Source organism: Euphorbia lathyris, chromosome 10 (genome assembly GCF_963576675.1).
Source record: "Euphorbia lathyris chromosome 10, ddEupLath1.1, whole genome shotgun sequence".
In the NCBI taxonomy this organism is placed as follows: Eukaryota; Viridiplantae; Streptophyta; class Magnoliopsida; order Malpighiales; family Euphorbiaceae; genus Euphorbia; species Euphorbia lathyris.
Window position 1 is genome coordinate 12,595,836 of NC_088919.1, and position 72,089 is coordinate 12,667,924.

Consider the following 72,089-nt stretch of genomic DNA (forward strand, 5'->3'; position numbering starts at 1 on the left):
GGAGATGTTTGGTAGTGTGTGATTCATTCGCATGAATCTGACAACTATGGCATGATTCCACCAATTTTTGTGTATCAAGCTCGGCAGTGGGCCAATAAAATCCTGTTAACCTGGATTTCTTTAAGATAGTGGCGGATGCCTCATGGGCCCCACATGATCCCTCGTGCAGCTCCTTGAGGACTTGTTGTCCCTCTTCTGGCAAAATACATTTTAACCAAGGATGGCTAAATGACTTTCTATAGAGGCAATCGTTGATCATGGAGAAATAGGCCGCTTTCCTGACGATCCGCCGTGCCTCCTCCTTATCGATGGGTAGAGCTCCATTTGACAAATACTGGCGAAGGGCTATCCGTAGGGATGTAAACGGGGCGGGGATTGGAGTTCCCATCCCCGTATCCCGACTAAACGGGGAATCCCCATACCCGCCCCGCGAAACAAACGGGGACAAAATTCATCCCCGTCCCCGCCCGCGGGGAATCCTCGACCCCGCGGGTATCCCCGTTTACCCATTTAAATTTTAAAAGAATATATAAAAAAAGAAATAAATAAAAAGACGGGATTAAACGGAATTGAAAAGACGGGTATGTCTTTCCTTCTTTCTTTTCTTCTCATCTCTACTTTTTTTTTTATCGTCTGGTTCATTACATGTAATAATCAATCATCACTTTTCTCTTTTTGAAAAAATTGAATCTGATTTGTGAGAGCAGTTTATGTTTATCTAATTTTAGGGTTTTATGTAATAATCAATCATCACAATACGGGACGGGTTCGGGGATCCCTGTGGGGCGGGGATACCCTTTCCCATCCCCGCCCCGTCCCCGCTAACGGGGCACATATTAGTCCCCATCCACGCCCCATAATAAAACTGGGCGGGGATTACCCGTCCCCGACGGGGCGGGGCCCCATCGGGGACGGGTAATCCCCGCCCCATTTACATCCCTAGCTGTCCGCCAATCATCCTCTACTGTTGTGAGTAGGGATACTTCTTCGAAGGCGAAGGCCGGAGCAGCTTTAACCTCGAAGGGACATTGCGGATCTGTCCAGCTCTCTTCACTGGAAGCCATTTTTGCTAGGTGATCAGCTTCAGTGTTTGATCCTCGGGGCACATGGATCAATTCCCATTTAGTTTCTTTAGCTTCGAGGTGATCCATCAATTTTTTGACCTCGGCTACGTATTTGGCCAAAACATCATCTTTTACCTCGTAATTTTTGATCACTTGATTGACCATCAACTTGGAGTCACTATAGATCACGATCCGCTCGGGAGTGATTTCTTTAAGCAGGCGTAACCCTAATATTAGAGCCTCATATTCAGCGGCATTGTTGGTGGCATGGAAATCCAACTTTGCTGCGTACCGTAATTTTATGTACTGGGGACCCTTGATCACGATACCTATACCAGCTCCCTCCACAGAGGAAGCTCCATCCGTGTACATCGTCCACTCCTCTATTTGAGATTTAGGGAGATTCACCCCTTCTTCTGTGAATTCATTCACAAAGTCTGCCAAGACCTGACTCTTCAAGGCGGTCCTGCTCTCATATCGCACATCAAACTCTCTAAGGCGAATTGCCCACTCCATCAATCTCCCTGAAGTGTCCGGCTTTTGCAATACCTATATCATGGGTATATTCGTGTGAACTATGATAGTGTTGGCCTAGAAGTATGGCCTAAGGCGGATTGCCGTGGTGACAATGGCCAGAGCCATTTTATCAAGTTTAGAATACATGGTTTCAGCATCTTTCAATACTTTGCTCACATAATAGATTGGATACTGCTGGCCATCCTCTTCTCTTATCATGACTGTGCACACAGCTTTTCCTGTAACCGAGACATACATGTAGAGATTCTCACCTTTTAAGGGTCGGCTCATCATGGGCGGTTCCGTGAGAAACCGTTTGATCCCCTCGAAAGCCTTTTCACAATCCTCATTCCACTCGAATGCCTTTTGCTTCTTGATGACCTCATAAAAGGGCTGACACGTGCGAGCTGAACAGGAGATAAACCTGCCCAAGGCCACGATCCGCCCGTTGAGGCGTTGCACTTCCCTGATGTTCCGCGGCGCCTGCATTTCCAGAACAGCATTAACCTTGTCGGGATTTTGGGCTTACTCCTTTTTCACTAATCATGAATCCCAGAAACTTTCCATATGTCGCACCAAAAGTACATTTTTCCGGATTTAGCTTAATATTGTGGCGTCGGAGTACGGCCAGTACCTCCCTTACATCATCTGCATGCTTCTCCACAGTGGTGCTTTTGATGATCATGTCATCTACATAGACAGAGTAGTTATCACCTTCGCTTTCTGCGAATATTTTGTTCATCATCCGCTGATAGGTGGCACCTGCGTTCTTAAGCCCAAAGGGCATGACTTTGAAGCAATAAGTGGCTTGGTGAGTCACGAACGAGGTCTTGATTCTATCTGAAGGCTCCATGAGGATTTGATGATAACTCGACTTTACGTCAGTAAAGGAATACATAGCATGTCCAGCGGTCCCATCTACGAGTATGTCAATACACGTCAAAGGATAGTTGTCCTTGGGACAAGCTTTGTTGAGATTCGTAAAGTCAATGCACATGCGGTAGGATCCGCCTGCCTTCTTCACCAAAACGACGTTCGCCAACCATTGTGTATAAAGGACCTCTTCAATGGCGTCCGCCCGTTGGAGCTTAGTGATCTCTTCCTCTATCACCTTCTGCCTTTCAAGGTCATGGTTTCTCCGTTTCTGAGCTACGGGAATTGCATCTTTGTCGATGTTAAGTTTGTGAGTGATCACGTATGGACTGATCCCTGGGAGGATCTCATCTTTCCATGCAAAGACGTCCTTCGCTTCATGGAGAACCTTGGTGATTGCTTCTTTAACTTCACCTTTGAGCCCTTTAGCCATTCGCACCTGCTTTTCATCCGCCATGAGGTACATTTCTGTCTCGCCCAAGGCCATTGTGACGAGTTCCTCTTCATCTTCATCCTTAGATTGGGGGCGAATCATTAGTGATGCCGAATATGTCTCCTGAGCCACCTTTTGGCTCCATCTAATCATTACACCCCCCTTGGCCGTAGGGATGTAAAGAGTTAAGTGGCGTATGGAGATAAGGGCAGCTGCTTCGGAGATAAAGGGCCGTCCGAGGATAATATTGTAGGCCAACTGACCATCCAATATAGAAAATTCCAGATTGCCCTTCCAGACTTGATCATCATCTGCTAACTCACAATCCAACGTTACCTGGCCTTTTGTCTGAATGGTATGTCCTATCACTCCCAGGATATCCACTACAGTTGGTTCTACTTGGACTGGATCGACCATGAGTTTGGCGAAGGCTCCTCTTGTGATGACATTGCACGAGCTCCCAGTATCGATCATCACCTTTTTCATCTCCCAGCCTTCCACCATCATAGTAATGACTAAGGCATCTGTGTGAGGAGAGATCTCTGGTCCTACGTCTGCAAATGGGCGATTCAGCGATGTCCTGTTAAGAGCAGTGGTTTTTGCCTTTTTCAGTACCGGTTGATACCCAGGTCCGCCTGCTATGACATTGATGGTCCCCTTTCCTTTCTTCTTTGGGTCATCCCTGGATCTATCACCATCTCCCTTTTTGCCATCATTTTGGATGAACCGGTCCAACTTGCCCCTCTCAATGAGACACTCTATTTCCCGAGCTAACTCCCAGCATGCATCTGTGTCGTGACCATTTTTCCTGTGATATTTACAATAATTTTTAGGATTTTTACCAGAATTGGTGTACTCCCCCCCTTTTGGTTCGGGGTATGAAATGCTCCGTTTGTGCTGACTGTTCTCGATCCACATAAGCACTTCGCTTTTGGAAGCATTGAGAGGTGTGAAGGAGACGACAAATGCCGATTTGTTCTTAGAACCCCTTCGCCTACTTCTAGAGGAGGAATCTTGATGCTTGTCCTTTTCCCTATCTCGATGGCGAGACTCGCCTTTGTCCCTCCTAGGCGGAGATGATGATTCACGACGAATGTCATCCACCTCCATAAAGTCCTTGCAGCACTCTATTAATTCTGCCATGCTGGTGGGCTTCTTTCGAATTAGGTCCTCCTGTAAACTCTTACAAGTGGTGTTTTTTACCAGAGATTCCACTGCCATGGAGATATCCACATCAACAACTTGTATACACAATTTGTTGAAAGAGTTTATATACTCTCGAAGGGATTCATTCGACTTCTGCTTTAATTCAAAGAGCTTCCTAGATTTGACCACTGGAGGGATACAGCCGGCGAATTTAGCACAAAACTCTCTGCTTAGTTGGTCCCAACTGTCTATCGATCCAGGAGGTAGTGATTGGAACCACCCATAAGCGGGACCTCCTAACGTGGTGACAAACATTTTGCATAGCACTGGTTCAGTTGCACGGTTGAGGCGAAGCAGTATTCGGTATTTTCTGACATGGGCCTCCGGGTTGTCAACACCTGTGTATATAGCGAGATTTGGTATTTTAAAATGCCTATCCGTTTCCTCTGCTTCAATCTAAGCCGTGAAGGGCGAATCTCGATTGGCGAACGGATTATGCCTGGCATTCTCCTCATTCATGCGGAGCACCGCAGCTCGAACTCTGTCGTCAAAATTCTCCGGATCCGCCCTTGGGCGACCCCTCCGTGGAGATCTACTTGGAGAAGATGATGAACTAGATCCCGAAGACGGATCCGAGGGTGATCGTCCGCCACGTCCGCCTCCGTTTCCACGCCCGCCTCCTCCTCCACCTCCACCTCCTCCGCCCGGGGGAGCTTAACCGTTACCTCCTCCAGAGCCTCCTGAAGGAATATGCCCATCATTCCCTTGGTGTGGTGGTTGTGGTGGCGGCCCGCTTGGATGTGGTGTGTCTACTGGCCTTTTGCTCTGTCTACGTCCAGTAGGTGGGGGTTATCTGCCTTTGCGGGAGGATCTCGGTCTTCGGGGCGAAGGTGATTCGGACCGCCTACTTTTCTCTTTTCTACGCTTTTTGTGTTTTCGCCCTTCCGATCCACCCAAGGAGAGATTTGACCGTGGTCGCCTTGGGATATCTGATCCGCCCAGATTGATCCCATGGTTTGTAGATCCGCCAGCAAGAGTTTGATTGTTCCTTTGACTTCCTCCTGCGCCAGCAGGGAATAACTCTCGATTGATCGGTCGTTCTCCCAACGCCGCCGTGGTAGTTACCACAGATTCCGTATTGTGGGCTTGGAGAAATGAAGAATTGTGGGCGTTTGGTCCTAGAGTCATCTAGGGCCAAGAAGATATCGTAGATGAAGGCGCTAGGCTCCAAAACGGAGGAATGGTCATGAACGACCGTGGGCGATCACCTGTTTCAGGGCCAAACTTTTCCCCTATAGCTTCTGCACACATGTTGATGAATGCGTCCGGGGGCATACTACTTTCAGCGTGTGTTGTGGGAGCATTTGCATCAGTGCGGCCAGCACTAGTTATTGGTTGACTCGATGGTGTTATTAGTGGGGTTTCAACCCCTGAGGAGGGGTTATGTTCTCCATTTGTCATATTCCTTCCAACGTGAATGGAAACCCTTTATTTGTTTAAGGATTTCACCTTCACCGCACCAATTGATGACAAGCGGAGAAATTCTGATCGACTTCCGTCCCTATGGGGGCGTCGTTGGGTTCGACGGGGGGAAGCTCCGATGCCAAAGTCAGTAAGGAAGAACAAGAGAGCAAACTGAATTGACAAAGGGTAAGTGAGTGTGTACCTTGATAGCCTGAGACGTAGGCTATATATAGCTAGAAAGTTGTAACTTACAGTAACTAGAAAGTCTCCATTAATGTTCCATTAATGGCGGTTACAAGTTACCTAGAAGCCGGCGGTTAGCTAATTGATAGCTCATTAATGGTCTTTATGGCCGGATCGGCCCAGCCGTTCTAATGGCGAATGAGTGTCCAAGGAGATTCGCCTCATAGGTTCTCTGGCGGGTCTCTTTTGATGAGACCTTAGTGATCCAGTGATCCGCCAGTCGGATCTCGTCAATACGCGACGTTCTTTAGGTGAATATCTCTCTTGGTCATCGGGATAATATCTCAATGTTATCACAATATTTACTGTATTACTAATATAGTTACAAATAACCAATAAAAATATACGAAACTACTTCAGTTTATCGACAAACTCATTTGGAATGTCTAATGTGACAATTAATAACAGTCAAACCAGTTTTTTCAAATTTTCGAAAATATAGAGCTAAAATTTATTTTCCTTATAAATGTTAAAATTAAATTTACACAGTTTCACACCGTAGAACTAAATCTAGGAATAAAGGTTCAAATTAACCTCAAAGTTGGCATGGAGGGTCAATTTAACCCAAATCAATAGTTGGATATCAACTCAGTCCTTAAAGTTGGTCAGAAAGATTAAATTAACCTAGGATCAAATCAGCCCTGAAAATATAGTATATATTTTTTTTATATCTAAACTTTATCATGTTTACATTTTGATACTTGAAATCTATTTTGATACTTAAAAACTATTATATTCTGCGCAGCTGCAAGACGCTTTGGTGTCGGTACATTACTTTATGCGCTAGTGCAGAATAACAATACACTATTTTGAGGGGTTCAGTGAAATTTTTTCGGTCTCTATTTATGAGAGTTTCTCTTAGAATTAATTGTTTATGGCCCATTCTCCAATTTCGAGAGATTTCTTTTGTCAATGCGATTTTTACCTCTATTTATTTTTCTCACATTTTATCACTCAATATAATTATTTTATTGAATTTTTTTTAAATATAATATAGTATAATTAAAATTCTAAATTCAATTAATGCTTACCCAAAATTAAATATTTTGTACTGACACATAAAGTAATGCGTCGAAACCAAAATATTCTACGATTATGCAAAATATAATAGTTTTTAAGTATAAAAATACATTTTAGGTATCAAAATTCGAACATGATAAAGTTCAGGGTTAATTTAACATTACCAACCGACTTTAAAGGCTAAATTGATACCAAAAATTGATTTGAGCTAAATTGACCATCCATGCCAACTTTAAGACCAATTTCAACGTTTATTCATTTAAATTTGACCCTTATCCCAAATAATATACTTTCAAAAATGGAGGAAGGAGCAACTACTAACCATAAGTAGACATATCCATGGGCAGGATTGGGCCGGACCTATCGGGTTTTTATGTAAAAATACTCAATCCAAGCCCAGTTCAACCCACTATTAATTTAGGCGGGTTCGGTCGGGTTGGGCACAGGCTTAAAAATCAAACTACAAGCCCAACCCATATAAACTCACGCACATATATATAATTATTAATTATAAAAAATAAATATTATACTTAAAAATAAATATTTAATATAAATCTATAAATTTATTAATTAATATTAATAGACGTGGCGGGTTGAGCCAACATGTATTATTTTTATTAATCCTAAACACGCCCGAAAAATAGACGTACTTTAGCGGACCTAGACCCAACTGGATCTAAGATTAATTTTCATTATCCAAATCTGGCCCAAAAATAGGCCAACACTTGTACAGGTCTAATCATAAGTGGTCTAGGAAGAAGAAACGTGAAACAATAGGGGCGAATATATAAATAGGAAAAACTAGGTTTGGTGGAATAAAAACCCTGATTTGGAAACACTCCTTTTGCTAGTTCTTCTTCGCCTAAACTCGCAAGGAGGAAGAAGAGTCAGCCGCCGTACACACCGCCGCCTATCGTTAACATCGACCTCTACATTCTGCTCGATTGAAGGTTTTTCCTCACCCGCAGTACACACCGCCGCCTATCGTTAACATCGACCTCTACATTCTGTTCGATTGAAGGTTTTTCCTCACCCGCAGTACACACCGCCGCCTATCGTTAACATCGACTTCTACATTCTTCTCGATTGAAGGTTTTTCCTCATGGGCGTGGAATTGGAATCCCAAGACATGGAGGATGTGAATTTCACTGATTATGACTTGGTTCACCATGTAAGGGATGCTCTCGTCTCCGCTGGTTCGGTAAGTATATTCTGTATCTTCTGTTGCTTATCTTGATTTAACACTTTCGTATGTTAGGTTTTGTTTTCGCTGGGGGAGTTTTGCCACTCAGCTATAGGACCTAGTGCTAGAGCCGAATCCAATTTACATTAGGAAGAGCTCAGTGTTCTGAGCAGTGCAATCGTCTTCCTTGTGATTCTTTTTAGTTTTCACACACTTCCTATGTATATGTGTCCGTGTTCAGTAGTACTTTAAACTATTGAACTCGTGTGGAGAACTTCTGTTGGGGTTTGCTCCCAAGGATATATTTGCATTGGCTGATTGCAATGTTCAGTTGTAAATGCCTAGAATTTAATCCAAGTAATATTGTCCTTTCTAGCCATTTCAAATATGCGACAAGTAAGAATTCTACACATTTACTTTATAATTTGCAACAAAGAGTAGTTTGAGGCTGATATTTACAAGTTCAATAAGGGAGATGCACAAGCACATCCATTATTTGGGAGAGATGGTATCATAGATAAGATCATGATTAACACGTCATCCTCTGTTTCATATTATTCTTGTTCGTTTTCTTCCACGCTTATGCTACTTCTATTCTATTGCTTCCGTTTCCTGTCGAGTTCCCACTCTCCTTTTCAATAACTCCTTATCATTATTAACACCAACGCTTCAATTAAACTTGCTTCCAAAAACTATATACCCAATTTACACTATATAGACTTCATTATTCAATGTTCGGAGTGTTCTCATCCTAACCTCATAAAAACGTTCGAAACAAGGATGATCATCAGATTAAAATAAACAGAAATAAACATTTTCTAAGACACGTGAACCAATGAAATGTTCGCCGAATGGTTTTCTGATTGGGGCCCTTCAATCACGCCTAAGATTAAGGAATCACAATACGTCAACCAGTTAAAAACTGTCCTCAGAGGGCAGAGACAAGGGGGCCTGGCCCCCCGGCCACCGGAACCACCCTTATGATGGATGCTTTCAGCCCTCGTCCGTTGGAACTACCCTATTATAGATGGTTTCAACCCACCTATTTTCGACAAATTAAGGTTCAGAGTTGTTAATTAACTAATTGAGGTTGTATTTAATTACAAAATCCTACTTGATTACAAAATCCTACAAAATCGCAAATAATGGGGTTTCCTTTTTTTTTTTCCAGGCCTGGTTTGGAAATTTGTAATTTTTCAACTCATTCCAAGCCTTTTATTGTATGTATTTCAGGTCTTAGATCTGCTTGGATGAAGGTTTGAGAAGGTTAATTAAAGGTAGAGGAGGGGAGATGAGTTAGGGTGAGGCAGAGTTATTAGAGTAACTTTGCTTGCTTAAGTTAAGGTTGTTTGGTTAACCTCCAAATCCCGCCAATTTGGTGGGACTGAAATTGGGGTTATTTTAAGGTTTTCTAACCTTGATTTAACCTTAGAAAAGCTCACCCCTATTAAACTTCTTTCCAAGCAACGGTTAACTAAATAACCTCCCTTTAATTAACCTCATCTAACCCCAAAACCCAAAACAAGCAGACTTATGTCTCAACTCTTATAATTTTTTTTTTCTGTGTTTCAGCTTGAATATTTTCTCAAGCTGTATACATGTTTCTGCAAGCTTTTCTAACTGTTAACTTGGATTTAGTTGTCCCATAAACATGAAAACCTTTCTCAACCTTTTCTAATTTTACTTGGACTTCTTTGTTATAAATGTATTATCTGTTTCTATTAATCTTTTTTTTTTTTTTTTTGTGCTACAACTAATTAAGACATGGTTTTTCTTGGAATCCGACACACCGGGGGTTGTGGTCTGGGTTGACCTATCAAATAAACCAACCTGGCTACTTCAGGTTGAATTCGTCCATTTTCTCGGTTAGTCATGGTGGTGATGGTCAGGATTTTTTTGTACCATGCCATCACCAACATCTGGGAGGTGAACGTTCACTCAATGAATAACCTTGTCTTGGGAAAGTACATTAGCTTTTAAAATCCTAGGCTATGGATCAGATAGTAAAAGGTCTCTCGGGCTGACTGATTGGGATGTTTTAATGTCTCACATTCATATGGGGGGTTGATGAACTGTCAATTTTATGGAATATTGGTAGTCAAAATTGTGCTTAGTTCTAATAGGGTTTTGTTTACATATCACATGATGTCTTGATGAAGTTTAAGATGTATGCACTTCATTTCTCACTTCCTGGCGTTGGGCATTTACTTTGCTTCTGTAATATTTTTGTTGTTATTTTTTATTACCAATCATATTTGAGTGGAGAAAATGTTATTGGGTTGACCCATCCATTTGTTCACTCTTTGACCAGGAAGACTCAACCCCTAAACCAAACCAAACGAAAATGATCTTTCTTTGGTTTGGCAATTCTTGAAGAACAGTTCAGTCCCAGTTCTGAATATAGAGAACCATGACGGTTGGTTTCTTTTTGGATTCTACTCCAACTTTAACCAAACCAACCTATGAACACTCTTAAGAGTCAGAAGGTAGTTTTTTCAGCAAATGGTCTTGAATAGAATTATTGGCCAAGGCTTGCATGGTTTCTGAATTGAATTAGGTATTCTAATTCCTGCATTGTTGTAGCATAGCTTATATGTTGTGTAATCCTGAATTCTTCTGGATAGGGAGAAGGTGGCAGTTATCATGAGCTTGTTGGTGTCATTCATCATCAGCCACGTCGTGGCCCTGATGAGATTGCACTTCTTGTGGTATGTATATTATCTGAGGCTATATCTGCTTTCACAGTAGTTACTATTTGATTTTGGAAATTTTACAATTATTTTTTTGCTCACATGGCAGACTAGTCTAAAGGCACTTGCTGGAGCAGTTTCTTATATAGACAACATTCATCATAACACTCTTCTTGATTCTGTAAGTGCATACTGATTGTTTTTTCTCTGTATTTGCTACAAATATGTCATGGATGGAGCCTTATCTACATATTTGAACTGTATGTCAGATTTTTGGGATGAGCATGTGGAGTTATAGCCCTGACGTGATGGATGCTCTCCTTGAACTGATTATTGCCCTGGTAGGTAGTTTTTTTTAAATGCATGAAGCTGTATTTTCCGAAGCATCAGTAAATTGTTGCTTACTTCTATTGCTTGTCATTCAACAGGCTGTTTCGGATGGAAAATACATTGATTCATGCTTGGACATGCTTGTAAGTAATTTCATGCCGCCAATGTTTCTGGTAGAAACACTAAAGCAGGCACGTGGTCTGGAAAAAAAGGAACAAGTTCTTTCTCGTGTACATACTGCTTTTCACGATATTACTAATTTGGTACCCATGGCGGCCTCAAGATTATCATCAATAGTTGTCGACAGGATGCCAACAACTTTTAAGAAGGATCTTGAGAATGACCGTCTAAAATTTCGAGTGAGTTCAATTTAAATACTGAATGATATGTGTAGACTTATCTCTAAGATTAGATACATAGCATTTCTTGTGGCTATAAAAGTTTATGACTGCATCTACTGATTACAGTCAAAAGTGTCTCGGTTCGTTCTAGGATTGACATTATTTTTTTTGACAAAACACTATAGCAAAGCTTTTTTTTGTTGGTGTCCAATATCTGTGTAGTTTTCTTAATCTTATAGCTTTTTGATCCTACCCTTCTGCAAATTGTCATGTCATGCATGTACTTATCTATTGGTTGTACAATTATGTTTTTCTTATTAATGCCTTTGTAGTTTCTGTCACTGATTAGAAGCTGTTTCTTTATGAGTCCATCTGATGACTTATCTATTGGCTTTTCTATAGACCGAGATATATGTAGAGAATATGTTAAGGTTGGAGAGTGGTGCAATTGGAGAATTTGTAGGAAGCATGATGCTTATGGCAGTGGTTGATATGCTGATAGAATTGGATGTAAGTACAAATACTTCAGCAAATGCTTGTTCTTTTATTGTTATTACTATTAAATAATGTGTGAGAATTTTCTACGTATAGGTGGCTATTGGTTGGGATGACATTTTACGAGATGACTCCTATAAAGGCATCTTTGCAATTGAGCTAGAAAATGCAGATGACCTTGCTGCTGATGATGATGATATTGATTATGACGAGGTATCATCCTTTATTTGCTAAATATGTTTTTTTTTATTCTAAATTACTCTATCAGACAAAACATGGAACTTGCTAACATATTTCATGCTATTATCCGCTGGGGACTAAATGTATTAGTGGATTATTTTATAATTTGTGTCATTCCCAATTTTAACTGAATATTTTCATGTTTTGGAGACTTGATTCTGAAATACAGTGCATGGTTCTTTCTACAGCTTCCAAGATCTTTAAGTTACAAAAATTTGGGTAAAAATATCGTTGCTGATCTATTAGATAGTTTGATGGTGCGAATGTTTGAGCATCTTGAATTATGTGCAAACAATGAGCGTTTGGGTGAGGTACGGAGTAATATTTGTTCAATTTAATTTAGCATCTCTTGTTGCGGTCTTCCGTCATTGAATTTATGTATTTGTTTTAGGTGTTTGAAACTCTTATGGATTCTTTTATGCTAACGATCCTGAACACGTACAAGTCGAAGTTTGCACAGGTAATCATTTGTCTTGTTTATTTAAATTAATTTAAAAACTGAAACATTTTTGCTTTATTAAGACTATTAAGTTCAATGGGATTTTACCTTTTCAAAATTCAAACTACACTTCGAAATTGGGAGTGTCCTTATACTAGTTCAGTGAGAGGACTCATGTGGTGCAATTAAGTTAAAAATAAAAACAGTAAAAATATTGATTATGGGATTTTATCTTAGAATTGGTAAAGTTTAATTTGGCCTCCGTAAGATGCATAATAGGCAATATCTAACTTCATTCTTGTTAAAATGGTTACTGATTCATGCAGTTTGTAATGTTCTATGCCTGTGCGCTGGATCCTGAAAATTGTGGTGTGGAATTTGCCAAAACACTTGCGGATAGGTTTGTTTCTGGGGACAACCCACTTACAAGGTACTATAATTTTTAATAGTAACAATTAAAATTATTTGGTTGCTGGTGTTAATACGATTTTGGGATTGTTACTTTGTATGTTTAGGCATCTCAAATCTTGTAATTATTCTGTAACTATTTTTCTTTGTTTTTTCCTCCCTTATATTCAGGATGAGTGCTGTAGCTTATCTTGCCAGTTATTTGGCTCGTGCAAATTTTCTTTCAGCTGCTTTTGTTGCTAGTATATTGAAAAGGTTATACATCATGTCTCTATCTTTCTATCACTATTCTTGGATCTATGAAGTGCAGTTTTACAAGATCATAGCTATTAGCTAATGTGGAAAGCTGTTCTTCTGTCGTATTTTCAGGCTGGTGGATTGGTGTTCAGAATATTGTAAAATCCACAATGGCTACATTAACCCAAAAGGACATCGACTCTTCTATTCTGGATGTCAGGTAATATTGACTTGTATAATATGTAAGACAAAAATAAAAAATCGTTTGGGGTTGATACTTTGTATGTAACCGACATAATGTGTGGCTTTTATTTAACGGGTCACCAACATATTACAATATAAACAGGATGAAGTGTAATTGTGTGAAGTGTGCAGCAAATCATAAACATAAATAAGTATGTGATGTCCATAGGGTGAGAGAAGTAAAGAGTGAGTGTATGAGTCGTTAAGTCTTTCACTTTATTCGACACAGTATCTCCCAAGTCTCATACCATCCCATTCCATCAAACGGCTTTATTCTTTCCATGTCGTGGTGCATCAGATGATCACATACAAATTTTCTTCATCATCATTCATCAAAAACATCAGCAGAACACAGATTCTCAAACTCGCCATGACACTAACTACTAAATAAATACTAAGCAACTTACTCTTCTCCTTTACTAGGATTGCATATTGTTACTTGTTAGATTTGAATTCTAAGTACTTGGTGGATATGACTTCTTTCTTGACAAATTGCATTTCTAGACTAATTTGGTAATATTTTGAGTTCAACATTTTGAAGGTGATACATATTTTTAATAGTATTATGAATTTGAACCTAATTTTACGATTCGAGTCGATTCATGAGTCACGATTCACAAAATGAGGATTTCGATTCACGAGTCAAATCTCGATTTGACAACTGTCTTTATGGATTTGGAAAATAAAGGTGAACATATAAATGTATCATGTAGCTTTATGACTGCCTTACCTTGAGTCTCTGGCTATTATTCTGGGATCTACATATCTGTGTGGCAGTAATACAGTTATCATCACGGTGATATGATTTGATAGTCGCCTTATTAATTTCCTATTTACCCTGTCGTGGCTGAAGGGTTGATTGAGAAATTATAGATGTTCTGTAAATGTGTTGTTGTAGTAAAATTTACGCGTATTGTCTTTTGATCAATATGTTTTCCTGGCAAATATGTACTTAGGCTCTGCAGCACGCTGATGCCGAATTTGGATTTGTGATTTATTTTATTGTTGTTTACAATTGTGCTTGTTGAAGTGTATAATCTCAAAACTGTACTTTTGGTGGTTAATTTCTGTATAACAGGCTATAATGTACGTGCTATGCTTCCGTATGAGGACAATTATGGATGTTCCTTTGCTAAAATCTCAGCTTCTCCTCATGCCTATAGAGTCTATCTTGAAGCACGATTTGGGTGCTCTGAAGGTGAGATTTCTGGAATGTCGTGTCGCACTTTTTGAAAGGGATAATCTGATGCAAAAATAACTCTATGGTCGGATCTAACAATTTGGACCATCAAAAAACCGCCGTGGTTGCCACGTCGACAACACCTCACGATATGTCTAATGCATGTCGCCATATGGCAATTTATTTAAAAAAGAAGAGAGAAATGGATCAATTTGGGATACGTGTTAGAATATTCAGAAAATTCATTTTTTCAATTGTCACATATAATCTCAAACTTTTTGAAAGGGCTAGAGAGAGGGGATGTTTTAGTTTCAGACGGGGTTGAACCTTGTTGTCTTTCACAGTTGCACTTTATAATTCAGATACATATATGGTAGTGGATAGGACCGAGTGGAGGGGGAGAATTTGTGTCACTGACACAACTTGATTTCACGGTTTTATATGATGGTTCATGTTAGCCGACCCCGAATCATTTTGGGACTAAGGCTTTGTTGTTGTTGTTGTTGTAACAGGTGTGCCTTCCATCTATAGTAGAAGAGTTTCTCAAACAAGCAAAAGCGGCTCATCTCTTCACCACATCTGAAACTTTCATTTACGAAGATTTGTTAGAATCTGAGTTTTCCCGCAGTTTTGGTGGCCTGGAGAGACTAGACATGTTCTTCCCATTTGACCCATGTTTGCTACAAAAATCTGACAGGTTACATTCTTAGCTTTTGCGTTAACTTCCTGTTATATTGTTGTACATACAATGATTTGATTGATGAATATCCAAAGGTTTATATGAGCTTAGTTTTAAAAGGCTGTCGCCTGAGGCGAGAGGTGACCTTGGCATTCCTTCCAGCGCCTCTTGCACTGTAAGGCGGCCAGCCTGCAAGAGGCGGTCGCCCCTTGCAGGCCAGTCATTTTTCCACTTAAAAATAGAAAAAAGAAGGGAGTAAGTACAAAAATAAACCCATAATTGCGGTATATAAATTAGAAGTATTATCCATACATTTTGTTTTAACTTCAATTGCGGTCTTTAAAGTGAACAGATGAGGATTAAATTGTTTCTCTACTCTTCTTTTCGGGTTAAATGCTGGGTTCAGAATTTTTGCTGTCAAAATTTCAAAAACCTCCACCAAATTTCACCTTAAACCATTGTCTATTTTCTGGTGATTCATTTGTTGAAAATATGATTTTGCATCCATATATCACTTGTTGAGATGGACTACTAATACCGCCACGTTACCACGTAGTATCACGTCAGCAAAAAATCTAAAAAATAAATTTGAATGAACATGTTTACATGACGTGGCATTACGATGTCCATCTCACCAAATCAACAAGTGATATGGATGCCGCATCAGATTCCCTATGAATGAATCCTCGAAAAATGGATGGAATGGTTTTGCAGGATGTTCAATAGAAGTTTGAGGTTTGTATATGCTTTTGCATCCATATCACTTGTTGAGATGGACAACTAATACCGTTATGTTGCCACGTATAATCCCGCCAGCAAAAAATCTGAAAAATAAATTTGAATGAACATGTTTACATGATGTGGCATGTACGATGTCCATCTCACCAAATCAACAAGTGAGATGGATGCCGCATCAGATTCCCTAGGAATGAATCCTCGAAAAATGGATGGAATGGTTTTGCGGGATGTTCAATAGAAGTTTGAGGTTTGTATATGCTTTTGCATCTATATCACTTGTTGAGATGGACAACTAATACCACCATGTTACCACGTAGTATCCCGTCAGCAAAAAATCTAAAAAATGACGTGGCATGTGCGATGTCCATCTCACCAAATCAACAAGTGATATGGATGCTGCATCCTTTCGAAAAATGGATGGAACAACGTAATGTTTAATAGAAGTTGTGGGCGGATTGTACATTTACCCTATTTCTTCTAGATATTATATGTTGTTAATATTTGTTGCTTAATATTTTCTTCGATAAATTCCATCAGGAGTTTCATCCGGCCAAACTACTTGTACTGGAAGAACGTTAAACCTACATATGGCAGCGATGAGGAAGACAGCAGTGACGAAGATATCCCGGAGGATTTCGTGGGCACGAACGGGCAGAATATTATAGGTCAAGGAATGTTGGTGAGTAGTATAGATGAACATCATGTTGATATGGATGAATTTGACTACGCAATGGACAAAATGTCAATTACACCTAAGAAAAGGGGGTTCGGGTTTGGATTCGGACTTGGAACACAAATGCCCTCAAAATTAAGACCATCGACAAGTCCCGAGTCTTTGTAATCTGATTAGATTTCATTTTCATCAAAATTCTCAAATTACTTTTCCGAGATTGTGGTACGATAGATACGATTAGTCAATAGATACAATTGGTGGTAGTTTGATGTAAAATTAATTTCTCTTGATGCTGTGAGGTTTGTATATTGACTGTAAAATAGGAACTTGAGCTGATTTATAAGACATTGTTGCCGTTCTTTGCATTTAAAAAGTTGAATTTAATTTAACCAAAACAAAACATGTAATATAGTTTTTCGTACAATTTAAGATAACGAGCAAGAATGTTACATCAAAAAAAAATAAAGTTTTCTGTCGTTTGAAGTCGGTTTGATGTCAGTTTAATGTAACTGTCATGTTATATGATGTAATATTCTTTTTAATATGGTTGTCACGGTACTATTTCAGTGATTTTTTATATGTTTATTTGAACACATGAAAGCTTCCCCGGTGATGCGATGATTTGAAGTGTGGACATGGATCAAGAATGTCGCAAGGATCTTCTCTCGGATATTATCTTTATTTTTCGTTGTTCTTCTCATCTGCAAGATATGGATCAAGAATGTCACAAGGATCTTCTCCTTCCAAGGGAGCTCCCTTATCCCATACATTTGGAACATCAATAGAAGTTGATGCTGTGCCCCAGGGTGCCACTAGTAAAACTAATGTAGGAATCTCGAATCCTAATACTCAGCGTGAGGGATGAGACAAAGTTGTTTCGAGCACTCTTGAGAGATTTGGAGTGACCATCAACCTTTGTTGACAGGGAAACATAGTCCTAAGAATCACCCTTAATAGTAGGCCTTTCACGCCTTAATCCCAATATACAGGTTATCCGCATTTAATCCAAGTCTCATCGCAATTATTCAGTTAATATATCAAATGGTCAAATTCATATGATCAAGTTTTTCCATTAACCAATCTATTTAATTACTTATGCATTTGTAGCAGAGTAACATTTAAAACCACCAGCCCAAGACTGGTTTATTTCTAAAATGAACTACTCCTCCATAGTCAAGACAGAAACTATTATTATGGAGGAAGAACCCATAGATAAAAACTTAAAACTAAATGAAGGAAAAAGATGAAGACGAAGTTAGGTGAAAAATCAAATGATCAAATTAATAATACTCGTTACAAGCAAAGGCACCTCTATCTATAGGCTTCAACTATTGTTTACAAAGCTAATTAGATATAAAGTACTAACTTAAAATACTATAAAATTGATTTTGAAGAAAAATATAAAAATAAACGTTGTGGTTTGACTGATTTGCAAAGACAGTTCTCATGGCTTAAAAATTTGTAAGCAATGGTCTATACTTTGTGAATTTTATAGTTAAAGGATATATGAATCAATTTTTCGGTTCAACAATTCTTGTGATTTAGTTAATTTTTAAAGCTAGACTTTATATTTTGAATAATTTATAAAATCAGTCTTTTTAATTGCTCTGGATCGCTTCCTTTTGGGGTAAATAGACATAACAATAATTTTCGAAGGAATGATAGAATTTTTAAATTGTAAAAAGCACAGACCCGTATTTGCAAATTTTTAAACAATGAAAACTATCTTTGTAAATCGATCAAATCACAAGGTTTATTTTTGTCAAGTGGATTACATCACTTGCTTAGTGAAGTAAGCTGCTCACATAGTACAACTGCAGCACCACCCAAATGATCCAAAAGGACAAAACAATAAACTAATCCAAAACGGGATTCTTTCTTCTGTAATTGTTGACTGTGTATCACCTCTCAATTTCCCACCACTAATTTCTCTCCAAAACTTCATGATTTAACTACTTTAACCACTAAATAAAAAAAATGAGCGCAGACGGACTGATCTTGGAACAATTTGTAAATCATATAGATTTAGTGAGTAAAACGGTCTAAACAACTTCAATTGCGCCAAGAAAAACATAAAATAGCAAAATAATATAGGTATATTTCACTCGCATTAACACTGCGTTATGTTCAATCTAGATATCAAAAGACAAAGGAATAATGATTTAAATCATATGATATGTGATGATCTTTTTATAACTTGAGTAGTCATAATGCTTTGCTAGAGATGGTTTATAACTCGTAGGATAAAATAAGTTTTTTTTATCATACTACCAACATTATCTGAATCTACAGGGCTGCACATAAATAACGAATTAAGTCTAATGGATATTTTCTAAATTTATTAATCATATTAATGAATCTATTATGATTATCCTGTTCTGAATTTGGATTCAACATAACTATTTATTTTAAATGAATTTGGAATTCAATTAACATAAATATTTAATTGAAATTAATAAAGCAGGAAAATAAATCTGATCCGATTAAACACGATTGTTATAGAATATTGAATTTGACATCCGATTAACATAAATGTTTAATTAAAAGTAATAAGAAAAGAAAATAAATCAGATGTAATTAAATATAATTGTTATGAAATGTTGTATTTAAAATGCCATTAACATAAATATTTAATTAAAATTATAATAGAAGAAAATAATATTTCCTTCCAAAAAATGGTTAAAAATCTTAAGGGCGCACTTTGTCGTTCGTCAATTGTTCATGTAAATACCGGTAAAAGAGATTCATCATCATGGTAACATTTGATCCCATCAACTCTTCGGCTGCGAGATTCAATTTTGATCTTCAGGGTTAGTATTATCCTTCCTTTCTAATTTCTTGAATTGCATAGATCATGATTTAGAGATTTTTGATTAATTAATATAGAGATAAAGTGCAAAAAAAAAAAAAAAAAAACTCTTATTATTTAGGGTCAAGAGCTCCTAATATTAGGGGTCAAAAGCAATTTTATTCCAAACGTTGGTAAATTAAAACAATTTCAAACACCATTATAAAACACATTAACTATGGAATTGAAGATTATTGTTTTTAAATTTTACGAAATATTTGGATTTTTTTATCCAACTCGTACAAAACACAGTATCATTGTTCTCACATGTATTCACATGTTTGTCATTTGTTACTAATGAGTGATAAAAATAGCGCACGTATGAAGTATAGAAGACTGAGAAGACAGTTTGATGAATTATTTATCAAATTGGCTAAATAAAGTAATCAATGGACAGGGTTCATAATTTCAGTTCAATTGTTTTGATTAACATTTAAATTAATATTTTTCAATTTCACTAATATAAAAAAAATGGCAGAAAGCATCCCAAGGCTCTTATCTTTCATTTTTTGGTGTATTAAGTTCGTGATCTTTTGGACACATTAAGCTCCTGATCTTTTATTTTCACATACCATTGATGACCATGAAAATTAGTTTTGAATATAAAACTCGATTAACAAGAGTGTTATTAATTTCACCTACATTAGAATATTTTATTTTTAACGGTCTAAAACAGTTTTTTAATGTGTTATATGCTATAGAAATACTGTAAAAACATTGATTTGAGCTATAATGTGATAGAAAATAAAAGATCAGAGACCTCAAAATACTTTTTACAAAAAAAAAAAAAAAATCAACAAAACATAATCGAAATGAATATTATATATACACAAAACATATATATTTAGGTATACTATATTGATTTTGGTTCGATTTAAACGATTTTTTTTCACGAAAACTTAACTGATAATTGAAACTTAAAATATTAGAATATACTAGCAAAACCGAACTGAAAGTATAAAATAAAATAACTGAACTAAATTTTATTTCAATCATGGGAGAGATCCATTTGACGGTTTCAGCACGAGTTACAAACCTAATGCCGATTTTAAGACAATTTGTAAGAATAAATTAGTAAAAATTTCGCCCCCCCTCTCGTATTTCAGCACAAGTTACGGACCTAATGATGATTTTAAGACGCTTTGTAAAAAGAAAATTAGTAAGAATGTCGCCCCTCTCGATAATTTCTCGATCCGCTGTTGGTAAGTGGTAACAACCATTGGCAAAAATCACAAGCACTTTGAATATATCTTCTTTAAATCTATCTATCTATGTACAACTGAAATTCAAGTGCTTATATGCAAAAACACTACCTAACTATGAAACAAAAATCTAAAACAGTACCTGAACTATTATTTACCCTTCTTAGAAGTCCTTGGAAGTCCCTTCCAAATCCTCTTGAAACCTTGTTTATTCTTCTTCGTTTGATTGTCATCGCGATTGGCATCACTATCGCTACCGCCTAACGGACAAATCAACAAACTCAGAAAGTGAAAAAAAGAACATTCTTTACCAAACATTTGAGTGTTTAATCTTTGTAATTCCCTACAAGTAAATTTAGCTTTATAGTTAATACGTAATTGATCGGTCCATGTGTAAAAATAAAAAATCAGAGACTCAATATGCAAAAGCAACGGAGTTCAGAGCCTCGGGACGCTATAATCCTTATTCACATGAAGACTTTACGGCATAGGTATTGTTAGTAGAGTCGGGTATAGTAATGAACTAACCAAATTCGTGACTGCATTTGATGTTTAGCAGTAAAACGGGTTGATAGTTACTAAATTTTTATGGTTGTCTCAAAATGGTCACTTAACTTCAATTTGTCTCGATAAAATCATTTAACTTTTAATTTTGTCTTAATAAAGCCACAAAAGCAAAAAGACACCGGAAACGTGACGTGACTGCCACATTAGCAGTAGTCAATTTTCACTGCTGACCAAAATGACATGTGGCTGCTACATAGCTGGCCAAAACGACACATGTCAGGTGGCAGCCACATGTTTCGGTCAGCTCGGTGGCAGCCACTTACCATTTCAGTCATCGATGAAAGTTAACTAGCGTTGACGTGGAACCACATCATATTCCGGTGTCTTTTTGCTCTTGAAGTCACCGGAGTAATTTTATTGAGCAAAATTCAAAGTTGAATGATTTTATTGACACAGATCGAAGTTGAGTGATGATTTTGAGACAACCATGAAAGTCTGTGACCAAATGGTGCATTTAACCTGCAGTAAAACATATAACAGGTTTTAAAATAAAAAAATCTCTGGTATATAACCTTCTGATGTAATTGTAGCATCATCTTCAACGTCTGGGCTAGCATATCCAGACCGTTTCGTAGACACCGTAATCACCCCGTGTTGAATCTTTTGCTCCAGAGTTTCACATGATCCCTCAAAAGGTTTCATATAACAAAACCTGACAAGACAAGCGCAATCAAATTACAGTAACTTAACCGCTATGTTGCATAGACACTTCATGTTACTAGCGTTGCTGTGTTTCAGTTTCGTGTCTGTTTTCGTTTTTGTTTGAAAGTTATGTTTTAGAAATAACGTTTCCCATTTCCCGTTTCCGTGTCCTTCTAAAACATAACCTTATTTCTGTAGTTTGAAGGTTATGTTGTAGAAATAACGTTAGTAACTTAACAGCTATGTTGCACGGAGACTTCTTGTTAGCAGCACTTCTGCGTGTCTGTGTCCGAGCAACATAGCTGAATAATGCAGCAAACTGAGAAGGAAAGAACAATATAATCAACAAAAAGTACCATTCTAGAGGTAAGTTATTGCTGTCAAATCCGGAAATTAACATCCTCCATTTTCTGCACTTGTTACATTGAACCCATTCGTCGTCAGGCTTGTAAAGAAGACCGCCCTTTTTCTGAAATTGCGAAACACAAAGGTTTTGCTAAAGTTTCAAATGTGAGCAAAGCTTCAGATTTCCCGACTCATTACGCCGACAAGAAGCACAAAAAATAATCTTAGAAAAGAAAAAGTGCTGCAAATAAACATGACAGATGATGATGAGGAAAGAAAATATTAGCATACAACTAAACTTAAAATGCAATTGTTTTCTGCTTCCAAAAGCATGAACTGATGCAGTCATGATAAAAAGCAATCGTTTTCTAGATTTATTTTCATAAACGAAAATCTGAAGTGTTTGATATGTTTGTGTGTTTCTGCACAGCTGCTGAAAATTTTCTTGGCCTCCCCGTCAAATCTTTTCAGTCCGATTGGCCAGGCGAATATAGGGCCTTAATGAAATATTTAGTAGACATGGCACTGAACAACGTTCTTCGTGTTCATATACACCTGAAAAGAACGGTTGTACAGAACGTAAACATAGACATATTGTTGAAACCGGTCTTGCGTTACTCAATCATGCACGTTTACCTGCTACTGTTTGGTCATATGCATTTGATACTGTCGTTTATCTCATAAATCGCTTGCTTGCTTCTACTATTCATTTTGCTGTTCCATATCATAAACTGTTTGGAAAACAGCCTATTACTCTCAGCTACGCATTTTTTGTTGTCTCTGTTATACATGGTTACGCCCTTATTCACCACAAAAGTGGGCACCTCGGGCTCAACTAAATGTCTTTTTCTCGGATACAGCAAACTCCACAAGGGATATCGTTGTTATGATCCAATTTCTAAGAAAGTCTATTTCTCACGTCATGTCCTTTTCGATGAACAGGAGTTTCCATTCAAAGGTTTGGTAATAAAACAGCAAGCCGATGTCCATGACTCTCGGCTGGCTATACTTCCCACACCTATGCTCACATTTCCTTTATTGAGCTCGACTAAGCCCCATCGAACCATGGAACTTCAGCAAAAGTATACTTCATTTCTAAATGTCAACCGGATTCATAATTGCCAAACAACTAATTGAAAAATGATGCTTCTAATAAAAAAAAAGAACAAAAAGAACTCAATCAACCTTAAGAAAATGAAATGAGCCCAACTTACAAGTTGCACAGTATCATAATTCTTATCCCAATATTCATCCGCCTTTTTTCCTAGCCACTCCTCTAGTCGTGCATATGGTTCACAATCGAGAAAACCTTGCTTGTTATTGTGCACCGAGACACGTGAGCTCCCATCATCCTATGACATAACATAAATAGGTAAGTATTAGATGCAGTATTACTTCAAAAGAATAACATGAAAGATAGTAACCGCTTTCGATGCTTTAACAAGAATGATCTGCAAATATATAAACAGTTAATGATTTTTCATCAAATTAAAATTTTAAACAATATTAAAGATAGTTCATGGATGAAAGTGACCAAAAATCAGAAGCCTAGATGTTAAGAAAAACTTACTTACCATTACCATAAGATCACTAACATCTATCACACCAATCACGCCTCGTCCAACCTCTCCGCTATGTACCATGCCGCCAACTCTTTTGTAAGCCTAAAAAACACAACAAAATAATTAGAATACCAACATACATGATCAAATTTGATAGGTTGAGTGATAACATAGCGCACATGTGAAATAGAAATTACGTGAATCATGATTGGGGAGATAACTCTGTTAATAATGTTTGAAAAGCATAACAGAACCAGAATTCCAAATAATTGATGCAGAAAAGGCGAAACTCCAAGGAAAAATATTAGAATAACTAAATAAACCCAGAATCTAGACCAGACAGGTTCTTTAAAAGTTCTATTTATTGATTCAAGTAGATTTATGGAAGTAAATGGCATATCCAATATTTGAACATCAAATAGGATAGTTTTGGTATTTGGAGCAATAACAGTTTCATATCTTAAAAGTTTGGGATAACATCATCACATTTAAACTTCTATGCAAATCTAAATTTACGAGGACTAGCAGTAACTTTGGATTGGTTTAAAGGTTTAAGATAAATTGTTTAAGATTAACTATAATGTGAACTCTTGTAATGCTCATTATCCAGCTCAAATTTTCCAATTAATGAAAAATTAGCGCAGTTCTGCTTTTGTTTGATTGTGTGATGCAATTCAAACTTGGATATATCGCTTAAGGATCTTGATGTTAAGTTTCCTTTCTATTTTTCCTTCAGTTGGACCTGAAAGCCTGCAATTTTTTTCATTTCACTTGCTCAAATTTGGCCTTGATTGTCAATTTCATTTTCCAGCTCTTTCTTGCTTAAAAATAACCTCAAACCAGAAGTATACCTACAGACATAGTTATTAGAGGCACATGGCACACTTAGGCGCTAGGGGTCCTGGAGCCTTGGCACATGGTGCACGGCGATGGCGCGCCTGGAGCCTTGGCGGATGACGCACGCCATAGCAACACAAGACGCACTTACAAAAATAAAATTTATAAAACTATAAAACTAACATAAAAATGCAATGAATACTAAACCATGACAATATTCTTAATTATAAAGAAATTTTGAAATGCAAAATAAACCCTATATTATAAAGCTAAAGTTGAATACTAAATCCTAAGTTCTACTCATCAAAACTCTCCAAATTCATCACTCCTCATCTAAAGCATCAACTGCTTGTGTTTCCGTTGTACTATACTTCTTTCTCTTTTAATAGGACTCTCTTCCTCTTCTAATTAATTCAAACATGTATAATCTCTTCCTCTTTTAATATATATATATATATATTGCTTATTTGGGACCCTCAGATCAGATCACAATTAATTCAGACGTGTATAATACATTTCCAACTTTAAAAAACCCTAAAAACTGCATCTTTTTCACCAAGCCGCGCCTTTGGCAACTGCACATTGGCGCCCCTGGTGCGTGCCAGGGTGACTGCGCTCGCCAGTCTGGATGTCAAGGCACTAAGGCCGGCACCTGGTGTGCCATGCGCCTTAGGCGCACCTTTAATAACTATGCCTACAGCCTAGGCATAATCCTTCATCGCGTAACCAATGGAGAACAAAGTAGAGCAAGATAATCCTACATATCATTATCAGCATACATAAATTTGAAATGTAGACATCTCATTACAACTTTGAAGGAAAACAATTTCCTAAAAACATTATATTGTGAATATTAAAAAAAGGATCAATTTTTAGTAAACTGGAGGGCTAATTAAACTCACTTGCATAAGCCACACCACTAAAAGTAACACAAATCATAAAATGCTTAATAATTAAATCAAAGAGACAGACTGAAATCACATCAAGTAACGAAGACCGCGGTACAAAACACGAATAGAGTATAGGCAAGTAAAACCTAACCTCAATTAAGCGGCCATGCCAATATAAAAACATGCCACAATTTCCCTGCTCCCACTCCAATTGACAGCGACCGAGTGTTAAGTGAACACTTCTCCCACAGATATTGCCTACTACTTCAGAAGTCTGATTTAGAGATTGTGCTAATGGTCGACTTTTAACCTGTTGAGGCGACCAAGCTACATATCAAACATCATAAAAACAATAACACATTTTCATCACAAAGAGACATGAGTAACAAGCAAATACCAGTGATCCTTGAACATATATCCTCATCCGGGGAACTAAGAATATGACTTCTAGATAAGCTCTAAGTGAATAATCTAGAGGTACCTGTGAAGCAGACATAAGATGAAAAAGTGAGTATTAGGTGGGGAAAAAGACAGTTAAGCAATTTAACGAGTATGAGGCTCTGTTTGGCTACTTTTTGTTGTTCCTATTTGTTGTTACCTCTGGAAAAGGCTGCTTTTGTAAAAAGTTGCTTTTCAGTGATAAAAGGCAAACAGGAGGAGTCTAACCAAACACTTCAAATGCTGCCTTTTAAAGTGAAAAGGCAAACGGAAGGTGAAAAGTAGGTAAACAAACACCCTCTGAATCTACAAATGTGTGGTATCTCCAAAGCTATGTTGCCCGGACACGGATACGGTATCGGACGCGGATACGGGAAACGTCATTTCTATAAAACATATGACACGGAAACGTGGGGGAAATGTGTAAAATATTAAAAATATTGGTGCACATTTATAAATATTAAAAATATATTTTTATATTTGTGATAAGGATGTTGTTCCTAGGTTTACACAATGTTAAACCTAGTTAGAACTTTGTATAAGTCGGTTCTCCTAAAATAGCATTGGTTCTCCTAGAGTTATTCTCAATTGCACTATCTCAAGCCCCAATAACTGTCTCTCACTCACTTCAAACCAACATAACGGAGTTCTACACCTTCTTCCATACAACGCTTCATAAGGTGCCATGTCAATGCTAGACCGATAACTATTATTATATACAAACTCCATTAATGGCAAATGCACATCCCAACTACTTTGAAAATTCAGAATACTAGCTCATAGCATAGCCTCCAAAGTTTGAATGGTACGTTCACTCTGACCGTCTGTCTGTGGATAGAAGGTTGTAAAACTAGGCCACTGTGTCTCTTCTATTGAGAAATAACAAGCAAGAATTATCCTTAGAAATCTATAATTTACTATTTGGAATTTTTTAATATAACTAAATACCTATAAAAGAAATTAAAAAACTCTTATCTAAACATGATTATAAAAGACTTTTTGTAATATAACTAAATACATGTGATTCGTGAAGGAGAAGTGGAGATTAGAGCAATTATGCACTAACATATTTATAGATTAGAATCACTAAATATACTTTATTAGTAATTACTAATTGAGAAGTTGTAGAATCAGTTCCTAATTATGAGTCATTTTGTTTCGCCTTTGGAATTGGAGTCTGTATTTGTATCAGAAACGCGTTTCCGAGACGAAACTGTGTGTCCAATTTTCATATATTATAGAAACAGCTTATTATAGTTCTAATAAGAAAAGACGATGGCAAACCTTTTGACTCATCTGACCAGGACGAGACCGAACCCTTCTAGAACGTATAAGTATGTCGCCTTTGTGGAAGGAACTACCACCAGGAAGTCCCGTAGTCCATTCCAGACAGTAATCTTTGCCCCATTCGTCTAGATTCCATATATATACGTGTGTCCCTGTAGCTGTAGCTGTGTGATTTCCCTGGAACAAACCTGCCTTTTCACCAATCAAATACTTATCAAAGTGTGAAAATTCCTTTACAGCTTTCAGGTTGTACTTTGCTGAAGCTTCAGACTGGACATCTGTATCTATTTCCATAAACTGTCCTTCTCTACGGTAGCTTATGGTGGGAATCTCCAGATCCTGCGAAAACCAATGTAATTAAAGTAAGATGATAAGGAACAGATAAAGGGCGCTAAATAAAAATCGAACAACCAAAATAAGCTTGTCTTCTGTATACATCTTTTCCTTCATTCAAAGATTGTGAGAGAAAGGCTATGGATCTGGACTTAGCAGTCTGTGTAAGAACAAGAGCATCCTTTCCAAGCCTCATCGCGCCAGTCTGAGACATCAATATCCAGATCAACATTAGACACATCATATAATTATTGGAGGGTTGCTAAGAATATTGAATGCCACAAAATTTTGTAGACTTATTTGAATTTCTAAATTTTGTTGCTTGGAATTTAAAAATGTTAGGATTTCAATTTCATGGAATTACATAGAACTGAACCGAAACTTTGTGGGATTCAATTGAATTACGAACCTTAAGCTGTCATACCAAGCGTGAAAATTCATTTACAAATTAATTCCAGATGGAATTTTCAATCGTATCAAATGTATGAATTGAAATCAAACTACAACTTAATCTAACATACTCATATTATCAGCATAATCCACAATATTAGAGTAACGATAATGAATACAATGCAATTATAGAGCACGATACGACAATCCAAACAGAAATACAAAGAAACTACAGAGGCTACCTTAAATCCGACACCAAATCGTCCTATACGATTCACATCATCTATATCTGGCCTCTTGTGCCCAAAACAAGTCATTTTCACAATCTCCTCATGGGCCATTCCACATCCATCGTCAATAATTGACAACATAGGAATACGCTTTCCAGCTCTCTTTGAATATACGCTTTCAATAGAAATATCCAGTCTGTCAATATAAATGACACAAGTAATAAGCTAACTTGGAAAAAGATGCTGCTGCAACAAACATTTCAAGTCAGATATATCAACTATAGTACCGAATCAACAAACAACAAAAAGATGATGCCAAAGGATAAGCTACCTGCTTGCTTTTGCATCTCTTGAATTATCAACAAGCTCAGCTATTGCACCAAAAATCCATCCTGAATGTGCTTGACCAAGAGTTTGCAAGTAACTTGGGTCTGCTCGCACATAATTTTTCACTAAAGACGCTTCCCGTTTCACACTACAAGACTGATGTCTTTTTGTTGGATCACAACCTTTAAGTGCATCACTTGATTCTGGAAATTTAACACAATCATCATTTTCTTCGATTTTCGGAATTTTTTTCATATATACATCTTTCCCAGAAACCAACTCTTTAACATTGTGAATAGGTGACATTGTGCTACTGTTACAGCAGTTCTCATCTGGGTCTATGTTTTTCCGTACCTCTGTTGTATCCACAACTATAAAGAAAAAAATCAGAAAATACATGAGGAATTCATTCTCCTTGACATTTAGCACTAAAAGATGAAATAGGGCTACATTAAATTGAACCTAGAACAGTAATACTTTGACCTTGAAGCTTTACAAACCAAGCCCCTAAGCCTATCATCACCCAACAACAAAGTACACCCTATGTTACACGGACACCGAAACGAATACGGATATATGGACACAGAAAGGGACACCTGAAATGTTATTTCTATGACATAACCTTCGTAAAATAGCCTTCAAACAAAAATAGACACGAACACAAAACTGAGATAGACATGGACACGAAACACGGAACGCTGCTAAAGAGAAGTCTCCGTGCAACATAGAGTACATCCAATGAGGCAATGACTAATTATAATGCACCTGATTCACAATGCTTTTGACCGCTATGCTTGTTGGATGCTTTCCCCTGCTGATATGCAACTCTAATGTGGGTACATCCAGCAGCTTCGGGAGGAAATATATAAAACTGACAAGATGTACAGTTTGCAATTGCAACCTGCAAAAATAATGATGTCAGTGCTTTCAAATTTAGCTCCAGAGAACAAAACAGACAGCATATACTTCTGAAGTCTCTCATCCATGCTTGGAGATGTTTTGATAAGTTTCAACAATTTCATAAAATTTTAATATTTTTTAATAGAGCAAAAGGAAAGAAGAATAAAGCTTAAATATTTCTCAGGATTTTGGAATTCTAGACAATAGAAAAAGAAGAAAATACATCACAATATCTTTCTTCGAATAGTCAGGCAGTCATTGTATGGGAGTAAACATATTTGAATCCCACAATGCAAGAGAAGAACTCAACAAGAAAGAGATCGTTCATGCTAATGCAATTAAAGGGTTAAACAAGAATATGGCACTCATTATATATACACATAAATAGAACAAAATTACCTTATTCCAATTATGAAGATAAGACAAAAAAAGTCCCCATTCATTTTTGTCGCGAGAAGACTCTGGAGCAGGGCGTAAACAACAATGAGGTAGATCAGGACGGATAGTCAACTCTGCTCTTTTGACAATGTCATGTATATGCCAACATGGAGGCCTATTATTTACAAGGCAATAATCAGGTGCATATCAGAATCAACACATTATAAAGAAAATGTCCTTTTTTGAATTCCTTATAGGACAGGACTGGTGGTATTGCAAGAAACCAAAAAGAAATTCAACGAAAGAAATGCAGAAACTGACACATAACAGTGTGTGCTCTCAATTGCAGCAATCCTCCATTTACAAGGCTATTCAAGAACTAGAACACCATTTTATAAGAGAATGAAATGAAAAGGGGAAATATAATGCAGCTCAATCATTTGTGCATTAGGTCATATAGTCACTTGTTCACTAGGTCATATGAGGTTGTCCTCTAGCCATAGTTGTTGAAGGCGCTAACGGATCCTGGAGCCTAGGCTCAAGACCCAACGTGCAGAAAAAAAAAAATACTCTATTACTAGTTAAAGCTTATCCATATCCACATCACTAATACTCTATTACTAGTTAAGCACGCTTATAACCACACAACAAAGACAAAACCACATCAAACATAATACTAAATGTCAAAAAACGCCAATTGAAGTTCACACTTCATAGAGACATGAACATATACTTAACGTCTTAACTAAAGTACCTAACTAGAGCTACTAAAATAATAGTCATTCATTGTATCACAGTTTCTTCTATTTCTGTGGAGACTATTCTTTACGTGATTCTGTTCTTAATCCCTCTCTAGTCTTTCTATACTTATATCCCTTGACATTCTTATTTAGATCAAGGGTTAAGATTATGTTTATTTAAATTAGATTAGTGGTTGAGATTAATCAATCATTTGTTTTACACAGAACAGTAAAAAAAACTAGTGAAAACACAGGCTTTGAAGCCCAGGCGAGAGCCTCTTAAACTGCACCTCGCCTTGTGCAATCAAGGCTCACTTTGCTGAGGCGCGCCTTTAACAACTATGCCTCTAGCAAAATACTCAGGGTATTTGTAATAAAATTCTGAACGAGAATCCAAAATCAATTTCAATAAAAAAATTTGTAGACAATCATCCCACTATTGACATTATCTGCAATATAAAACATTGATTTACAGAAGAATTGAAAGACAAAGAAAAATCAAGTAAAACTCAGTAGGTTGTTTTATTAGTCTATTTGCCTGTATTTCCACATCAAGGAAAGACTATTGAGCCAATCTTTATTAAACCTAAACCATAGTAATCCAAAAGGAACATAAATACAATTCAACATATATATAGTAGGACATACAATGATAAAATTTTCCAATACTATAAGAAGTCAGAAGCATTAAAGCAAGAGAAAGTATGCCTACAAGTTTTCGGGAGGATTTAAGCATTGAGTCCGACATATAACTTTATCATCCTTCTTCACCAAAACATATTGCTTGCAATCTGCAAAAATCATATGTTAACAATGTTGACTACGTATAAAGGGCGGCCCGGTGCATTACGCGCCCCCCGCTAAAGGAGGGTCCGAGAAGGGGTCCCACTATAAGGGTGTATTAGGGCAAGTCATCCCCTACCAATTTTTTAGCAAGAGGCTGCTCTAAAGCTCGAATCCAATTTTTTGGCAAGAGGTTGCTCTAAAGCTCGAATCCGTGACCTCGGTCACTCGACAGAGGAGTTTACAGTATAAAAGAAATTTATGTGTCAAAGTGAAAGCACGCACTTCACATAAACTAGGAAAAGTTCAAATTTTCAATTTTATATACACAAACTGTTGATGTTGGTGGAAAATATAGGGAGTTTAAAACTAGGGTAAATAATTTATTAGTCCCCTTGTTTTTACCTAACACACTCTTTAGTCCTCCTATTTTAAAAAACACATTTTAAGGTCCTTATCTTTTACCAATATTAAACTTGTGGTCCTTTTATCTATTTTTTTAGATTTTTAACCGAACATATCTTAGCTTTTAGGACAAACAACCACAGTAAAATACAAGTTGATCATGTTACTCTGTTATTTTATATCTATCTGTTTATGCTAAAATATAACGATTACAAGTCTAAAAAAACAAGACAAAAGGACCAAAAGATTAATATTAGCAACAGTTAGGGACCTTATAATGTGTTTTTCAAAATAAAGGGACTAAATAGTGTGTTAGGTAAAAAGTAGGGACTAATAAATTATTTACCCTTAAAACTATGTTAAATTGTAAAATCTAAAATGTCAAAACATCCTTGTGTCTGCAACAAAATACATCATTTTAAGCATGTAACAAGAGGGTTTCATTAATTGACCTTCGTCGAAACTTTTATCTGATTTCAATGGCTGGTCTCCCATTAGCAAACCTGCCAAAAAAATAAAACCAAGATATCAGCACAAAATAGCCAATATATATATTAGGCCTAATACATCCTCGCCCCTAAGTTGTCCAAAAATTACAACTGACCCCTGAACTTCAACACGTTACAACTAACCTCTCAACTTGCATATTTGGAACAACCTATGATAGTAGGGGTCAGTTGTAACATTTTGAAGTTCCAATCACGCGTTGACACGTGGCATTTGAGGGGTTATTTGTTCAAAATAAGCAAGTTGAAGGGTTAGTTGTAACGTTTTGAAGTTCAGGAGTCGCTTGCAGTTTTTGGACAACTTGGGGGTTGGAAATGTATTATGCCTATATATTACAACAAGTGCATTGATAGCAAGCAATATTATTAATTCCTCTTAATGACAAAAAGTCAGTGCATATTTAATCATGAATCATGATAATCACATTATTAAGGCAAAAAAGCATGTGATCATTTCAATTTAAGTTGATTAAGCCATTAATATTTCAATTTAACCCATTAAGCTCTCAAAAAATTATAATCACACAATAAGAAATCTTCCTAAAAATAATCATGTGTACTCTGTTCGATCCAAACATGAACCAAACTGGACCGGACCAAAATAAATTAGTCCGGTCCAGCCCGAACCAAATTATAATTTGGTTTAGTTCAGTCTTAAAAGATACAGATAGTTCGATTCGGTCAAATTCGGTTTTTGGACCGAATCTGACCATACTGACCCCTACATAAACATCTAGTATCAGTTACTAGAAATATTAGCTATGAACATAAATGTCAGGCGTTATTTATTTGCATTTAATTGCCTTCTTAATAATTCTAAAGTATGAGAAACTTGAACCTTTAAAAGAAATTTGCAAATAAAATGAGACTCATCTAATTTGCTTGCTGCTCAAAATTAATAACTAATTTTTTTTGGTAACAGGGCTTAATATATATGATTTTAATTGGGGTAGATTTAATGGGTAAATTACACTCATCACTTACTTTTATTATGAACCTAAAATTTCAAAATCTAACATTATTGACCGAAATTTTATAATTTACTAACATAATACTGTTGACCAAGTCAAAATGACGGTCAACCAGAATTTCAAAATCGAACATTATAACCTAAAACTTTATTTACTAGTATAATGACACCTTCTACTATTGACCAAGTTAAAATAACATTTAGATAATTTTAAAAATGGAAAAGTCCAAAACACTAAAATTGTTTGAAATGATATTTCTCGTGGAAACACCAGCTCAGATTTTCCATAATAACCTCAATTAGTGTAACTGCAAATTTCAGAGCCCATGGGTGTAAATTACCCTAGATTTTATATGTCAAATTGAAAGATAGACCCATAATTTCCTCAAAAGGATAGACCCATAATAATAATAATAATAATGGGGCGGCTCGGTGGACTATAAGTTCCCACTAAACGACAGTCCCGGTCCGGAGAGAGTCACACTACAAGGATATATCGGAGGCAATCCCCTACCAATTTTTTTTACAAGAACCCGCTGCTAAAACTCGAACAGTGACCACTCGGTCACACGCGCCAAGGCTCGCCCTTAGTTCCTATTACTGAAAACAGAAAACGCGGCCATGGAAATCAAGGGATGAAGAACACAAGCTTTTCACTACTTGAACTAAATGAAATTACAAAAATACCCCGAAAAGGACAACGTAACAAGGAAGTTTCTCACATTATCACATTATACAAGTAAAACCCCATGCTCTGTTACTCAAGAGCTCAAAAATCAAAATTAAAGACAAAATGCAGAACAAAAATAGAATCAGATAGAGAGATGAAAAGAAAAAGGAAAATAAACCATAAACAGTAGGAGAATTCATCAGAAACAAATGAATCTATATACATTGTTTGTGGATATACATATATATGCACATTAAGCTTACCAGAGCAGAGAAAGTAGGTTAGGGGAAAAAAGGAGTGGAGGAAGCCGGTGAAGGACACGACGGAGGTAGCAACGGTTTTCGGTTAGCGGAGAGGGGTTTGTTAGAAGTGGAGAAGAAAGAAGAGAGTGAAAAGCAGTGGACTGTGATGCGATGTCGTATTTATATTTTCAATTTTCTGTGAAGTTACAAATATACCCTCGTACTTTTACAATTATTCCATTTGCACCTACCTGTGACTGTTTACTTTCCTTTGACTCCTCATTCAACTTTTTGTCATTTTCTATATAAGGTTAGACTATTGAATTTAAAAACTGAACCGAACCGAATCAAATTATAAATTATTTTCGTCCGTTTCTGTTTCTCGGATTCCAATTTGGTTTAAACCCGAAACGAAAGAATATTATTATTTTACACATAATATTATGCATTTTCCAAGATTGAAATTGAAATTAATATAAATTAAAACCAAAAATGAATATTAAGGTGAAGTAATGATATACCAAAATACTAATAATTTATATGGAGAATAATAATGGTAATTGCCAACTATTTCAAAAAAAAATATCCACATTTTACTTATTAATTAGATTTAAAATACTAATTAATGATTTTAAAATGTTGTTTTAGATTATCGTGGTAAAGACGGATGGGTGAATAGAACTGACTTGAAAACTCAAAAAATCCAATCGGAAAAAGTGAACCAAATTGAACCAAACCCTCAAATATTTCGATTTGGTTCAAATTGGTTTGATTTGGTTCAGTTTAAAACCAAACAAAATCGAACCGAAAGAAAATTATTGTTTTATATGTAATATATGCATTCTGTATAAGGAGAAAAAGATTGACAATAATAAAATAATCTTACTTAAAATTGAAATTAATATTAAATCAAAACTGAAAATGAATATTATTCTTACCGAATTAAGGTGAGGCATTGATTTTTAGGATATGACAAAACAAATATTTCCTCCGTTCCGTTATATAAATCGTTTTAAAAAGTGATTTTTTTTTTCAAAATATAAATCGTTTTAGTTTTTCAAAAATTTTAAAAGAGAACGACGATTAAAAGGAAGATTGTTGTTTTATAGTATGTAATATCATGCAATTTGTATAAAGAGAAAGACATTAAAAATAATAAAATAATTCTACCTAAAATTGAAATTAAAATTAAAATTAATATAAATCAAACTAAAAATGAATATTTTTCTTACTGAATTAAATGAAATATCTACATTTGAGGTAAGACACACAAAATACTAATTATTACATGATTTAAATAGAAAGTAATCATAATATTGATAATTAATAGTAAATAATTAGAATCTTACCTGGGAAGGAATCATAATTAACATGATAATTAAAATCTTATTTAAAATTAAAGAAATAGATAGAAAGTGAGGACATTAATGAAAATGGAATTTGTTGGAATATATTTGAAAGAACGGTGGTTTTTATTTGATCAATGATTGACTAAATTCATCCGGTAAACCAAATTTATTAGGTCAAGAGTAGATATGTTTATGGCCGGGTCCAACAAGCTTTTGTCTAAAAATGTCCAACTCAAGTTCAGCCCAGCCCGTTGTTAATTTAGGCGGGTTCGGGTCAGTCTGGGCTCGGGCTCAAAAATCAAATCCCAAATCCAGTTCATATAAGCTCACCTAAATATATATGTATAATTTGTAATAATAAAAAATTAAATTTATACTTAAAAATAAATATTAATATATAAATTTATTACTTAAACTTAATAGGCGGGCCAGGTTGGATCGGCATGTGTTATTTTTATAAATCCTCAAATCCGCCCAAAAAAGAGTCGGGCTTTAGCGGGCCTAAGACTAGAAAAAAAATTAATGTCCAAGTCCGATCCAGGGAACACGTGTCTGGGCGAACTGGGCGGGTACTCAGACCTATGAGCAACTAGGTAAAAATTACTATTGTTGAAAGAATATGGAATGTAATTAGTTGAGTTGGAAATTATAAGGAAATAAATAATATCAACAATGAATAAATGCAATTCATTTGACTAACAAAAGTCAAAAGAATTCATTTGATACCTAATGAATTTACTTTTGAAATGGTAATCATAGAGTAGTTATTTAAGAAAAAACACTTAATTAATTATCATTATTTTATTAATAATTGTATTTTGGTTTTTATATTTTAACCAAACCAAACTGAATTGTACTTCAGTTCGGTTTGGTTCAGAAAAAACGTGCTACTTCAGCTTGGTCCATTTCAGTTCAATTCGATTTTCGAATCGAAACGAATCAAACCATGCTCGCCTTTAGACTTAAAGAGTTTGCGACTCCGCTTCTCAAGTTTGATGTTCGATTCTCAACTTGGTCGAAATTTAATATTTATTAATAGTAATTTGTAAATTTTATTGTAAAATTCTCACCGAAGTTTCTCTTTTAGTCATGACTATCAAAATTGAACGGTTAAATCTTAAATTTGGATCTAATTTCTCTCTAAAAAGTATATTTAAAAAGGAGGATATTCTGACGCTAAAAAAATGACTCGTTAACTTTAAAACTAACCATTAAAAAATACTTAATACACCATTTATAGGATGAATATTTGAAGCATGAAATTTGTATGACAGAATATCTTCGGATGGCCCAATAATGGATGTCTCAACTTTTGACTAAGAGACTTTGATATCATCTCAAACTTGAACTTAATTCATCCAAAATGTATCTTAAAAGGAAGGATTCCCTCTCACCTATAAACGAGTCATGATCTTTATAGATAGACAATGTAGAATACGTAACACACATCCTTAATGTCTAGGACTCGACATTTGGAGCATGGGATTAGACATTATGGGTGTCCCAATATTAGACTAGAACGCTCTAATACCATTGTAAACTTGGACCTAACTCACCCCAAAAGGCTTTTAAAAGGACAATGTATGCTTATAAATGACTCGTGGCTTTTATAACTAGTGAATATGGAATACTTAATACACCCCTCGAGTCTAGGGTTGGACATCTAGAGCGTAAAATTTACAACTCCAAACATCTACGGATGACTCAATAATAGGTGTCCTAACATTGGACTAGAAGGTTATGATACCATATTAAACTTGAGACTAACTCATCGTTGAAATGCACTTTGAAAGTGGAATAATTGTCTCACAATGGTCACTAAAGTTAAGAGTCAATTTCAAAAGGGTCATTAAACTTTATTGGCAAAAAGCATATTTAAGCCCCTGAATTTTATCTGTTTTAAGGATCAAGCCCCTGATCAATTATTTTTCCACATTGAGCCCCTGAACATTGACTTTGTTATGGTTTAGGCCATTATTTAACTTTTTTGTCGAGTTTAGGAGATGAGAAGATCGATTTGGCAATTCTAATGTTGAAAATCACAAAATGGGAGAGAAGAAAATCGAGTTTGGAAGAATATACTGAAAATTAATTTCTATAATTTCGTTTTAATTTTTAATTTTTATCTCTCCTAGTCAAAGAAATCTTTTTTTTATTTGTCCATGTCAACAAGCCGAATCGCTCTAACGATGTATGCAGTCCAAACTCAACAGAAAAGTTAAATAAGGGCCAAATCCATAACAAAATCAATGATCAGGGGGTTCAATGTGGAAAAATAATTGATCAGGGGCTTGATCCTTAAAACAGGTAAAATTCAGGGCCTTAAATATGCTTTTTGACAACTTTATTTTGTTTCAATAAAATAATTGAACTTTACTTTTTATTTCAATAAAGTTATTCTAACTAATTCAGAAAGAAAAAAACACCGAAATAGTAATGTGCCAACCATGTGTATGCCATCTGATAGTTAAATAAATAGTTTTTTTTTTGTTCTCATATGACAATTTCAAACAATTAAATTAAATAAATAATAAATATAAATTTTACTGTTGTTGTTGTCATGTGATTGTCGTGTCATACGTAAAAAATTAATCATTTTTCAACGTGATTGTCGTCACTATTGAAGTGATTTTTATTTCTGTCTGAAATAGTCAAAATGGCATATTGAAATACAAATTAAAGTTCAATGACTTAATTTAAACAAAATGAAATTGAATGATTTTTTCTGAAACTAACTCCAGTGACCATCAGTTCAATTAACCCGAGATACTTGACACATGCCCTGTTCTTTATCACTTAATTTTAGTAACAATCAGTTCAGTTCAATTCAGCATTCAGTTTCAGCATTCAGTAATTTATCATTATTTATTATATTATAATTATTTATATATAATTTATTATAATAATTATTATTATTTATCTATAATTTATCATTATTTATTGTTATTATTATTTATAGTTTATCATTTTCTATAAATTAGATAAAAGTCAAGAAATGATAGTTTATTAAAGTATATATCGTTTAATAAAAAAATTAAAACTAAAATATGCATCTATATTTAAAAATTAGGAATTGCATCCATATTATGAATTATTTCTCAAATTTACCGAATTTATCAATGTTAGAGATAAAATTGCACCATTTTAGACGTTAAAGGTAAAATTACTCCTGACCCAAAACGTTATTTTTGCACTTTAACCCTTAATTAAAATAAAAAGTTAAGAGTTTGTATTCATACGAAGATTTGTATTTAATTTCATAGGCTTTAAATTATATGTAAATTTGTGTTTGTATGTAATTTGTATTTTTATTTAATTTTATAGGCTTTTATCGAGCCAAGATTTTATCAACCCGGGCTTTTATTTGATATTCAATTTAGTTTTATCTTTAATAATATATTTATTTATTATTTATATTATTAAATTTATTTGAACCATTATTATTATTATTATTATAAGTTCATTAATGTCCAATATTATTGTGAAAATTATTTTAAAGTCTAATATCATCGTTATTGTTAAGTTCGGTTAAGTTCAGTAGCATTCAGTTAAATTCAGTTTAGTTCAGTATTCAGTAGCATTCAGTTCAGTTTTTTTCAGCGATAAAGAACAGAGCCACACACCCCTCACATCTAGAGTTAGACATTTATAGCATGAATTTTGTAGAACTGGACATATACATGTGGCTAATAATGGGTGTCTCAATATTATACTAAGAGGCTCTGATATAATATTAAACTTAGACATAATTATGAATGACTCGTTACCTTTATAGCTAGCTAATGTAAAATACTTAACACATCTCCTCTCACTCAGAGCTAGCATCTGGAGCGTGAAGTTTTCACGATTGGACTAACAAGTGCTGGTACCTTCTTAAACTTAGGCACAACCCATCCTAAAAGATACATGGAAAGGGCGAATGCTTTACACTTATAAATAACTTATAACTTTTATAGTTAGCTGATGTGGGCCCATCACATCCAAGGTTGGACAATTGGAGCCTGAAATTTATATGATACATCTACGAGAGGTCTAATAATGTTCCAATATTAGACTAGAAAGTTGCAATACTATTTTAAACTTGTGTCTAACTCATCCAAAAGATACCTTAAACCGATATTGGACTAGGAAGTTGTGATACTAGTTTAAACTTGTGTCTAACTCATTCAAAAGACATTTAAAAGAATGATCGACTCACACTTAACTCGTGATCTTTATAGTTAGTCAATATGAAATACTTAAAGAATCAAAAAGTAAAAAACTCAAATGGTAGGAAAAAGTAGTTCAATCGGACCTTATGGTTTGGCCGATTTGCAAAAACAATCTTCGTGATTTATAATTTAGGAAAAAATACAAAAATAAACATTGTGGTTTGGCCGATTTGTAAAGACAATCTTCGTTGTTTAAAATTTTGCAAACAGAGGTCTGTGCTTGTTGCGGTTCACAAAAACTTAGTCATTCCTTCAAAAAAAAAAAATTTGTAACTATTTAATTTTGAGTAATTAAAAAGACTGACTTTGCAAATTCTAAAAAATACACGGTTTAAGTTTGCAAATTAAACAAACCATAAATATGTTTGCCGAAAAATTGACTCACATACCTATCATTTAACTGTAAATTTCACAAAGTACAGAATTATGTTTGCAAACTTTTAAAACACGAAAATTGTCTTTACAAATCGGCTATCACAAAATTTACTTTTGTATTTTTTCCCCAAAATTTAATATAAAAAAATCGAAAAATATAAAAAAAATTATTTTTATTAAACTAAATAGTTATTATTATTATCATTATTATATTAACAAAATTGTTTTTTTTAAAGGAACAAAATTGATTTAGATACATGTAAACTTGCGAATATCAATTTTTTTTTTTCACAATTAACAAAAATTTAGAGACATATATCTTTAAAAATCTATATGTTTAGTTTTATAACAAGAAACTAACGAAACAAAAATAGTGAAATATATTAAAATAAAATTTTAAATTTATAAATATACTTGAAAGACTCCCAAAATTGAGATTTTAGTCCAGAAAATATAAATTACTAGAGGATTTATACACAATTGCACATATAGATCCCGAAAGAAAAATCGAGTTACCTTTTATAGCGTAGATTATTCACGAGATTTGCAGTAGAAGAAATCGAACTGCAGTGTTGATTTTGGAGGAGATGTGACAATTCCACAAACTAAAAACAACTTTAAGAGAGATTAGGGAGGAAGAATTCGGTGAGAGTTTAGACGTATAATCATCCAAATAACTACGAGTGTCTTTTTATTTATAGCGGAGGAATTAGGTCTTAACCCAATTAGGTAAGAATTGTCTAATTCTATTAGGACTCTGATAATACTCGATCCTTATCGTATTAGAATCTTATCTGTAAGAGTTACAGATAGATAATAATTCTAATCAGACTATAATTTTAACAATTACAATTAATTTAAGAATAGTAATTAAATTTCTATAAAAAAAATTGTAGCTAAATACAAATTTTAAAAGGTTAAGGTGCAAAAATACTTCTAACGTTTTGGGTCAAGAGCAATTTTACCCCTAACATCTAAAATTGTGCAATTTTACCCATAATGTTGGAAGCCAAGAACAATTTTATCTGCAACGTTGATAAATTGGATCAATTTCAGACACTATTATAAAACATAAATATTTTTGTTCTTTATTCTGCACCAATTGCATAACAATTCGTTCTAAAAAAGGATTTCATGTTTTTTATAATTTAATAATAGAATTGGTGACTAATATTTATAAACTCGGTGATTTTTTTTGTCTAATTCGTACAAAAAGACAGTATATTTTTTTTTACATCCCAACATAATGACGTACGTGGGAAGTGTAGATGACAAGATTCATGACTGAGACAGTTTGATGAATTATTTCTCAAATTGACCCAATTTATCACCGTTACGGGTAAAGTTGTTCTTCACTTCAAACGTTAGGGGTAAAATTGCACCATTTTAGATGCTAAAAGTAAAATTGCTCCTAACACAAAACGTTAAGGGTACTTTTGCACCTTAACCCAATTTTAAATTTATAATTATACTGGAAAGACTCCTAAAACTGAGATTTTAGTTTAAAAAACATTAATTACAGGAGGATTTATAAACAATTACGCATATAGATACCGGAAGAGAAATCGAGTTACCTTTTATAGCATAGAGGTTTGCAATAGAAGAAATCGAACTGAGGTTTTATATTGCCGATCACACAATCCTACGCCGGATTGATTCAGGAGGAGATGCGATAATCCCACAAACTAAAAGCAACTTTGAAAGAGATTAGCGAGGGAGAATTCGGTGAGAGTTTGGATGTATAATCGTCCAAAATAACTACGAGCATCTTCTATTTATAGTGGAGGAATTAGATCTCAACCGAACTAACTAAGGATAGTCTAAGTCTATTAGGACTCTGGCAATATTTTTTTATCTTTATCATATTAGAATTTTATGTGATTTAACAAACGGATATTAATTTTTCTGCTCGAAACCGTGCAATTTTTGACGGTGAGCTCCCTTCAATCCAGACGATGAAGCATAGGCTGATGTTATTGATAACTGAGGGCTGCGTTAATTTTTCTATTGGCATCAGGCCACCTCCTGAACCAGACTACGTGGTAGTGCGCTGGGTGGCTCCGCCAACCAATTGGCAGAAAGTTAACACCGATGGAGCCTCTGGAAACTCTGGCAATGCCGGGGCAGGTGGAATATTCAGGAATTATAGAGGCTTTGCGCTGGGTTGCTTCGCCTTTCCTATACAAAATGCTCCGGCTCACATAGCGGAACTTAAGGCAATCATTTTTGCAGTCAAAGCTGCGTGGGATAGGAACTGGAGTAATCTATGGATTGAATCAGACTCCGCATACGCTGTGCATCTGCTAAATAACAACCAAGAGGAGGTCCCTTGGAGAATTAAACGAGATTGGATATCCTGTCTTCAGCAATTATCGACCATGAACTGGAAAGCCACTCATATTTTCAAGGAAGGGAATAAAGTTGCTGACAATCTCGCGAGCCATGGGCAATCTGCCGATTCGGCCTGTTGGTGGAATTCCGCTCCTCAATTCTGCCAGGACTTAGTCTTTAATGATATCTGCAATGTTCCCCATATTCGTGTGATGTAACTCTGTGTTTGTTTTTTTCTCTCTTCTCCCCCCTTTCTACTGTACTCTCTTCTTCATTTTTTAATAATATTAGGGATGTTGGCTGTGCTGGGGGTACCAACCTAGTTGGGATGTCCAGCCCCCTTCGAGTCCCAACCTTCATTCAAAAAAAAAAACAAACGGATATTAATTCTAATTCGATTATAATTCTAACAATTATAATTAATTAGATTAATAGTAAATTGTTAAATCTCAAGATATATTTCGAGACTTTCACACTTATAAAGATTGAATTGATTATTATAATCCTAATTTATTTATCTAAACGATTGGAAAAGTTGATAGAAGTTGGTTGTTGTTTTTTTTAAATTAAAGATAAAGATGAAATTTAACCGTAACGTTTTAAATTAAGGATTATGCAATTTTAATACTAATGTGTTCAAGTAAGATCAATTTTAGTCTTACATTATCGAAAATTAGAAAAAACTAGTTTAACTGGTATTTAACTCACTTCAGACCTTCCAAATATTTAGTATATTTAATTTTTTGAAACAAAATATTTAGTGTATTACTAACCAAATTACAAATTTTTTGTTCAAATGCTAAAAACCAAATCTGCTAAATATAAGTTAATCACCATTTTTTATCAATTTGTCTAAAATGTTTATTGTGTTGTTAATATAGTTACAAAAGATCAACAAAAAATTATGAAAATGCTTCAATTTATTGATAAAATATTTGGAAGGTCTGATGTGACAATTAAATAACTGTTAATTTTTTTTTTTTGATATCTCATGGCTAAAATTGATCTTGCTTAGAAATATTAGGGTTAAATTTGTATAATTTCATATGTTAGGGCTAAATCTACACTTCGGTTGAAACGTTAGAGTTAAATTTGATCTTTATTAATAAACAGTTTAGTCTCTGTATAAGCGACTAAACTGTTGAATAGAACAAAAATTAAAGATCTTATAATGTATTATTAAAATATAAGAACTAAACAATATATTAGGTAAAAATGTAGGAACCAATAAACTATTTACCTATAATTATTTGCTCTTCTTCGGCACAATTTTATTTTGGATAATTAATTTATTAGTCCCTATATTTTGATAAAACACACTGTTTAGTCCCTGTATTTTAAAAAACACACGGTAAAGTCCTTAACGTTTTTCTCGGTGAACTGTTTAGTCCATGCCGTTAGATTCTCATGAAGATTCTGTTAGTCAATTTGGATTTGCGTTATTCTTTTCCTTTATTTTCATTTCCTTTAAACTCTAATGCATCTGAAATCAACTTTGAGTGTTCTTCTTCTTGATTTTCTTCTTAATCGTTCAAATTCGTAAGCATTGAGTCTGTTCTTTTTCTTGTTCTCCATAACTTCTTTTTCTAAATTAGATTTCCTCTTCTAAAGTTTGAAGGTAAATAGTAAAAGGTAATTTAGTCATTTCCGAAATCATAAACGGTAAAAAATCTAACAAACAGACGAAAGGACTAAACAGTTCATTGAGAAAAAGGTTAGAGACCTTACCATGTGTTTTTTAAAATACAGGGACTAAACATTGTGTTTTGTCAAAATATAGGGACTAATAAATTAATTACCCTTTTATTTTCAATGTTTATGTTGTATGTTAGGTTAATTACATATAGATACCATGTGATTTCACCGATTTGCAGATGAGTACTTATGATATTTTTTTTTTGTTACAGACTCAACCATATGGTTTGTACCGTTACCAAAATCGACAACAGTCTTTCATCAGTTGTGTGCTTACTTGGCAATGAGTAGTTTAGTCAATAAAAAAATCACTAATATAAAAGCCCACGAAATCCAATTTGATCCCAATCCCTTAAAATCCCAAATTCCATGCAAACCTAATTCTAATTTTTAAAATCAAAACTATGGATAACCCTAACTCTCAATAATCTTTAAATCAGTTAACTTCATTCACTTGGGTTGTTCTTCATCGCCAATCGCAACATATGAAAAAATTATGGACATGTAATAGGAAAAAGGTATTGTAATTTTTGGCAAAGCATAAGAAATATGTTCCATTGAATGTACTAAAAAATTATCACTGATATTTCACAATTAGTGTGGGTTAAATTTATGGATTATGCGTGTCTTGTTGGTCCCTTGTAAGGTTGCAAGTATAGTTCCAAGGGGGGTTATGAACTATTTAAACTTTTTGCAATTAGGGCAGACTTCTTTTTCTAAGGAAAAAGGTTTTAACAGCGGCGTTGAGTAAACAGCAAGATACTGGTTTAGTCAACTGGTGACTAGGTCAGTTTCTTAGCTTGAGTCAGGAGATAGCACTTAGAGTCTATTCCTGAGCTCAGACGTTTAACGCGCACAACTCAACTTGACCTCTTTACTTGGTCAGTTTTTGGTTATTTTAAGCAAGCAATATATATAAGGAGTTAAAGGTAAGAAATACTTCACTCAGCAGATTTATCCAGGTTCGGCTTCTTCTAAGCCTACGTCCTGTCCCCGGAACACGTTCCGAGATTTCGAATCCTCTACTGAGCTCTTTAAAGGTAGAGCCTCAAACCTTTTACAATCTTAGCAACTGAGTATGACAAGCGTACCTTCCTCTATACCTCTACTCAATCCTAATCTCACGCTGAGTACTATAACCGAGTACTCAGCCTCTCCTTTCTATCTCTAGAAATGATAAGTGTTTTGTCCTATACAACGATTTGCTAAGACACTTTACACGATTGAAACAATCACTCTAGACTTTTACACAGATATAAGAATTGTAGTGTAAGATTTTGCTTTGCTTCTTGCTTGCAGAACTTGTGTAGAAATTTGGTCAGCATAATGGCTTGATCAAGTTCTGTGTTGAGTGAAGCTTCTGATGGCACTATTTATAGAGACGTCTGGGCATCGGTCATTTCGAATTTCGAAATAACCGTTGGAGGGAAACGGCTACATGTCGTTGTCATCCTGACTTGCTCAGAGCTCTCGGCCAATCAGATTTGTGTATCTTCTGTCCTCGGTCAGCTCAGCAGACTGTCTCTCCTTTTATGGTAAAGTCAACTGGACAACATACTGTGTCGTCTGAACTTTACCCAAAGTAGAAATACTTTGTCTGGAAGTTTTCATTTGCCAGCTGCTGTCTTGTACGCTTTGTCGAGACTACTCAGCAGCTTCATCTTGAAGTTGTTCCCGAAGGTCTTCTAGATCCTTCTCTTGCTGAGTTGCGTTTTGTTCAAAACGGCAACGTCTTGACACACGCGGGCCGAGTTGTACTGAGTTGTTTGACTTGGGCCTTGACTTCCATATTGGGCTTGGGCCTTTTAGTTCTTGTGTCTTATAAACAGTTTTAACTCAAACATTGAACAAACACATTAGTAGAATAAATCAAAGCATTTAAACTTAGTGTGTTTAGAATATGTATTTAAATTATACTTAAACAATTTTGTCAAATCAAAATTATATGGAAAGGTGTTTCAACAAACTCCCTCATTTTGATGTTGGCAAAACTATTCAGCGAGGAACTCAGTATGAGCTCCCCCATGATAGTTGACCTAGTATAATTTAGCAAACTCCCCCGTAAGGGTTGAGCTACTGACTTAGTTTTTACTCAAAACATTTAAAGGTTTAAATGAGTAAGTCTAAGGTCAGTTTTCAGATATAGGTCAGCTATTTAAACATATTCTATTTACTCAGTGTAAAGCGGAAGGTTTAATCATATAGAGTGCGCTGAGTAATTTGTTGTTCAATGGATTCTTAACAAGCAATGTTTTATAAGCACATAGGACAATGTCAAACATGTTATCAGCATTTGATTCAGTCAATAAAATTTATAAGTATAAAAGCTGATTTAATTGAAGATACGTAATGACTCAGTACACAGTAACATGTATTAACATATATCATAACTCAGGTATAAGAATAAAAGATGCAGATATGATATATTGATGGAAGTCAGTGTTTACACAGCAGAACTTATAGATAAGGCATAAAGATTACAACTGACTTAGTCTATACTGAGCTAGCCTATCTATTTCTTTTTCTTGTGTTGCGACTGACTTCGCTCATGCTGAGCTCTAGCTACATGTTCTCTCTCCCCCGTTTTGTCAGCATCAGGAGGAGGAAGTCTGAAGGCATCAGTTAAGGCAGCTCGAGTCAGTTCTTGGGACAGCTCCTTAAGTTTCTCAGCGCTTTCATTCACGCCGTCAAAAATTGCAACTCCATCAGTGGATACCTCTGCGGGTATGTTGAGGTCAGCTGCACTGAGCATATTAACGCTAAACGCTTGAGCTTTGCCTTGCCAGATGAGAGTGTTAGTAAGACCAGCAAAGATTTGGTGAAACGTCTTCAAAAGGGCTGTGTCGTAATACTGACGTTGAATATTGTTATGACGAATGTGGTTGAAAGTTTGTTGGATGATCGTCTGCATCTCATGCTGTTTCAGCGCGTCAGTATCCATCTCTTGCTTATTCAAATTAAGCAAGCGAATAGCCTCACCTATTTGCTCAACTGAGCACTGATTGTAAGAAACCATTTGCTCATTTGTCTTAAGTTGCTCAGTGTGAAGCTGAGCAAAAAGCATCTTCACTTCAGATGAGGTGGCATAGTCGGTGTGCACAGCTGACAATTTCTGAACCTGTTCTTGTAAAGAGTTCAAGTGTTGCACGGTTGTCAGCTGAATCTCAGCCAGCTTGGCTATTGAATCCTGCTTAGCTTGCTGTGCTTGAAAAGATATGATGACGTTCAGCAAGTCCTTGAGTCCCTTAACTTCGTTGAGAAGATGAGTGACCTGGGAGAGCTGAGTGGTCTCAATAGATGAAGACCCAGCAGCAGCAGGAGTGGAATGTTGAAGGTCTCTGATAAACGTTTGAACTGAGTCAATGAGCTTTTTGCCTGACTCAGTGGCATTCACATAGCTTTGAGAGCCTTCAGGGACATCAGTGTGACCGGAGGGAAGTGGAGTGAAAGGAGTAACCTGGTCAGTGACTGGAATAGCATTCTCAATCTGCACTTGAGTTGGAGGTAGAGTTGAATGATCAGAAGAGAGTTGAGTTGGAAAAGTAGTGATCCGAATACTGTCTGTGCTGACGGCAGAAGTGTGTGGAGTCAGCACCATGCTTGAAGAAGTAGCATGAACAGTAAGCGGCTCAACCTGACTGGTTGAGGTGGCAGAAGCATTTGGTTCGGCATGTTCCTATTGAGAAGAAACAGAAGCTTGCTTTTCTAAGGGCGCCGATGTAGTGGAGGTTGCTTGGCGTTTGAAAAATTTCAGCTTTACTGAGGAGGGATCCTTAGTTGTCTTTGAAATGGTAAAGTCAGGAAGAGTTGGTGGTGGCACAAAATCTTCACTGACAAACTTCTCACTGGCCTTAACCATCTTTCTTCTCCTACGAGGTGGAGTGACAGTTTGAGTGGGATCTCTTGAGTGAGAAGGAGAGGATTCATGTTGCTCATCAGCAGGTTGGTCAGTTTGCACTTGGACTTGATCAACATTGTGTTGGTCAAGTGCTTGCTCTTCTTCAGCATCCAACCCAGTATTGGCCTGCTCAGTTTCATGCTCACTGGCTGTCTCCTCAGGGTCCTCAGCGTCATCCTGACCGCTGGCTTCTTCTTCTTCTTCTTCTTCTGACTCAGTACTATCACCATCAAGTTCTTCCTCAACTTGAGAGATGAAGTGGTCATCCAGGTGTACCTCGTGTTCTTCGGACTCAGCTATTGTACCTTGACACTGAGTGAAGTGAGAATCACCCGGTACAACAAAATCTGTTGGTATGGCGTCGAGGGGAGTCAGTGTTGAAGGCTTCTGCTTCTTCTGAGGTTGCTCAGAAGCTTCCTCAGTTCCAGGCTCACCTTGCCTGCGTCTTTTCTCAGCTGACTTACCAGCTGACTTCTGCCTCTTTGCTGGAGACTCAACATTTGTGGACGGAGTCGCAGCAGTTTTTCTTTTTCGGGAAGCTGGGGCCTTAGTCCTTCTTCCTTTCTTTGGCTCAGCAGTTCCCTCAGCTTGGCCAGCAGCAACAACTTTACCTTTCTTCAAAGGCTGTCCAAATTTCAATGCCCTCAGCGAGGCAGCTGTTATCTCAGATCCTCGAGTCGTCTCCTCACCTTCGAGGTCAACTTTATGTTCGATGAGGATTCTGGTAATGATTGACCCTAGCCTCAGCGTACCAGTGCTACGTAGGAAGCCAGCGACAAGAAAAACTGGAAGGTTGATGGGAGTGTACGTCAGCATATGCCCTATAAAGCATTGCTCGAAATTGGTTGCTGATGTAGTGCAGTTGATCTTGGGGTATATGAAGTAGGTCAGCAAGTAATGAGCCATCTTCTGGTGCTGACCCATTGATGAAGCTGAGACTTCTCCTGAGTAGACCTCAAGTTTGCAGAAGTGGTGGTCATACTCAATGCCATCCTGATCTCCAGATCTCCTCAGCCTTGCTCCCTCAGTTTTCAACTTGAGCAGATTTCCTATGTAGAGAGGGTTGATGAAGATGGTTTTCTCTTTAACCACAGTGCACAGATAGTCAGTGTTGTCATTTGCAACGCGGAGGTTGTGGTAAAACTCCCTTACAAGGTCAGGGTAAGTATAATCCCTAACTGAAAATAGCCAAGTCCATCCATTCTGTGAAATCCACTCGCAGAACGGTTGTTCATTTTGCATGAAGTTTTCAGAGACCCATCTTGAGGGCTCAACTTTCCATTCGCGGACATTTTCAAAGACCTTGGAGTAGGTCCTGACCTTTACGGGTTTTTCCTGACCAGCTTTTCCTTTGCTGGGTGTGGGAAGATTCCTTGTAGGTTCATCAGAGCTGGACTTTTGGTGGCCGGCACCGGAGATATTGTAGGAAACCTTAGTCATTTTGAGGATGGGAAAGCTTAGAAGGATTTTTTAGAGAGAAAGAATTTCTTTGCCTTAGAATTCGATAAGCGTAAAGAATAAAAAATGGGGAAATACCCATTATTTATAGAGGTGATGTGTGGTGTGGATTTAATCGAATCCATGTGTCAGTTTTGCCTTGGGATTTTGAACCGACAAAGATCTTGGCATTTATGACACATACGGCGTATACGTCATCCTAGGGCTATACGCGTGCTATTGCATTTATTCTAACGGATCTAACACTCAGCGTTTAGAATACTAATCGTTTGATATTCTGAGTGGTCAGTATTGCACAAAGGGATGATTTCTAAGTTTAAGTTCAAACTAATTTACTCAGTGTGTAAGTTTACTCAGTATTTGATGTTCAGTCAGTTTCGATGAGTTACTCGGCAAACAATCAATCATTCAGCACAGTAATTCACTCAACATGCATATTCATTTAGTACAGGAATTTACTGAAGAGGATTAAACATACCAATAGCTTCTCTCAGTATACTGAACTGCTCACGGGCCAGTGGCTTCGTGAAGATATCCGCAAGCTGTTCGTCCGTTGGGACAAAGGTCAGCTTGATCTCACCCTTGAGTACATGGTCTCTAATGAAGTGATGTCTGATGCTGACATGCTTCATTCTGCTGTGTTGAATTGGGTTCTTTGAAAGATCAATTGCACTTTTGTTGTCACACTTGACTTCAATTGTCTTCATTTGAACACCATAGTCTTCAAGCTGTTGCTTAATCTATAGGACTTGAGCAACACAATGACCAGCAGCAATGTACTCAGCTTCAGTGGTAGACAAGGCTACTGATGCCTGCTTTTTGCTGAACCAGGATACAAGACAGCTTCCTAAGAAGTGACATCCTCCAGAGGTGCTTTTACGTTCCAGCTTATCCCATCCATAGTCAGCGTCAGTGTATCCGATGAGTGTAAAATCATGAGTATTTGGATACTATAGACCTGCGTTCACTGAGCTTTGCAAATATCTAAGGATTCTTTTTACAGCAATGTAATGAGATTCCTTAGGGTTAGATTGATATCTAGCACAGTAGCATACTAAAAACTGAATGTCCGGTCTACTGGCTGTTAAGTAAAGTAGAGAGCCTATCATACCTAGATGTAATTTGCTGTCTACTGACTTACCATTCTCGTCAGCGCAGAGGACAGTGTCAGTGCCCATAGGAGTGGATATTGGCTTGCAATTTTCCAAGTCATATTTCTTTAATATCTCCTTGGCATATTTGGCTTGACTGATGAAGATGCCATTCTTTCCTTGTTTAATTTGAAGACCGAGGAAGAAGTTGAGTTCTCCCATCATGGACATTTCAAACTCAGTCTGCATTTATTTGCTAAACTCCTTGCACATTGATTCGTTAGTTGCACCAAATATTATATCATCAACATAAATTTGGGCCAGCAGGGTATCTTTACCCTTTCTCTTAATGAATAAGGTTGTATCAGCTTTGCCCCTGACGTAATTTCTAGTCAGCAGGAAACTGGTCAGCCTCTCATACCAAGCACGTGGTGCTTGCTTGAGGCCGTACAGAGCCTTTTTGAGTTTATAAACATGGTTTGGGAACTTAGGGTCCTCAAAACCTGGAGGTTGATTTACATAAACCCCCTCGTTTATAACTCCATTAAGAAATGCAGTTTTGACATCCATTTGGAATAATTTAAAGTTCATGTAAGATGCATATGCACATAGAATTCTGATTGCCTCTAGCCTTGCCACTGGGGCAAAGGTCTCACCGTAGTCAATACCTTCTTGCTGACTGTAGCCCTGAGCTACAAGCCTTGCTTTGTTCCTGACTACATTCCCTTATTCATCCATCTTGTTCCTGAAGACCCATCTTGTTCCGATGGTCTTTTGACTCTTTGGATGAGCTACTAGCTCCCATACATCGTTTCTTCTGAATTGATCGAGCTCCTCTTGCATTGCGTTCATCCAGAATTCATCGTACTCAGCTTCAGCGAAATTCTTCGGTTCTTAAACTGAGACGAAGGCAACATTGCTGAGGTACTTCCTGAGTTGATTCCTCGTCATCAGGGTATTCCCAGCAGAATCAAGGATCGCACTCTCTGAGTGCCCTCTTGGGATCCTTATCTCTTTAGGTAGATTCATGTCTTGTGCTATTTCTGTTTCAACAATCTCTGCAGAAGTAGATGGGTCAGTAAAAGTAATTTTAGGTTCACTCTTACTCTTGGTCAGTCTTTTCGTGAATGACTCAGTAGCTGGTTCTTGGTCAGTGGTGGTTACTGAGTGTAGATCATCTTCGGTCAGCGGCTGGTATCTACCTGCAGGGTCAGTTTCGTCGAACTCTACATGTACTAACTCTTCTAAAACTTGAGTTCGCTTATTAAAAACTCTGTATGCTTTGCTGTTTGTTGAGTAGCCCAAAAAGATAGCATCATCAGCTTTTGAATCAAACTTTGCTAAGCTATCTTTGGTATTTAAAATAAAACATCTACAGCCAAAGGCACGAAAGTATCCAATATTGGGCTTTCGTCCTTTCCAAAGTTCATAGGGGGTTTTCTTTAATATGGGTCTAACTAGAGCCCTATTAAGAATATAGCATGCTGTATTGACAGCCTCTCCCCAAAAGTACTTTGGAAGCCTATGCTCATCCAGCATTGTCCTGGTTATTTCAACCAGAGTTCTGTTCTTCCTTTCTACAACCCCATTTTGCTGAGGTGTTCTAGGAGCAGAAAAATTGTGGTCAATGCCGCTGGCTTCACAGAATTCAACAAACTTTTGGTTTTTGAATTCTCCACCATTATCACCACGGATGTGAGCTAATTTTAGGTCTTTTTCATTTTCAATTTTTCTAACCAAATTTGAAAATGTCTCAAAGGTTTCATCCTTGCTGGTCAGCAAGATGACCCACGTATACCGAGAGAAGTCATCTACAATGACCAAGGAAAATCTTCTTCTACCCAGACTCAACGGCTGGACTAGACCAAAGAGATCCAAGTGTAGTAACTCTAACGGACGTTTAGTTGAGACAATATTTTTGCTATGAAAAGATTGTTTGGTTTGTTTTCCAGCTTGGCAAGCGTGGCATAATTGATCTTTTTCAAATTTAAGTTCGGGCTGTCCCTCAACCAATTGCTTTCTTGCTAGTTTGGCCAGGAGGTCCATGCTTACATGACCAAGTCTCATGTGCCATAGCCAGGAATTTTCTTCCTTTGATACTAAGCACACAGTTTTTGAAAACTTTTTCTCTAAGTCTACCATAAAGACATTATCTATCCGAGGGGCAGTTAAAATTAACTCATTTGTATTACCCTCGTATATTTTACATCCAGTAGCATCAAATATAACTTTTCTCCCATTGTCACATAGTTGAGCTACGCTGAGTAAGTTATATTTGAGTCCGCTGACTAGGGAGACAGATTCAATAGTAGGATTACCTCCAATGGTTCCTGACCCTACTATCTTACCCTTCTTGTTGTCTCCAAAACTTACGCTCCCTCCTCGTTTACGCTCAAACGTGATGAACTAAGTTTCATCACCCGTCATATGCCTTGAGCATGCGCTGTCAATATACCACATCTTTGACTTCTCAGCACACCTCAGGCTTACCTGCATTGTAACTAGTTACTCTTAGGTACCCAATTCTTTTTGGGTCCTTGCTTGTTAGGTGCAATAGGTAAAGCATCATATTTTATTTTATGGCGACATACATGGACAGTATGGCCATTCTTTCCACAGAAGTCACATCTGACCTTCTGTTTAGGATGTTTCACTGACTTGTCAGCACCCCAGTGCTGAGCGTGCCAGCACACCTTAGTGGTGTGTCCTTTCTTCCCACAAAAGTCACACTGGACTTTTCGCTGGGGATTCCATCTCTGCTGAGTACCTTGGTACTGAGTTCTCAGAGGAATGTTTCTTTTAATTGGAACCTTTAATTGGTTCTGGATAGTTGTGACTTCCTTTCTCAGTTTCTTTGAAACTGATTGGACTTCAGAGACAGACTCATGTATGATTTTCATGTTATCATGCAATGTTGAGTTGTCCTGAAGAAGGTATCTGAGGTCACTTAGTTTGACCTCTTCAACCTCATCACAGCGCCTGCTGAGTGCTCTAATTTTCTTATTACACTTTTTGATAAGTGTATAGAGATCACTCAGGGCATTACCCATTTCGTTTCTGAGCAGAGAAAGTGATATTACCTCATTTGATTGCTCCTCATCATCAGTTTCAAAGGAGAGGGGCAGTTAAAATTAACTCATTTGTATTACCCTCGTATATTTTACATCCAGTAGCATCAAATATAACTTTTCTCCCATTGTCACATAGTTGAGCTACGCTGAGTAAGTTATATTTGAGTCCGCTGACTAGGGAGACAGATTCAATAGTAGGATTACCTCCAATGGTTCCTGACCCTACTATCTTACCCTTCTTGTTGTCTCCAAAACTTACGCTCCCTCCTCGTTTACGCTCAAACGTGATGAACTAAGTTTCATCACCCGTCATATGCCTTGAGCATGCGCTGTCAATATACCACATCTTTGACTTCCCAGCACACCTCAGGCTTACCTGCATTGTAACTAGTTACTCTTAGGTACCCAATTCTTTTTGGGTCCTTGCTTGTTAGGTGCAATAGGTAAAGCATCATATTTTATTTTATGGCGACATACATGGACAGTATGGCCATTCTTTCCACAGAAGTCACATCTGACCTTCTGTTTAGGATGTTTCACTGACTTGTCAGCACCCCAGTGCTGAGCGTGCCAGCACACCTTAGTGGTGTGTCCTTTCTTCCCACAAAAGTCACACTGGACTTTTCGCTGGGGATTCCATCTCTGCTGAGTACCTTGGTACTGAGTTCTCAGAGGAATGTTTCTTTTAATTGGAACCTTTAATTGGTTCTGGATAGTTGTGACTTCCTTTCTCAGTTTCTTTGAAACTGATTGGACTTCAGAGACAGACTCATGTATGATTTTCATGTTATCATGCAATGTTGAGTTGTCCTGAAGAAGGTATCTGAGGTCACTTAGTTTGACCTCTTCAACCTCATCACAGCGCCTGCTGAGTGCTCTAATTTTCTTATTACACTTTTTGATAAGTGTATAGAGATCACTCAGGGCATTACCCATTTCGTTTCTGAGCAGAGAAAGTGATATTACCTCATTTGATTGCTCCTCATCATCAGTTTCAAAGGAGGGGTCAGCTTGATCAGAGACGCATGGCTCAGCAAGTTCGTCAGCCATGAAGCATATCTTCACTGACTCGGTGGCCTCAGTTTCTGTAGATGAAGACTCATCACTGTCGCTCCAAGTAGCCACCATTGCCTTCTTCCCACTCTTCTTGTCTTTCCTCAGTGTGGGGCAGTTTGACTTAATATGGCCAGTTTGATGGCACTCAAAGCATGTAATGGGCTTTGAGCTGTCCTTTTTGTATTTGCTGTCACTTGAGTCAGCCTTATACTTATCAAACTTTCTGTAAGGCTTTTTAGAGTATTTGTCATTCTTCCTGAATAGCCTTTTCATCTTTCTTGTAAACATAGCCATCTCCTCATCATTAGTTGAGCTCCCGTCAGTGGAGTCAGCTTTCATGACAAGGGATTTCTGCTTCTTGTCTTCAGATTTTTCCTTCACCTCAAAGTTTTTCATGGATATCTCATGGGTCAGCAATGAACCGATGAGTTCGTCATATTTGTAGGTGGTTAAATCCTGAGCTTCCTCAACTGCTGTCTTCTTTGCTTACCAGTCTTTAGGAAGACTCCTGAGTATCTTTTTGACTTGTTCTTCCTCAGTGAAGATTTTCCCAAGTCTCTTGAGCTCATTAATGATGTTGGTAAACCTTGCATTCATGTTTGAAATGCCCTCATCATTGTTCATCTCGAACAGCTCGTACAGTCTCATCTGCTGATTCACCTTGGACTCCTTTACTTTATTGGTTCCCTCGTAGGTGACTTCCAGCTTTTTCCAGATCTCTTATGCCGACTCACAACCTGAGATTTTATTATATTCTGCAGCATCGAGCGCACAGTGAAGCATATTGATAGCCGAAGCGTGATTTTGAAGCTTCTTAAGATCATCCTCTGTCCATTTGACCTCAGCTTTCACAACTGTTTGGCCAGCCACAACTTCGACAGGTACAAATGGGCCTTGGACTATAGATAGCCAGGCACTCATGTTTGTAGCATGAATGAAATTTTTCATCCTATTCTTCCAGAAGGTATAGTTTGACCCGAAGAATAGGGGAGGCCTAGTAATGGACAGCCCCTCAGGCAGTATCTGAGTTGTTTGGTTTCCAGGGAGAAACCGAGTGCTGTTTTCGCCCATGGTAGGGATCAGCTCAAGGTTGTTAGACCTTTTACAGTGAGCTTTTAAGCTCTGATACCACTTGTTGGTCCCTTGTAAGGTTGCAAGTATAGTTCTAAGGGGGGGGGGGGGGGTTAGGAACTATTTAAACTTTTTGCAATTAGGGCAGACTTCTTTTTCTAAGGAAAAAGGTTTTAACAGCGGCGCTGAGTAAACAGCAAGATACTGGCTTAGTCAACTGGTGACTGGGTCAGTTTCTTAGCTTGAGTCAGGAGATAGCACTTAGAGTTTATTCCTGAGCTCAGACGTTTAACGCGCACAACTCAACTTGACCTCTTTACTTGGTCAGTTTTTGGTTATTTTAAGCAAGCAATATATATAAGGAGTTAAAGGTAAGAAATACTTCACTCAGCAGATTTATCCAGGTTCGGCTTCTTCTAAGCCTACGTCCTGTCCCCGGAACACGTTCCGAGATTTCGAATCCTCTACAAAGCTCTTTAAAGGTAGAGCCTCAAACCTTTTACAATCTTAGCAACTGAGTATGACAAGCGTACCTTCCTCCATACCTCTACTCAATCCTAATCTCACGCTGAGTACTATAACCGAGTACTCAGCCTCTCCTTTCTATCTCTAGAAATGATAAGTGTTTTGTCCTATACAACGATTTGCTAAGATACTTTAGACGATTGAAACAATCACTCTAGACTTTTACACAGATATAAGAATTGTAGTGTAAGATTTTGCTTTGCTTCTTGCTTGCAGAACTTGTGTAGAAATTTGGTCAGCGTAATGGCTTGATCAAGTTCTGTGTTGAGTGAAGCTTCTGATGGCACTATTTATAGAGACGTCTGGGCATCGGTCATTTCGAATTTCGAAATAACCGTTGGAGGGAAACGGCTACATGTCATTGTCATCCTGACTTGCTCAGAGCTCTCGGCCAATCAGATTTGTGTATCTTCTATCCTCGGTCAGCTCAGCAGACTGTCTCTCCTTTTATGGTAAAGTCAACTGGACAGCATACTGTGTCGTCTGAACTTTACCCAAAGTAGAAATACTTTGTCTGGAAGTTTTCATTTGCCAGCTGCTGTCTTGTACGCTTTGTCGAGACTACTCAGCAGCTTCATCTTGAAGTTGTTCCCGAAGGTCTTCTAGATCCTTCTCTTGCTGAGTTGCATTTTGTTCAAAACGGCAACGTCTTGACACACGCGGGCCGAGTTATACTGAGTTGTTTGACTTGGGCCTTGACTTCCATATTGGGCTTGGACCTTTTAGTTCTTGTGTCTTATAAACAGTTTTAACTCAAACATTGAACAAACACATTAGTAGAATAAATCAAAGCATTTAAACTGAGTGTGTTTAGAATATGTATTTAAATTATACTTAAACAATTTTGTCAAATCAAAATTATGTGGAAAGGTGTTTCAACATGTCTAAACTTGAAATCTAATCGAAGCGGTTGATGAGGAACGTAAGGATTTAAAAATTCCCTCTTAGGTTCCTAACGCAGTTATATAAACTTTGCTAGAATAATTTTAAGCTATTGCGAGTAAGTAAATGAAATAAAAGTGCGAAATTGACATGAGATTTGACCTAAACAATGGTATTACTTTATTGATGTAAAAATAGTTCGAATACAAATGTTCAATGGAAATTATTACAATTGAAATGATTTCTATATCAACATATAGCTAAACTAATTGCAAAATTAAATGTAAGCAAATCAATAACATAAGCAGGAGTTGAATTGCAATAATTAAAATAAAGGAAATGAAATTAGAAATTGAAACGACAAACTCGGAGCCATGATTAGCTATCTCAAGGAGGCATTGAACTGCGGTCGGGTTTGGATCTACGAACACTATGAGCATTTCGAGCGGACGACAAAGAGCGGGACTGACTTCATCTATAGGTTTCTAGTTTAAACGGATTGAGAATGGAACGAGTAACTTAGTTTGGACAGATTTGGGTCTGACTTTGGATGGCTCATCCATGAGCTTTCGGGCATGGAATAGGGTGAAATACAAGGCTAAAGTGATGTTCAGAATGTCAGGAACAAGTTTGTGTAAAAATCGAGCATAGAAACGAACTTTAAAGGCTCGAAAATGTAAAAATGAAACAAGTGGGCAGAATATGTAAAATAATTTAGGGTGCAAAGAATAGCTTGTAAAATGGGGTTTCGGATGCAGAATAAGGCGAAATAAAAGGCTAAAGTAAAGTTTAGGATGTCAGAAACAAGTGTGTGTAAGAATTAGGAACATAAACATACTTTAAAGATTCGAAAATGGGAATGCAAAATGATTGGACAGAAACTGTAGAAATTGACAGAAAAGTGATTTGATAAGACTTGAGCTATGAAATGGTAACTTTTGGACTCCGAAATGATAATCAAATGATAAGAACTTGAAAAATGAGTTGCTAAAGGTAAATCAAGGTTAAAAAACACTTTTGGAATGAAATTAGAGCTGGAAACTTAGGAAAATAAAAAAACAAAGTCTAGATTAATTTTGGCATAGTGTAAGTGTTTTTGTTTGGTTGGTTGGGCTGTGGAATGGATGTTATGGCTCCTATTTATAGACTTTTCCAAGATATGGATAGTTGTCCACTCTTCCCACTTCCTTTTAATTCACTTTCATCTTTTTTTTCCACTTTTGCATTTATCCTTGAATTCATTCACTTATCCTAATTTTTCTCTAATTTCATCACATTCTTCCTATTTTCTTTGAGTTAGTGAGTAATGTGTTATGGATGGTTTGTGCATATATGTAAATAAGGTATCAGATTTTAGGAGTGAGCCATTGGTCCGGTTGCTAGCTCGTTGTGGCATCTCTCACTTTCAAATCCGCGAACCGTTCCTGAGTGTTGTTGTTGATTTTCTATTCTACACAGCATGTGGGCTAAGCCACACGCTGTGTGTCTCCAATATTGTACGCATGTTTGGACGGCTGTTTTACCTTTAACATATCGTGTGGGTTAGACCATACGTCATACGTTGTGTGAATTAAGTTTTTATGAGCATGGACTTCACATTACACTCACACATCATATGAGTATCCCCACATATCGTGTGATGCATTTGACATATTACGTGTAGAAACTTACACAACTCACACGACGTGTTGCTTGGTCACACGGTGAATGAGTTATTTTTCTCAGACTTTATGCTAAATTTAATATATGCTTTTTATTTAGATAAACTTAAAAATAATTTTTTTTATAGGCAACAATAGTGCAATGACTTTTCACATATACACCTCTTTAATTATTATCTTTGTTTTACAAATTCATCAATTTAGTTTTGAAGTTTGAAGATTTTATACATAATGGATGCTAATATATAAACCAAAATGGCATAATATCTATTTGGCTCTTTAAACTAAGACTTCAAAATTAATTAAGACCTTAAACTATCAAAATCATCAATCAGGTCCCTGAACTAACAAAAAATCATCAATTGAGTTCACATTCTAAAACAAAATCATCAATTGAGGCCTCATAGAAAATCATTCGGTTGAACAGTTTTAGACCCTCTTCCCCAAATCCATTTTGAACCAACACAAAGATTATTACGGTCTATATCAAATAGTCACAATTTCTGATTTTAGGATATAATAAGGACTCAATTGATGATTTTTATTTAGTTCATGGACCTGATTGATTATTTTGATAGTTTAGGGTCCTAATTGACTTTGAAGCTTTAATTTGAAGACCCAAATTGGTATAATGCCAACTAAAATTCATTCAATCTACAATAGCTTAATTTCACTCCATGTTTAGTAGTGTAAAACTCAATTGAGTATATTAGAAGTAATTTAGTTGGATATGTTGATCGAATAGGAAATTTGACGGTGTTCGAATTAATTGAGAAGATTGATAGTTAGAATTTTGATCTGGCTTTTATTCGAAATTCGTGGTGAGTGGTAATTATGGTTCGCGACACTCTATTTTACTTGATTTTGAATTCTCTAATATGAAATATATTTCATAAAATTAGTATTTTATTAAAAATGTCGTTCAATGCTTTTGTAAATCTAATTTTATGAAAATGTTTTTTGGTAAATGTATTTTTATTCGAATATGAACTTTAATTTCTAATTTATCTTAATAGTACTTTGATGAATTTTCATGAATATGGTAGTAGTCTAGATAATACTTATTCCAAAAGATTTGATAAAACTTACTTTAATTTAACTTAAATGAGTTTTTGTCAAATATTCTCTATATTAAAATATTAAAATTTGATAATGTTAATATTTATATTATATAAAAAAATGACATGCATGATTTTGTTTATAGTTTGTCTGAATTTTCGGTTCGGGACTCGTCAGACACTTTTTAGGTGGATCCTCTCACAATTAAAGCTTTCTGTGCATATTAGAATTCAAACGCCGAGATCTAGTTTAAGCAATCTGGGGCTTTTAACTACTCAAGTCAACATTAATTGATTGCAATAATATATGATTGGATGTGTCTATCTATGCTAAATACAAAAATTGCAAAAATAATTAATTTGTAACGTACAATTTAAAATTGAATATTTCTTTAATTAAAATTAAAATAAATATCAAATATTATATATTGCTGATTGAATTAAACTATAAAATTTATTTAATTGAGAAAATAATAACATAATTTATTATCACACGACTTCCGACTAGTTTTTTATTAGGGAAATTTACATACAGATTCAATTCTAAAAAACTATTTATAATTATGTTAAGTCATAATTATATCAAACTATTAATTATATCAAACTACTAAAATCATTATTTTTATATGTTTTACGAATTAGAGTTTATAAATTAGGTTTTATGATATATTTTTTAGGATTTAAAATTTATAAAAATCAGATATATAAAATATAGTTTATTTATTATATATAAAAAATATTGATATATCTAAAATTTGATAATCTGATTTGATAATTAATTATGATATTCATATAGGAACCCCTTTTTATTAAAACTCGAAGTAAATTCGTGGCCTCTCCAAAAGCCCATTAAAGCCCAACTGGATACAATTGCCTGAGCTAACATCTGGTATCCCAATTTCAAGGTCTTATCTTAGCCATGGCCGTCGCCGTTGACGGGAATTCTCTTATCATAATCTCAAAATCCATTTCTTTATCCATCTGCTAAGTTCTTCGGTACAATTGCTTTCACCTATACTCTTCTTTCCTCTCAATTCCTATATCTTCAATATAAAAAGTCCGTTATCTTCTCCAGGCGGCCGAATAAAATGGCGGCGGGTATTATTGGAGGAACCCCATGGATGAAACTCAGAGTAGTCCCAAATCTCGCGCCTCCAATTTTGCGTTCCTCCTCTTTTCTTCGCAGATATTATAATGTACGCTGTCATCAGCTTCTAGTAACATCTTCTTCTTCTTCTTTATACTTCGCTGATAGGAGAAGAGGCAGGAATTTTTCGGTCTCTGCCAATGCTTCTGGTGAACAAGGAGAAGTTAGAGTTCGATTTGCTCCTTCACCGACCGGCAATCTACATGTTGGCGGTGCTAGAACTGCTCTTTTCAATTACCTTTTTGCTAGGTTATTTTATTTCTTTGCGCTATCGTCATTTCTGAGTGGAATTTTGAATTGTGAATTGAGGTTAAGAATTTCAGGTCCAATGGAGGAAAGTTTGTGTTGAGGATTGAGGATACTGATTTGGAAAGGTCTACTAAGGAATCTGAGGAAGCAGTGCTCCGGGATCTTTCTTGGCTTGGCCTTGATTGGGATGAAGGTACATTTTCATAACTTCTGACAATGCTTTTATTTTTAGATTTTGTGTGCTTTTAATACTCTCATTCAAGATCACTGTGTCAATGTGATATGAACTCTGTCTCACTTCTTTATTTGTTCATTCTCATTGCTATTTTAGAGAGATGCTACTAATTGGAGGAAACTGTTCCCAGGGCTGTAATCGAGCCAAACCTAGCTTTGACCTTCTTGTTAGAAAATGGACGAGCTAGAGCTCAACAGTCTGTTCGTGAACTTTTCTGTTCATGAACTTTGCTCCTTAACAGTTCATTAATTATGTTAATTTGTAATTTGTTTAACACAGTTTTGAAACTTACAGAACTAAAGTTTCACACAGATAGTTGTGTAATCACGCCAAGCTTTGGAATGCTCATGCTCAACTCGTTAGAAAATTGACTGATGTCGAGCTCGAGCCCAAGCTCAGTTCATGACCTCGCGAGCATTTCGTTTATTTGTTCGCAAACTTTGTTCGCGAGCAGCTCATTAATTATGTTCATGAACTTTGCTCGCGAATAACTTGTTAGTTATTAATCATGTTCATTTGAGATTTCTTTAACCTAAAACGATGTAGTTTTGAAACCTGCAAAACTGAAGTTTCACAAAAAAATTACGCAGTTTTACACTCCCCTTTATAGAAATATTATTATTAAAAAAATAATCGAAAACTTGCTCACGAGCGTGTTCATGAACATTACAATCGAGCTTGTTCATGAACCTATAACCGAGCCAGTTAGCGAGCTTGCGAGCTCAGTTTCGCCGTGCTCAAGCTCGACTCTTTTATAAATCGAGCCGAACACGATCGAGCTTTTATCGAGCTGAACGCCGAGTCGCTTTACAACCCTGCACATAAAACTACGTAGTTTTACATTTTCCTTTCATAAGAAATACTATTATTAAAAAAATAATCGAACCAAGTTTGCTCACAAACCTGTTCATAAACATTGTAAAAGAGCTTGTTCATGAACCTATAACTGGGTCTTTATGCGAGCTTTCGAGCTGAGTTTCGCCGTGCTCAAGCTCGGCTCGTTTATAAATCGAACCGAACTCGGTCGAGCTTTTATCGAGCCGAACACTGACTCGGCTCATTTTCAGTTCTAACTGTTGCTCATAGTACATATAGAATGATTTTGAGACCTTTATTACAGGGCCTGAGTTAGGTGGAGCATATGGACCATATCGGCAATCTGAAAGGAATTTGTTATATAAGGAATATGCTGAGAAACTTATGGAATCTGGTCATGTTTATCGTTGCTTCTGTTCCAGTGAGGTAATTTTCTTTGATACATTTAGGCCTTTTACGGTATTTTTTTCATTTTCGATTTCTATTTTTGCTGTCACTGGTAGAAATATTTTCTTCAACTCAGTGTTTTTCATCATAGTTGCTCTTCAGGAGCTTGAAAAAATGAAGGAGATAGCAAAATTAAAGCAGTTGCCTCCTGTCTATGCTGGTAAATGGGCCACTGCGACCGATGAAGAGGTACAAGAAGAGCTTGCAAAAGGAACTCCTTACACGTATCGATTTCGTGTGCCAAAGGAAGGGAGTTTGAAAATTAATGATCTGATTCGGGGTGAAGTAAGTTTTATTCTAAATCTCCAATATTATAATGGTCTTGTTACCCATTATTAATGAAACTGAAACGGAAATCAGGAAACATTATTTCTAAAAATTATAGCTAGAAAACGGTAATGGAAACTGAAATGGAAATGGGTACAGAACACGGAAACGCCAATGAAGAAGAGTTTCTGTGCAACATAGACTTTCGTTTTGTGCACTTGTTTTTGTAGTTTAGACAAGTAGGTATAATTATCATACGATGTGGGGAAGGGGTTTTCTCTCTGTTTTGCGTTGTCTATCCCCTCGTTTAGATAGATTATATAGCTGCAGAATTCAGAAATTAATGGTTTAGCCCCATATGAATGTTTTGAAGGTTAGTTGGAACTTGGACACACTTGGAGATTTTGTAATTATGAGAAGCAACGGACAACCGGTGTACAACTTTTGTGTAACTGTCGATGATGCTACCATGGCTATTTCACATGTGATAAGGTAATTACAGTTCCTGTAAAGATCTATGGCTAAAATTTCTACAAGTCGAGCCTGTATTCGTCTTGCTTACTTCCTTTGAAGTGGTGTTGTTTGGTTCTGGGCTGCGGATAGTGGCAATTTCGTGTTTCATGTCAAAATTATGGTATCTCATATATATGTTCCATATGGTTATATATGATATAAATGCTAGAAAAATGATTTTCGTGTCAATCGTGTCGTGTTAGTCGGGTTGTCTCTGTAAATTGTGTATTCGTGTCAGAAATTGCCACCCCTACACGTTACATTTTTTCCCCGTCTTACTCCCGTCATTGCATTTCAGAGCTGAAGAGCACTTACCGAATACTCTAAGGCAAGCACTGATATACAAGGTATGATCAAGTACACTTCTAAATGAGAAACAGATATGTACTCTACCTTTCAACCTTTACGGAGAACTCAACTTACTTTCCGATATACGATTTTCGCACAGGCTCTTGGATTCTCTATGCCTTCCTTTGCACACGTTTCCTTAATTCTTGCTCCAGATCGGAGTAAATTGTCAAAACGACATGGTGCAACTTCGGTTGGTCAGGTAGTTCTCAGTTCCGATGCTTATCTTTGTTATACGTAATTTCTAAGGTATAATTACTCGACTATTCTAGCAAGCACCGCCGTTTCACTACTCAGTAATTAATTTTTAACAGTTCAGGGAGATGGGGTATCTGCCTCAGGCAATGGTGAACTACCTGGCACTTCTAGGTTGGGGCGATGGCACCGAGAATGAATTTTTCACCCTTGAACAGCTCGGTAAATTTATTTACTCCACCCATTGGTTTATAGAGATTTCCATATTTCAGTGACCTGAACCTTTTTGAGTGATTGACAGTTGAAAAATTCTCTATCGACCGTGTTAACAAAAGCGGTGCTATATTTGATTCTACAAAATTGAGGTAATCATGGTGCTTGAAATACTAATTTGCCGATTTGCATTATGTTCGGTTGGAAAGGTTTATATGTTGCTTAGTCTTGCGTTTTCCTAGATTCTGCAATAACTGTGTTGCTATGTTTGAGATTTGTACGTATAGCCGAGATATTATAATTTACGTTCTCTTGATATCTTAGGTTCTTCCTAACTTTGTATGTATGCAAAATGAAGGTGGATGAATGGTCAGCATTTAAGAGCACTTTCGTCAGAGAAATTAGTTAAACTCGTCGGTGAACGCTGGAAGAACACCGGAATCCTTGTGCATTCTGAAGGATCATTCGTAGAAGTAAGGCTCATCTCTCTATATATGCCGTTAATTATTAATTCCAAGAATCACGATAGATGATCATCCGAAGAATGAAATTTCACTTAGTTTCACTCAATTTCAATAGGAATTGACTAGTTTAATGTTTCTGAATTTGAATCGTGCGTAGCGAAATACGTAATAGTAGTCTCAATATAATTCTGTGCACAGGAAGCAATTCATCTGCTTAAGGATGGGATTGAGTTGGTTACTGATTCGGACAAAGTACTCTCGAATTTGCTATCTTATCCCTTCCACGAGACTTTAGAGAGGTGATTCTTCAATGACCGACCTTTTGAATTTTATTCGGCATCATTTTTTAGGTCTCTCTGATCATTTATGTGCTTTTTTATTTTGTTCTGAACATATACTTGGCTTCTTTATCTTGTTATAAAGTGCGAAACGCTGCGAAGAAAAAAAGAATATGAAGTAATTCGGTACTTAGTTGAGAGCGTCGTTCATTTTGGCATATAGAAACCGAGTCTAGGATTGAGGAGTCTATTTCAGTTACATTCATTTGATTAGTATTCATCTACGTTGCACGGAAATGGAATCGGAAACTGATGGAAACAGATACCGGGAAACGTTATTTCTAAACAAATATAGCTAGGAAACAGACACGAAACGTGGAAATAGTGAAGAAGAGTTTCCGTGCAACATAGGTATTCATTTATGATTATTGTTAGTTAGCTAACTTAATGTACAATATCTGCAGTCCAGAATGCAAGTCTGTTATAGAAGATAAGCTTTCTGAAGTTTCATGCGCTGTTTTAGCTGCATACGATAGCGGTGAACTCGTAAGTGCCCTAGAAGATGGTCCATCCGGTTGGCAAAAATGGGTTAAGAGCTTCGGCAAATCGTTGAAGCGCAAGGTCAATACATTTTCTTTTACTATATTTTCAAGGGTTAATTTCAAATATAACCCCCGTGGTTTTAAGTTTTGGCAAATAAATACCCGTGGTTTGATTTCGAGCAAATAAATACCTGTGGTACACTCCGTTTTTCAAATAAATTATTGTGGTTTGCGTGTTTTTACAAATAGGTACCTGTGGTTTGAATATTTTACAAATAGATACCCGTGGTTTGGATGTTTTTGTAATAACAAATCATAAACAAACGCTTAATTTAGGCAAATACCCATGTCTTCACTGTTTGCCAAAACTTGAAACCACAGGGGTTATATTTGAAATTAACCCTATTTTCAATCTCCAACGAATTGAAATAATATATCCGTTTGGATCTGCGAATGCAGGGGAAATCGCTTTTCATGCCGCTTAGAGTGTTGCTGACCGGAAAGATTCATGGCCCGGACATGGGAGCTAGTGTGATCCTACTTCATAAGGCGGGAACTAGTGGCATTGTTGCTCCGAAAGCTGAATTTGTTACGTTGAATGATAGGTTTGAAATACTGAGACAAGTTGATTGGGAAACACTAAACAAAGATCAACCTCCATTAGCTGCCGCTGCGGCTGCGGCGACTGCTCTATCGAACTGAGAATATCTGCGGATTTTCTTATGAAAGGTGTTATTTATTTGCGGATTTTCTTATGAAAGGTTTTTGATAACGAAAGTTTGATGTATGAGGATAAATATTTTCTAATCCGCCGAGTTGAATTTTGTAATTCCGATATGGATTATGATGGCACGACATTTATTAATTCAAGACTATACACTTAGAAATGTATTAAGCTTTTTCATATGCATAAATATCTTTAACTTCATGAGATTAATCAATTCTTTTCTAATATTGAGAGTCAAGTATTTTTACTCTAATGTTGGCATAGTAGTGCTTATTTGAACTTTGATTGACCGTTAGATTTTGGTTTATTAAGGAGTGATTATATTAAGCACCTGATCTTGCATGTCACTCGGAAGACCCCCCAATTAACATTTGGATAAATGTATTGTGACTATGGAATACTTAAAATAGTAGGATTTCTTATAATATACGTGGATCCATGTTACATGTGTCAAAATATATATATAAGATCCTTCATTTGATATGGAAAACCGGATGCTTCTAATAATTTGTCATTTTACTCCTAAAAAGTAGTCTTTTGCAAAAGCGGATGCAACAGCAAACAACAACAAACAATATATAAAACAAATGGGTTCTAATTTTTTTTTATGTTGGTTAATATTCATTTGAACTGTGATTAACCGTTAGACTTTGGCTTATTAAAATTTTAAGGTGGAGATTCAAATCATTGTAGGTTTTGATTTCATAAATTTAAATATAACGGTGATTGACCAAATTCACTTGGTCATTCATGATCTAGATAAACACTACTTAAAATTAACAATTAAAAGGAATTGTATTCTAAGGAGGAAAGTCTTGACGACACACGAAGTTTTGGCTTGGATCATACCTAACCCGTGGCATTTGGTATGGGAAAGAAAAAGTTAACCGTAAAGGGACTTAAGCAAAGCACTAGTTTGCTTTTGGTAGAAACAACTTATTTGTTATTAAACAACAGCGTTTACCATTGCGCCAAGAAGCAAGAGCTTAATAAGACCAAAAAAAAAAAACCAAAGCTTAAAGTGTCCAAAAGTGAGCTGCTAAATACCGCCTGCAAATTACTTATCCCACCCCAATTGGATTTTTTTGCCATTCTCATAATTATGATCAAAAACTGAAAATTCTCTCCAAAATCATAAACCCGAACAACAATAATTGAAATTATGAAAATAATTGATGTGTGACCATCCGAATCCCGAAAATGGATGATTAGGCGTCGGAACCATGAAAATAATACATATTTTTCATATTTGTTTGAATGATTTAGCATTTTTCGTCACTAAAAATTAGAAAATTTTGCATTTTTCAATATTTGGTCTAAACGGATGGCGCATTCCCCCGCCTCATGGTAGGAATGGATGCAGCATCCGCCCGACCCATGGCGGGAACAAATGGCGCATTCCCCCCGGCCCATGGTGAGGGCGGATGCGCCATCCGTTCCCGCCATGGGTTGGGGGAAATGCACCATCCATTTAGGCTAAATTTTGAAATTTTCTCTCAAATTTTTTTCCCCAGTTTTGCAAAATTTTTATATAAAAGGCAAAATTGTCCAAATGAGGGCGGTGATAAGTAATTTGGGGCGCGGTAAATACCAAAACCCTAAGGCTTTGATTGGATGAGAGGTTTTGAAGGGTAATTAAAGGGAGGGTAGGGAAGAGTCAGTGGAAACCCTTGTTTGGAAGAATAAAAAATATGAGGGTAAGGGTTTTGAAGGGTTAATGAAGGGTTTTGAAGGGTTCAAAATCTATAAGGTTTTAATAGATTTTCAATCCACCAAATCGGTGGGTTTGGAAGGGTTTTGATGAACCCTTCCCTCTCTCCTAAATAAGGGTAAAGGTAATACCCTCTCTCTCCCTCTTTCCCCTTCCCTAGCCTTCTCTACCATCCCTTTAATCACCCTTCAAAACCTCTCATCCAATCAAAGCCTAAAAGATCAACAACTAATGGACCAAAAAGTGAAAGATCAATGGTCTAAAAATGCTTTTTACCAATGAAATGTAATCTAAATAACTACAAAAAAGAAAATTTTTATCATTCCTGAAATGCAAATCAAATTTCCACAAACCTCAAAATAACCACATAGTTCTGAAAAACATATACCAGAAAATAAGAACTACTCTTTCTCTCCTATGTCAGTCATCTTAAAATGCAGTTAACTTCTAATCTTGTTCCGGCCTATAGATACGAGTCACTTGATTAAACATGTACCACTTTCGTCATAAAGCCATGGCGGATGACCATAAACCACTTTCGGTATATAGCACGGTGGACGACCAACACAATATCCATCAGTAGGATGAAATTTCTGATCAGGCAAGCAAAATATACAACCGTGGTTGAATCCTGCATAATCAATATTATAACTTGAGCATTCCAGTCAAGATGAGAGAGTTCACATAAACAAAAACAAAGGGTTTACTGCAAGAGTATCCGGATTACGGAATTTACTGCAAACTGATGAATATGTAACTAGGATTGCAAACCGTCACCGTCTAGATGGGGAATCTCCGTATTTTATTTAGTGTAATTTTAAAAAAATCGCGAAGTACAGATTTAGCCCTTAACGTATAAAATCGTGCAAATTTAAACCTAACATTTTCAAGCAAGATCAATTTTAACTTTGCGCTATCAATAATTGAAAAAACTGATGATGAATATGTAACTAGCACCCTCTAGATGGGGAATCTCCATCCCCATTGATGAAATGTCCCCAACTCCATTCCCCGTTACTCAAAACTCTAAAGTGTAATTTAAAAAAAAAGTATGATACAAGTAGGTAACTATAAAACATTAGTATACTTCATACGAAAAAACATACATTAATCAAAATTAATATGAAATACATCAACCTATCAAATATAAAAATAAACATCTAAGAATGCATATGAACTACAAATTGTCCAATGTACATTATTTTCCAAACATACATATTTTTAAGAATCCCCGTGGGGACATGATTTTTTTTCTCCCCATCCCCACATAATGAGGAAAGTAAATGTGTAATATGCCAAAGGGGAAGGGAGGCAATGCAAATTTTAGGCCTAATACATCCCCAGCCCCCCAAGTTGTCCAAAAACTGCAACTGAGCCCTAAATTTCACAACGTTACAACTAATCCCCTTAACTTGCTTATTTGTTAATAAGCCCTCAAATGCAACGTGACTAAGCGTGATATATTCATCAGTTTGCAGTAAATTCCATAATCTGGAGACCCGCAGAGTACATAAATCAAACAAAACAAATGCAACAAAAGGATAATATGTGCATTACCAGGATCATCACTAGGCTCAAATGTAGAACAGTAGGTGGCATGAAATTTCCCTGAACAATCATCTTTAAGCAATTCACCAAAGAAGTGTTTTGGAGAGACATCACTGCAGTCAGCATTCTTGTGTTTAGCAATGAAGCTGATATGAATCCAATATTGATCGCTCTCAGATGCAGGGAGTTGTAATCTCGAACCACTTACATCCAGGACTTCTAAAACTTCAAACTCAGCATCCTAACCAACATTGTGTAAAATTAGAAATGCTGCAGCACAAGTGGTTAAAATAAATTTGAAAGAGCGCAAATAGGAAACCTGGCTCTTTTCATAAAATTCCAAAGCCATCTTCCCATATCCAAGATTCACTTCCTTCAAGATTGCGACTAAACTGTTTTGCTCAAGAATCATGTTAAAAATTAGTATTATAGTCATACTAATAGCTGAACAGAAGCTACAAATAACTAAAAAATATATTTATCATGTAGAATTTTAAGTTTGCTTAAGTAAAGACTAACAATTAATGAGGAAATTAATTATCACCTAGGGCTCGTGACTCTAGTACCCCTGACTCGGCCACGGTAGGAGCCTCCATCGATCTGTCGTTGAGCAGCGTCAATTGCTCTTGGCAACCTTTAATTGTAGAAGAAACGAAATGAAAAGCACAGACTAACAGTAAACGTGTAATGTGAAAGCTTTTCAGAACACAGCAATAAGAAGAAATCATCATACCCTACCACCAAGTCATGGTAAAGGTCACAACAACAAGGTCTAATTGACATGAATTCATGACACCTTGTGCAGTCATTTTTCACAATTTCATCAATCAATATTATTAACTAATCAGACCATGGTATTTGATTTGCCAAAAATCCAAAACCTAACAATTAGTGAAGCAAAATTAATTATAGATTAGAAATTTTGAGTCTAATGGCCAATCTCTTTAGCATATCGTAGGACCTCAAGTTTGTCACCAAATCCTATTTGTCCATACACCCGTTATTGGAGTGAGACGATTCTATACGAAAGTATCAGTTCTTCCACACAGAAGGCTGCCAAACTGAAGGTATATCTATTTTTTTCAACCATTTTTCTTACTTGCGTTTGTTTTTCCTTATACAAGGAACTAAACTATGGACACAATGAACTAAACCAGAGGCAAGGAGATGAGATGGGAACAAGGACAAGGATTCTATCTCCATCCATATCCTCATCCCCACCATGTTCCCACAAGACTAAAGGTAAACATGTAATGTGAAAGCTTTTCAAAACACAGCAATAAGAAGAAATCATCAAAACCTACAACCAAGTCATGCTAAATGTCACAACAAACAAGGCCTACTTAACATGAATTCATGAAACCTTGTGCACTAATTTTTCACAATGTTATCATCAATATTAGTAACTAATCAGGATTTCATCTGTTGTAGTAATCAGGATTTCATCTGTTGTAGTAATCAGGATTTCATCTGTTGTAGTCAGACCACTTATTTCATTCGCCAAAAATCAAAACCCTAAAAATCAGTGAAGCAATTAATTATAAATTAGAAACTATACCTAGAGGCACGCTCCTTCTTGACTCTCTTATGCTTGACTTGGAGACGCTCGGAGCCTCCAGCCATCTCTCCTTCAGAGGCATCAGTTCCTCTTTGCAGCCTTTAATTGCAGAACAAACGAAATAAAAAGCACAAACTTAAACTCCTTTCCAAATAAGGTTAGCCTCCTCTAACCCCAAAACAAGAACACTCTAAGAATCGGTGAAGAAATCAATTATAAATTAGAAACTATACCTTGAGGCACGCTTCTTCTTGACTCGGCGACGCTCGGAGCTTCCTTGTGATGCATCAGCTCCTCTTTGCATCCTTTAATTGCATAGCAGAACAGTCAAATTGAAGAAAAAAAAACGCAAATTAATAATAAGCAGACACAGAAGATAATGAAAGCTTTTCAAAACACTATAGTCCATACGATTTCAGTTCTCCAGATACACTTCCTCCCATCATCGATCCCTAGTTAAGTTCGACTTTCAGCAAACAAACAATGAACGATATTCTCTATAGTCCTAAATGACTCTATATAGGTTTGGTTGGGGGGCGGCTGCATGTATTTGGAAAAGTTAAAATATTCCAATTAATTTATGAGTTTTGATATATAATAGTAGTGTAGTATATATTTTCAAACTACTGTAAAACCTCTATATAGGAATACACTTGGGATCGGACTATTTGTATAACAATTGGGAGGTTATTCCTATATAGAGGTTGGTATAACAAAGACTCTCAGCACTTGGAATCAAACTTTTGTATATAGAGGTTCTACTGTAGTTTATTTATTGGAAAGTTATGGTTAAATTTACACAATTTCGGATAAATTATATCCATGACCACTGATTTTTACTTATTTAATATTATGACCACTGGACTTCGATTCTTAATAGGTTGGCCACTGAACTTTACACATTTTAACACCGTTGGCCACTCAACGCCTCAAAACGACCACTGACGGTCTGAAAATAAAAAATTCGAAAAG

General features: G+C 36.4%; 4 protein-coding genes across 6 annotated transcripts; 2 read left to right on the plus strand and 2 right to left on the minus strand.

Moving 5' to 3' along the window:
- The first annotated feature begins 7,678 nt into the window (after positions 1-7,678).
- On the plus strand, positions 7,679-17,008 carry LOC136208748 (uncharacterized). 2 transcript variants are annotated; one of them, XM_065999898.1, is made up of 16 exons: positions 7,679-7,709; positions 7,852-7,960; positions 10,567-10,650; positions 10,742-10,813; positions 10,902-10,973; positions 11,061-11,321; positions 11,706-11,813; positions 11,895-12,011; positions 12,227-12,349; positions 12,430-12,498; positions 12,804-12,907; positions 13,057-13,140; positions 13,255-13,342; positions 14,444-14,563; positions 15,058-15,242; positions 16,500-17,008. In XM_065999898.1, exons 2-16 carry the CDS (start codon positions 7,862-7,864, stop codon positions 16,801-16,803), a joined length of 1,890 nt encoding a protein of 629 aa, XP_065855970.1. In that variant the 5' UTR covers positions 7,679-7,709; positions 7,852-7,861; the 3' UTR covers positions 16,804-17,008. The 2 variants fall into 2 exon arrangements, with proteins under 2 accessions (XP_065855970.1, XP_065855971.1); XM_065999899.1 differs by lacking the exons at positions 7,679-7,709; positions 7,852-7,960 and adding an exon at positions 10,275-10,428.
- Positions 17,009-20,702: 3,694 nt separating this feature from the next.
- LOC136209366 (uncharacterized) lies at positions 20,703-34,261 on the minus strand. The gene is made up of 16 exons (XM_066000814.1): positions 34,149-34,261; positions 32,192-32,242; positions 31,264-31,342; positions 29,833-29,986; positions 29,299-29,434; positions 28,538-28,904; positions 28,219-28,402; positions 27,690-27,791; positions 27,251-27,592; positions 25,926-26,009; positions 25,680-25,838; positions 23,814-23,903; positions 23,454-23,591; positions 22,251-22,363; positions 21,765-21,904; positions 20,703-20,945 (listed from the first exon to the last, which is right to left on the minus strand). Exons 2-16 carry the CDS (start codon positions 32,232-32,234, stop codon positions 20,836-20,838), a joined length of 2,241 nt encoding a protein of 746 aa, XP_065856886.1. The 5' UTR covers positions 32,235-32,242; positions 34,149-34,261; the 3' UTR covers positions 20,703-20,835.
- Positions 34,262-60,725: 26,464 nt separating this feature from the next.
- LOC136209021 (glutamate--tRNA ligase, chloroplastic/mitochondrial) lies at positions 60,726-66,525 on the plus strand. Of its 2 annotated transcripts, XM_066000364.1 has the most exons (14): positions 60,726-60,855; positions 60,935-61,255; positions 61,330-61,448; positions 62,611-62,732; positions 62,856-63,038; positions 63,394-63,512; positions 63,832-63,880; positions 63,982-64,083; positions 64,196-64,298; positions 64,378-64,441; positions 64,648-64,762; positions 64,952-65,052; positions 65,496-65,652; positions 66,033-66,525. In XM_066000364.1, the coding sequence occupies exons 2-14, from the start codon at positions 60,948-60,950 to the stop codon at positions 66,273-66,275; spliced, it is 1,785 nt and encodes a 594-aa protein (XP_065856436.1). In that variant the 5' UTR covers positions 60,726-60,855; positions 60,935-60,947; the 3' UTR covers positions 66,276-66,525. The 2 variants fall into 2 exon arrangements, with proteins under 2 accessions (XP_065856436.1, XP_065856435.1); XM_066000363.1 differs by having other exon boundaries at positions 60,766-61,255.
- Positions 66,526-68,310: 1,785 nt separating this feature from the next.
- Positions 68,311-71,662, minus strand: LOC136209624 (uncharacterized). Its single transcript, XM_066001146.1, has 7 exons — positions 71,529-71,662; positions 71,351-71,422; positions 71,118-71,216; positions 70,104-70,193; positions 69,879-69,951; positions 69,569-69,800; positions 68,311-68,642 (listed from the first exon to the last, which is right to left on the minus strand). Exons 1-7 carry the CDS (start codon positions 71,561-71,563, stop codon positions 68,488-68,490), a joined length of 756 nt encoding a protein of 251 aa, XP_065857218.1. The 5' UTR covers positions 71,564-71,662; the 3' UTR covers positions 68,311-68,487.
- Between the last annotated feature and the right edge of the window lie 427 nt (positions 71,663-72,089).

Excerpts from the sequence above, each read along its gene's own strand:
- LOC136208748 (XM_065999898.1), top strand. The coding sequence starts at position 7,862 with ATGGGCGTGGAATTGGAATCCCAAGACATGGAGGATGTGAATTTCACT. Across the intron at positions 13,141-13,254 it reads GTTGCTAGTATATTGAAAAG|GCTGGTGGATTGGTGTTCAG; the intron begins GTTATACATCAT and ends TCGTATTTTCAG. Across the intron at positions 14,564-15,057 it reads ACGATTTGGGTGCTCTGAAG|GTGTGCCTTCCATCTATAGT; the intron begins GTGAGATTTCTG and ends TTGTTGTAACAG.
- LOC136209366 (XM_066000814.1), bottom strand. The coding sequence starts at position 32,234 with ATGGGAGACCAGCCATTGAAATCAGATAAAAGTTTCGACGAAG. Across the intron at positions 28,905-29,298 it reads TCAAAAGCATTGTGAATCAG|TTGTGGATACAACAGAGGTA; the intron begins GTGCATTATAAT and ends TTTTCTTTATAG. Across the intron at positions 21,905-22,250 it reads AATAACTTACCTCTAGAATG|GTTTTGTTATATGAAACCTT; the intron begins GTACTTTTTGTT and ends TTGTCTTGTCAG.
- LOC136209021 (XM_066000364.1), top strand. The coding sequence starts at position 60,948 with ATGGCGGCGGGTATTATTGGAGGAACCCCATGGATGAAACTCAGAGTA. Across the intron at positions 62,733-62,855 it reads GTTGCTTCTGTTCCAGTGAG|GAGCTTGAAAAAATGAAGGA; the intron begins GTAATTTTCTTT and ends GTTGCTCTTCAG. Across the intron at positions 65,653-66,032 it reads GCAAATCGTTGAAGCGCAAG|GGGAAATCGCTTTTCATGCC; the intron begins GTCAATACATTT and ends CTGCGAATGCAG.
- LOC136209624 (XM_066001146.1), bottom strand. The coding sequence starts at position 71,563 with ATGATGGGAGGAAGTGTATCTGGAGAACTGAAATC. Across the intron at positions 69,801-69,878 it reads AATTTTATGAAAAGAGCCAG|GATGCTGAGTTTGAAGTTTT; the intron begins GTTTCCTATTTG and ends AATGTTGGTTAG. Across the intron at positions 68,643-69,568 it reads TGAGCCTAGTGATGATCCTG|GATTCAACCACGGTTGTATA; the intron begins GTAATGCACATA and ends TTGATTATGCAG.